The sequence below is a fragment of the Vitis vinifera genome, chromosome 19 (assembly GCF_030704535.1).
Source record: "Vitis vinifera cultivar Pinot Noir 40024 chromosome 19, ASM3070453v1".
Classification (NCBI taxonomy): Eukaryota; Viridiplantae; Streptophyta; class Magnoliopsida; order Vitales; family Vitaceae; genus Vitis; species Vitis vinifera.
In genome coordinates this window covers 9,412,501-9,477,916 of record NC_081823.1, presented here as the reverse complement: position 1 = coordinate 9,477,916, position 65,416 = coordinate 9,412,501, and the positions used below count along the sequence as shown (strand labels likewise).

Here is a 65,416-nt window from a genome sequence, read left to right as displayed (position 1 = left end):
ATTCAAACACCTTCGAAGATGGAAACATGAAGAATGATAGCATATCCACCAATAAGAATGTCATCATGAATAGTATTCTTATCCGTTTTAGCAACTTCAATGATGGGAATATCATCATTATTCTTTGTTCACTTCTGGGGTTGATGGAAGACTTTATACACCACATGTTCATCTTCTCTTTCATCTTTTTTAGTGCCAAGAGGATATTGATGCATCACTCAATGAGACTTATCTGACTTCGGGCTCTTCCTTAAACCATGATCTTCTTATGACCCTTTTGAAACCCATTCTCAATCTCAAGCTCGGTCTTGCCTATCTTGTGCCAGTGAACGTGCTCCTTGGTAGGTATGCATGCGAACTGCGTGAATAGGAGTGTAAGAGGAGAAAGTAGTGAAGAAAATTGATTGAGTAGTGGAATGAAAGGAAATGTGGTGAAATGAAATGAGTGTATAAGCATGTAGTGGATATGGGAAGTGTGAAGGATGGGTAGTGAGACAGGTTTGGTGGGTATGAGAATATGGGTAAGCTGGGTAGGGGTATGGATATAAATGATGATGGGTATAAGTGGTTTTGGATAGGGTTATGGGTAGTGTGAGGAATGAGTTAAATAGGTAAGCTTAATGGATGGGTTTCATGGATAGGCAAGGTGGAAGAAGTAAAGGTGGCCATGCACACAGGACTTCCTGTATGTGGGAAATAATAGAAGCGAAATGAAGGTGGATTAGATGGCATGGTTGGAGAAATGATGATGAACGGTAAGTGTGCTGTGGTGAAGGTGCTATGATGACCATGTTCGGTTAGCATTCCCTTCATTAAGCGCTTAGCCATGCTCTGAACCATTAAGAACCAAAGAACAATCAAGGCCTTGGATTGACTCACAACACCATATATGATAAGTGACTTGGCATAAAGGGACTCATAAGATTGGACCTGCTTGTTGATAGTGGAGTCAAAACCTGATAATTGCTCTCCAAAAATACTCAACCATTGTTTTTCCAGTCCCATATCGAATTTTTCTTCTCCGAAGACTCCCAAATAGCCTTAACAAGCCGATCCTCATTGCTGCTACCATTTAGCTTCTTTTCCTCTTCTAACTCAACTAGGTTCTTCATTCTATCCATATCCTTGGCCTTGAGAGATAGTACAATATGTAATCCTTCGCCTTTTCCATTTATTTTCAATGACTGATTCATTCTTTATGAGAGAGTACTGATCAGTCATATTTTCAAGAGGCAATCCTTCATTCAACAAGTTCCTTTCAAGTGCCCGAATTCTCTGAGTACATCCATTTCGATACAGCTCAGGCTTTTTGCTTTTCACGATGATAGGCGCCAAATCAAAATTTCCAGCATAATAAACTGAGCGGAAACTCCATCTGAAACTATCCAAGGGATCGACAATGGACTACAGACAAGTCAACCAACAGCCAAAACAACAGCCAACATAACTCACGTATACATCTCGTCTAATAGGGTCACAGATCTAGAGTAGTAAACCCACACATAACCATCTCTCCTCAAGCTCAGATCAGAACATACACAACCAATCATTCAGAACAAATCCAAAGATGTGAACCATGAAAAGAGATATGGATTCAGGTGTCGGAAGTAAAGATGCGAGAAAAACATGATACAACATACTCATAACAGAGCAAATAGAGTGAGCAAAGCATTAAGTGGGATCCCCTTTCATATTGAGATCCAAGGGTTCTCCAACCAGTGGTGCAACAGGGGAGTTAAAAAAAAATATCAAAATGGGGTCATCAACAAACTCCTACTATGGGAGTGAGCCATATTCAGATAAAAAAAAATATATATATAAGAGAAGAGTAATACAACATCACACCCATACTAAACAATCATCCAATGCCCAGAAAATCAGAGACAGCCAGAGAAAATGGAAGATAAAGAAAACAGAGTGATGAGTGAAAATAATCCAAAAGGCTATATCAAACGTACCTGGAAATGCTCTTTCAAATTTTCTTTTCTTCCCAGCTACCTTCAGTAAGACCAACTTTCTTTTCTCTCTTCTTCTCCTAATAAAACTACATCCTCAAGCAATCTAAAAACACACTACTCTCTCTCACAACCCCACTCTCTCTCTGGTTCTCTCCTCTCTTTAACCTCAGCTCACTATCCCTCTGCAAAACCTTCTCTCCCGGAAAACCTCGCAATCTCACCTCTATGTCTTACCTTTTATCCCGCTTGCTCTCCAAAATCTCACCTCGTTTCCTACACCCTCATTTTTCTGGTAAACTTTCTCTCCAATAAAAACCTCACAATCTTACCTCCGTGTTTTGCCTCATATCCCGCTTGCTCTCCAAGAAAACCTCTCTAAAATCTCACATCATTTCCTACACCCTCTTTTTTTTTGGTAAACTTTCTCTCCAAGAAAAACCTCACCCTCTGGTAGCTTGCTCTCCAAGCTAAAGAACCATCTCACCCTCAGCAACAGAATACGCTTCTCCATAACGGTTTGCAATTTTTCTCAAAATATTCCTTGATAAGAATCAACCTCTCATTGCCTCTCCTAAGCACTATTGTGATTCCCTAGCAGCCATCTATAAGTCAACAAGTGGCTCCTTGAGAGCCCTCCATCTAGTAAGAACGAACTGTAGAAAACACACCCCAAAAATAGGGGTCTACAAAAGGGCATTATTGTCAATTTATTTCTTTTTCATTCTCATTCCTATTATTGCAAAACATTAAAATGAAAATAAAATATTTATTTCAATTCCCTATTTCCATGTACCAAACACCACTTTCATGTATATAAAATAAATATAAAAAAATTAAAATTGTAAAAAAAAAAGGGAAAAAATAGAAAAAAACTATAAAAACTATAAAAAAAAAAAAGAAATAAATTAATTAATATAAAAAGAAAAAGGACTAGGAAAAATAAAAGAAAAGAAATGAAGATTAAGGTGTTGGTTTTTTTTAAAGATTTGTTGAAACTAAATTACTTTTAGATTTTAGATAATTTGTTTTTTCACATTTTGTTGATATATTACTTATTTCTTAAATTTTTATTGAACATGATCAAATATTTAGTTTTTTTTTTTAATGCTAAAAGTGAATCACTGTTACTAAAGAAAACATGTTTATTTTATAATTAAGTAAAAAAAAAAAAAATCATCTTAACTTTTGAAGACACAATTTTACAATAATGACGATAAGGTGATGTTTGTTTTTCTTATTAAATTCTAAATAGAATTTATATTAAATAGTGTTAATAGTGTTAAGTGCTAATAATTTTTTATTTGTTAATATTTTATAATTAATAGTACTTATTGTTAATATTTTTGTAAATAAAAAAGATAAATATTTTAGTTTTTCTATTCAATAAAAAATTTATACCAAATCATAAATAAATAAAAATAGAAAAACAAATAATGTAACATCTAAAAGTAAATTATTTTAAGTAAAAAAAAAAAACAACAAAATAAATACTCTCGATGTTTAACACACAATTTAAGTATAATAGTCTCTACTTTTAGAAATGATATAGTTTTAAAATTATGGTCAACTTTATTTTTTTTATTGAATATAAAAAGTTGTAATATTTAATCCGTTGTAAATGAAGTGGTGAATGACCACATTGATGGTCATTTATGAACTCCATTTACTCATCTTTAAGATGAGTAATGGGAGTTCATATTGTGAAGCCTATAAAAGGCTTCTTACATCCCATGTAAGAAGTATCCCAAGCAAAAGAAAGATATTCTCTTTCTCTCATTCTCTCTCTTTCTCTTTCATTCTCTCAACATTTCTCTTCTTTGATTTCTTTCTCCCCTTTATATATATATAATTAAAGTAATACATAGTCATCTTTACTTTTATTTAAGTCACATTTATTCTCATTTTACAACACGTTATCAACACGAATTGCTTTGAAAATAATTCTCGTATCTTAAACTTGAAGTTATTTATATAGAATAAAATTTTACATATTTATATTATTATTGATTTGTTTTGTTACATATTGTTAAAAGTTATAAACAAATTATTTGATTTTGTTTATAATCAAAGTTATACCAATGCCAAGTTATTATAACTGATTCTAATAATATTGTTTTGTCATATATATGAAGTTATTTGACAATGTCAAATATCACAAAACTCGAATTTGTGGCACTTGACATTTCGGGAAAGAACTGTCTATCTTGGATCCTTGATGCTGAATTACATCTTGATGCAATGAACCTTGGAGCTACGATCAAAGAAAAAAATCAAGCATCCCTGCAGGATCGCACAAAAACATTGATTTTCCTCGCCATCACCTCCATGAAGGTTTAAAAAATGAGTATCTTACAGTAAAAGACCCTTTTACTCTATGGAGTAATTTAAAGGAAAGATATGACCACTAAAAAATTGTGATTCTCCCAAAAGCTCGATATGATTGGATGCACCTAAGGTTGCAAGATTTTTAAATTGTTAGTGAATACAACTCCACACTTTTCAAAATCAGCTCTCAATTAAAGCTGTGTAGAGAAAAAATCACAAAAGAAGACATGTTAGAGAAAACTTTTACTACGTTTCATGCCTCGAATGTGCTCCTGCATCAGCAATATCGAGAGCATAGATTTACAAAATATTCTGAATTAATATCATGTCTTCTTGTTGTTGAACAAAATAATGAACTTTTGATGAGAAATCACCAGTCTCGTCCAACTGGATCTGAACCATTCCCTAAAGTAAATGCAATATAGTCCTAAACTCGTGGACGTGGACGAGGACGAGGACGTGGTTGTGGTCGTGGAAGAAATCCCCAGTACCATGGTTCTTATAGTAATAATTCTCAGAAAATGAAAGTCTCATTGCACCACCAGAAGTGGAACGATACTGAGACAAAACAAGAAAATGGGAAGCGTTTACAAGATAAACCTCCTAAGAACCATGAGAATAATTGTTATAAATGTGGTATGAAGGGGCATTGGTTGTATACCTGTCGTACGCCCAAACATTTGGTTGATCTATACCAAGCATCAATAAAAGCAAAAGGAAAAGAGATAAAGATGAACTTTACCGATGGTAATGGATTAGACCTAACCTACTATGACATTGATTTTTTTGGAGGTCCCAATGAAAAAACAGATCATTTGATAAATGATGAGAAAATTAACATTGATTGATGTTACTTTATATATGAAATAATATATTATTATGTCTTATATTTACATCTGATTTTCTTTGTTATTTACATTATGCCTTGTTTTTTTTGTTATATTTGAAATCCATGTGTTATTTGGTCTTAAGATGAATGAGGATGATGTATGTCTCGCAAACTGTGCAACCACACACACAATTCTTCGAGATAAAAGATATTTCTTCGAATTGACATTAATAAAAGCTAATGTAAGTGTTAGCCCAAGGGTTCCCCAAATCGAGTTTTGATGATAACAAACCATGGTTAAGTAATTGATTTGTTTAATGGTTAAGAATCTCAGGCATAAACTCGAAAATTCATCAAATGACCAAATGGATACAAGATCGAGACGTTTGGAAGACTTGTGATCATAGGAAACTAATGTAAGATGAATGCATGAGTGCACTTAGGATTTTCACACGTTTTATGCATATTTGAAAACTTGGTTTATTCTTTAAAAGGTCGATTTCGTTAAAACCCGAGCTTTTAACTAATGCACCTTAGGCAAAATGTTTTATAATTGACTTAATAATTTACTTAAAGACCTTGCCTAAGTGTTAGAAAAGAAAGGAATTAAAAAAATAGGTTTTCAAGGCAAAAAAGGCTCAACTGATCGAGGCTATGGCCAATCGGCTCAACCGATTGAGGAACCGGTCAACCAGTTGTGCTAGTCTAGTCGAGGATCGGTCAAAAGAAGCCAAAAAGTTTCTCTCTCTCCCAGTAGCCTTCTCTTCCCGGTCGAGGGGATTCTCTTCCTGGTCGATGTCCGGTCGAGGACCGGTTGAGGCAACGGTAACCTATAATGCATTAAATGCTCCAATGGCTAGTGAACCGGTCGACCCCTAACTCGACCAGACGAGGTTACCTTTTGTTGTTTTTGACTCCCGAGCTTAGAAACCTATAAATTGAGAGCTCCACTTCATTTATTGACAATAGAACACTTGAATTCAATAGCCTACCTACCTGTTCTTGATCAAAAAGCTCTCATTTCTTTCTTAGTGCATTAAATCACCACTTGCATATCCTTTAGTGCACTCTTGTGTGTTATCCTAAATTTGTCTTGTATTTGAGCTATCCTTAAGCTAGGTTGAGGGATCATTTCTTGTAATAATTTGAGTATCAAAGTCTTTAAGAGGTTTGAATCTTGAAAAGATTGTGTAAGAGCCCATTGGAGTCGGAATCCAAATGTAAAAAGATTGGAAACTTGGTTGAAGCTTCAAGTTAGTGGAACCCTCACTCGGTTAGGAGGTTGAGGAGAGTGGACGTAGACAAGGAAGTGCCGAACCACTATAAAACCGAATTTGAATTCTCTAAACTCTATCTCTTTATATTGCTTATATTATGTTTGAATTTGTTGTGATTGAAAAGATTTTAAAAACCCAATTCACCTCCTCCCCCCCTTTTAGGTGTTTTTCTTAACTAAGCATAGCCTTTGTTTTCTCAGTAAGTACCATATCTGGTACTACAAACTTAGTTGAAGGCTCTGTAAGAGCAAACATAATGTTGCCAAATGAAACTAGATTCCATATAAATGACGTTTTATATTCTAACAAATCCAGAAAAAATTTGCTCAGTTTTAAAGATATCTGCAGAAATGGATATCATATTGAAACTATGAATGAAGATAATATAGAATATCTTTACATTACTTTCATTATATCGGGCCAGAAGCTTATAATAGAAAAACTCTCGGCTTTCTCCATTGGGTTATATCATACAACTATAAAGCCTATTGAATCATATGTTGTCGTGAACCAAAAGTTCAACGACCCAAAAGTTTTTGTCCTTTGGCATGACAGGCTAGGTCACCCAGGGTCTTCAATGATGCGTCGAATAATCGAATACTCACATGGGCATCCACTAAAGAACTAGAAGATTCTTTCGCCCAATGAATACTCATGTACTGCCTGCTCACAAGGTAAATTGATAATCAAACCATCTTTTACTAAAGTCATATTTGAGTCACCAGTCTTTTTAGAAAGAATACATGGGGACATATGTGGGCCTATCCATCCACCATGTGGACTATTCCGTTATTTTATGATCTTAATAGATGTTTCTACTAGGTGGTCACATGTTTGTCTCCTTTCTACATGTAACGTTGCCTTTGCTAGACTCCTTGCACAAATAATCAGATTACGAGCACAATTTCCAAATTATCCAATTAAAACAATGCGTCTTGATAATGCTAGCGAATTTACTTCTCAAACATTCATTGACTATTGCATGTCAGTAGGGATAAATATTAAGCATCCTGTTGCTCATACTCATACCCAAAATGGTTTAGCAGAATCCTTCATCAAACATCTCCAATTAATAACTCGACCATTACTAATGAAAACCAAATTACCTACTTCCGCCTAGGGACATGCTATTATGCATGCTGCAGCTTTAGTCCATATTTGACCTACAACTTACCATGAATACTCCCCTTCACAACTTGTGCTTGGAAAACAACCAAATATCTCCCACTTATGAATCTTTGGTTGTGCAGTATATGTACCAATAACACCTACACAACGCACTAAAATGGGTCCCTAACGAAGACTTTGGATTTTTGTAGGTTTTGATTCTCCATCTATCATAAGATATCTTGAACTTTTGATAGTCGATGTTTTTACAGTCCACTTTGCGGATTGCCATTTTAATGAGAGTGTTTTCTCGTCATTAGGGGGAGAAAAGTCGATTCCTGAAGAACGACAAGAAATTAGTTGGAAAGCATCTACTATAACCTATCTTGATCCTCGTACAAATCAATGTGAACTAGAAGTTCAAAGGATCATTCATTTGCAAAATCTTGCAAATCAATTACCAGATATATTCATTGATACAAAGAAAGTGACAAAGTCACATATCTCGGCTACAAATACTCCAGCACGAATTAATGTCCTTGTAGGACAGTTAACAAATGAATCTAAGATACGCTTGAAGCGTGGTAGACCTGTTGGCTCAAACGATGTAACTCCCCGGAAAAGGAGAACCCAAGAAAAACTTGCCACTCTAGAAGAGGCCATCAAAATGACTGATCAGTTTAAAATTGATAAATCTATAGCCCTAGAAGAGGCATAAATAATGCAGAAAGCCCCTGAAGAGGCACATATTGAACAAGAAGCCCCTAAAGAGGCACATATTAAACAAAAAGCCCCTGAAGAGCCACATATTGAACAAGAAGCCCCTGAAGAGGCACAAGTACCTGAAAATTGTGAGATCTCAATAAGTTATGTACACATGGGAGAAAAATGGGATCGAAATAATATTGTTATTAACAATATTTTTGCTTTCCAAGTAGCCTCTGATATCATAAGAAATGATGAAGATCCCGAACCACGAAATGTGGAAGAATGTCGACATAGAAATGATTGGCCAAAATGGAAAGAAGCTATATAGGCAGAGTTAAACTCATTAACAAAATGAGAAGTTTTTGGACCTGTAGTCCAAACACCTGAAGATGTAAAGCCTGTTGGGTACAAATAGGTATTTGTACGAAAGCGCAATAAAAATAATGAGATCATAAGATATAAAGCGTCATTAGTAGCACAAGGTTTCTCGTAGAGATCTAGTATTGACTACGAGGAAACATATTCTCCCGTCATAGACACAATCACATTTCGTTTCTTAATCAGTTTGGTAGTATCAGAAGGACTAGATATGCATCTCATAGATGTTATTACAACATATTTATACGAATCCACAAATAATGATATATCCATGAGAGTCCCTGAAGGATTTAAATTGCTTAGAGCAAATAGTACAAAGCCTCGTAACATGTACTCAATCAAGTTACAACGATCTTTGTATGGATTAAAGCAATTTGGATGCATGTGGTACAATCGCCTTAACGAATACTTGCTAAAAGAAGGATATGTGAATAACCCTATATGCCCATGCATCTTCATTAAGAAATTAGAAACTGGATTTGCAATTATTGCAGTGTATGTTGATGACTTAAATCCTATTGGAACTCCTGAAGAGCTCACAAGAACACCAAATTACTTGAAAAAAGAATTTGAGATGAAACATCTTGGAAAAACAAAATTTTGTCTCAACTTGCAGATCGAGCATTTTCCAAATGGAGTTTTAGTACATTAATCAACATACATTAAGAAAGTTTTGAACCGTTTTTATATGGATAAAGCGCATCCTTTAAGTTCTCCAATGATTGTCCGATCACTTGATGTGAAAAATGACTCATTTCGTCCTTGCAAAAAAGACGAAGAGTTACTTGGTCCTGAAGTACCATATCTTGGTGCTATTGGTGCACTTATGTATCTTACCAATTGTACACGTCCAAACGTTGCTTTTTCTGTCAATTTATTAGCAATATACAGTTCCGCTCCAACTCGAAGACATTAGAATGGTATCAAACATATATTGCGTTATATTCGCATAATCACTTATATGAGTTTATTTTACTCAAGGGAATCAAAGCAACAATTGCTTGGATATGCAGATGCAGGATATCTTTCAGCTCCACATAAAGGTCGGTCACAAACAGGGTATGTGTTTAATTGCAATGGTACTGCTATTTCATGGAGATCTGTCAAATAAACAATTGTGGCCATATCATCAAATCATTTAGAAATATTGGCAATTCCTGAAGCAAGTCGTGAATGTATATGACTAAGATCTACGATCCAGCATATTCGGGAATCATGTGAACTTTCCTCTATCAAAGGTAACCCGACAATATTATTTGAAGATAATGTTGCATGCATTGCACAAATAACATAGGGTTATATTAAAGGAGATAGAACTAAACACATTTCACCAAAATTCTTTTATACACATGAACTCCAGAAGAGTGGTGAAATTGACGTGCAACAAATATGCTCAAGTGATAATTTAGTAGATTTATTCATAAAATCATTGTCAACCTTAACATTCAAGAAGTTAATACACAAGATTGGAATTCGTCAACTCAAGGATATCAACATGAGGGGGAGTATGCTTGTAAAAGGGTGTTAGCGTATTGTACTCTTTTTTCCTTCGTCCAGGTTTTGTTCTACTAGGTTTTACTGGTAAGGTTTTTAACGAGGCAGTCCTAATATACCAAGAAAGAATATTATATATTTTTTTCTTCGTTAGGTTTTTCCTATAGGATTTTTTACTAATAAGGTTTTAATGAGGCATATTCTTTTAATATGGTGGTCATCCAAGGGAGAGTGTTGTAAATGAAGTGGTGAATGATCATATTGATGGTCATTTATGAACTCCATTTACTCATCTTTAAAATGAGTAATGGAAGTTCATATTGTGAAGCCTATAAAAGGCTTCTTATACCCCATGTAAGAAGTATACCGAGTAAAAGAAATATATTTTCTTCCTCTCATTCTCTCTCTCTTTCTTTCGTTATCTCAATATTTCTCTTCTTTGATTTCTTATCTATGAATTCCGGTTAACGGGTATTAATAAGTTTTTTTAACTGATCAGTAAAAGTTAAAAATCCCCGTAAGATTTTTTAAATTTTTACCGTAAATTTATAAAAATTCCTGCATCCACGACACAGTTCTCCTAGGGAACCGGCTAGCCCTGGCCTCGCCACTCGTGCCTATCAGGCGACAGGCCAAGCCTCCAGCGTCACGGCCCACGTCACCGGGCTTGGACAAACCCCAACGGACGTGACACCCAACTCAAAATTCTATCCATCAACGTTTTACACCATCATTTGACGTCCGCCTCACTCCTCCCCTCACACCACCCTAATCTCCCAAATGCTCCGCTGCTGTTTGGGTGGGAATCTCCTACGTCAATGACATCCTGCTGACAACGAAAATGGAGCAAACTGAATCCGACATCAAGAGAGTTCTTCAAGACTATCAGAAGATCGGCTCCGGCGCTCGCTGCGAGGAGGCGAGGATCGAAGTCTTGAACCGCGAGATTAAGGTGTTGGAGGATCGTGTTCGGGGCTCCGGTTCGGTGGAGTTGGAGCGCCACAGAATGCGGAATCTTCTCGACTATCAGTCTACTCTCATCGCTAGAGCTGTATCTCGAACCGAGCTTCTTGCTGCTCTTTATGAGGACCTTTTGCTTTTGTTTATTCGGAGAAAACAGCTTCGAGGCTTTGGTATGGGTCTTTTAAAGTCTGTTTGGTTGTTGAAAAACATTGTCAACAGTGAAGAAAAGAAAAGGAATGGAAAGGCAGTTTATTTTCTAAATATTATCTCTTGGGTTAGAAAGAGTGAACAATTCAAGCATTCAACTGAACTAAGCCAAGATAGCTGTATTAGGGTCGGTTTTGGGTTTTTGTTTCTCGTATTTCAAACAACGATAAACTTTAGATTCAAAATTCTTTTTTTTGGGTATGATTCTCAGCAGCCAAATGGAGCAGTCTTGAATTGCGGAGTTTATCGCGTTTATACTCTTATGCTTTGTTGCATGGCCTCATAGCTTCTCCTACAGCTTGTGCCTGTCAATACTTATTGCTTAATGAAATTTTGTTATGGTGTCATAATGCCGTCCTGTATGTACATATCAATTGTGCTTTTCAGGGTGCCTAAACGATAAAGGTTTCAATGCTGTTTGCCAGTTGACATTTAGTTAAACATTCCTTGTACGTTGTACCTTAGTGATGAAATTGCAAGCTAATATCGGCCAATGATGTTATAAATTGTCAACATAAATGATGCGCTTGCTAATGTCCATGGGTTGTGGTCACTTGTGGTTTCAGAGGTTGGTATGTAGAACCATTATGGCAATAAGTCACTTGGCACCTCTGCCATGTGCTAAGTTTATGCAGGTATATGCTTGATCAAGGTCTCGACTTGTCTTACCTGATATACATGGTGTTCATGCTAACATATATGTCACAAAAATTACCCAGCCTTTGCTTTGGACAGCACTCCTTGAGATTTTAGAAGTTCATATCATTTGCAATTTTTCAGAGATGATGTTTATTGTTTGACATTTACGTAAATGTCTCAGATTTATTTTCAATTAGTGTGGAGGTGCATTACCTATATTGTTCAATGTGAGCTTAATGGGATTATCTACAGATGGTGCTGAGGGTTCTGGTGTTGATGCAGCGCCAAATGTTTCACTCAGCTCTGCATTATCAGGCGGTGATGATGAAAATCAAAGATTTGCAAAAAATTGCTCCGAATTGAGATCAATGCACATTATGAGAATGAGTCATCATGAGGACTTGGAGGAAGAAACAACTGCAGATCAACAACCCATACCTTTAGGTGTAAAGTTGCTTCAAATAAATATGAATGAAGATGCATCCTTGACCAGCGAAGATGGATGTGAGTATGGGGATCTCCAGTATAAGAATAATATTTTAGATAACATTGCCATGAGTATCTTGGATCCAAATGCTAACATTGATAACATTTTCAAAGAAGCAGTGGAGAATTCTAATATCCTGTGTGTAGAATCTGAAGGTAACTAGTTTATACTCTGTAGCAACTCCTATTTTGTTTACTGAATGACAACTTAGGGGTTGACCTATACTGTTAAAGATTATGCAGGTTCCAAGAAAGCACATAGGAAATCATCTCGTGCAAAACGTTTGTTCGTGGATTTTGATGAAACTGGGAATCCAACCGGTCCAAGTGCTGGAGTATTTAAAAGATCTATTAATTCATATGTATGCCAACTTTTGCCTATAAGATTTAAGCAGATAGGGGAGATTCCAGTGGAAGACTACAAATCTGTTGTTAATGCACTAACAGTAGGTACTTTAGGTTTTATTCAAGTAAACCTTGTTTCTCCTTGCAGTTGTTAATCATCATGTGTTGCTTGATCTTCTTCAAGGCCCAAACTTAATTTGTTACAGGAAAGATATAGTTTTGATTTGGATATGAGCTACACAAGGAAAAAGATTTCATCTTGCTATAGGCAACACAAGTATAAATTGCTAATTCAGGTCAAGAAAGATCTTGAAAGAGGCATTGAACCACAAAAACCATCCTATGTGGATGAAGAAGACTGGAATGCTTTTGTGGCTAAAACAAAAGATGAAGAATTTGATGTAAGTCACTTTCTAAATTAGTTAAACTCAATTATTGTTGGAGGTCCAATGGTTATCCTTTAGCTTAAAATGGTCAATTTTCATTACAGAGGATTAGCAAGAAGAATAAAGCAAGCAGAAGTCAGCAGAGTGCCCTTAACAAGAAAGATGTGCAATCGACTGCTCATAAAAGAAAGGTTGTAAGAATGCCAGATTTCTTCTTTTAAAATGATTGGAGATTTAAGTGTGAAAGTAAGACATTTGGTTACAGAAAGGTGACCAAGGACCGGAGGGCATTTCTATCTGGTCGAAGTTGCACAAGCCCAAACAAGGTAAATCCTGGAGGCCTTATCTTCAATTTAAAAAAGTTGATTAAATGTATGATTGCCAACAAATTCAGGCATTTACTTGTAATTTTTTTTTTTTTACCAGTGCTTCTGATCATTTTAAGAAGGGATGCTTATTTAATGTCTGCTGGTTTTAAACATTCATTTTGATAGTTTTGTCTAACTTAATTTGCATTTCCCTTTTTGACTGGCATAGAACTTTATTTTGCATATGGTTAAATGAATTTTTTATATTGCTTCATATAGAACTTAAACCTTTTTGGGTTGCTTGTTAGGTTGTTGGCAATGTGAATCACAGTAAAACAGTGTTATATTAATACTATCTATATTTAATTTATTCACATTCCGCTATCTAAGTTGGTTTTACATACTCTAAAAGAAATATTGGCTTACTTGACCCTATAGCCAGAAATGATTTCAAAGGGGTAAGCCTTCAAAGCATAATATTGCATAGTAGCTGAATTTATATTTATTTATATTTATTTATTTGTTCCACTTATGGTTGCATTAATCTTTTTTTTTTTTCTAAAACCAAAAGAACAAAAACTGAATTACTGAAAGCTGTTCTTATTAGGGATGGCAAAATGGGCAGCTTGGTCAGGTAATCTATTCATCCGTGTTGAGATAAGTGATTATTTTCTTGAAGCAGATGCAGTTGGTGTTTTTAACAGGTTTCACAGGTCTTGCTTCATATTGGAATATTCTTTGATATATATTACATGCAAGATATGCTAAAACATACTGTTTTTCGCAAGCATGTATTTTGTGTTGGAAAAGCCTTCAAAATTTTGCTCAAGTTGCAAGGGATTGAGTGGGGATGTGGGAGGTTTTGGTTCAATTTTCTCTGGGGAGCAAGAAAAGCTCTTACCTATTAAAAATTATAATTTTTTTGTATTGGAAAATCTTGGGAAAACCTAGTGGCTTTAGTTGCTGTCATGCTGTAATGATGGAGCATAATGATAAATATTTTGTTTTGTCAAAATTTTTAATATATTTTTAAATTATTATGGTTTTAGCTGGTTTCTTACAGAATGTTGACAGTTGGAAAATTCAAATAAAAATGACAACTGTCCTTAATGCTTGCCTTCAAAATTTAAAAAATTTATTTAATTTTGACTAGGGTATCCAGGGAAGCTGTTGGCCATAGTTGAAGATAGCCAAAATGTAAGAAATCTTTTGGCCTATTCTCTGGTTAAATTGATTTTGTTACTGGTTCTTTCGTCTCTTAAATACTCTCTCAAACCATTTTCACATTTGCGTCTTTTCTTAATGGCTATTAACTATATACTGAAATTCACAGAAATTATATCAACTTAAGCAAGATGTTTTCTTGATTTTGAACCTCTTTTTCTCACTTAAGTTAAATTATCATTGAGATTTTCCTACAAAGGACCACAATACATGACTCTATGGACACTATGGTTCTTCCTATCAATGATGCTGTTAGCAGATATGTTTAAACTGACTAATCCATTCTTGTTTATCAGATATAAAATTTTGATTATTTTTCCAGGTTATGGACACTATGGTTCTTCCCATCAATGAAGAGGTGGTTCAAGAACAGGTTCATTATATAGTTGTAGTATTTACATTTTCCCAGTTATTATATTCATTATTATATAATATAATTATCCTTGCATTGTATTTTGTCACAAGCACTTGATGATCACAGTCCTCATTTGTGAATTAGGACCTTGAGTCTGAACTCCCCTTGAAGGATTATCCACAACTTGATACTCCAAGTCAATATGATTACTGGTAAGCTTCTCGAGTGTCCTTCTCATAGTTGTTTTTATTTGTCATTATTAATTATATCATAGATTTATGCTAGACCTTTTTTCCTCTGGAGTTTTCATACATAGCCATTACATTTTGTGATTTTTTTTTCTGATCCTACCATTTAGCAATACACCATAATTCTGTGTCCTGGGATAGAGTCAGTCATTTAGCAATATATAACCTTTGAGAGACCCGGTGGTTCCATACACAACAGAATTGCCCTCCATTTTCTGAATTTCATAAACTTCTAGTCTGCATCGACTTGATTTACTTGCTGACCTGACTTTACCTGGCTACAGGAATGCAACTTAAACATCTCGCATTCAGTTCATTGCTCAATCAGAGGTTTGATCCTGGCTACTGTTGTGTTGTAATGTCCTCCCACTCCCTTAGCCATGACTTCCATGGGCTCCGGTGCTGTTGTAATACTTCCTTCTTTTTACCCCATTTCTAGAATGAGTGTACCATGCCTGTATATTAGTGTGTTGCAAGTTGCAAGATTATGATTATCATGATAGAAGTATAAAAACACGTTTTCCAATTTTAAAAATGATATCATCTTACAAACCAAGTATACAAAACATTAATAATTGTGATTATTGTGACTATCATAATTTCATTTAGTGGACTTAAAATGATGATGCAATGTTAGACGATGGGGAGAAGTAGAGCTTGAAATTAGAGGCAATGAATCTTTTAGATGAAGCAGCAACAGTGAGATTGTACTTCACAACACACAGCAGATGTGGCATATTTGTGTTTATAGTTTGTGAGAGTAATGGATGGTCAAGTGATTGTGAGTGTGCTTGTGCATGCTATGGTTGTAAAGATAATGGTTAAATGATTGTGATAATTGATGCATGGAATGGATATTTGGAGCATGTGAAAATAGAAGAATTATTTTCAAAAACAGCATAAGTTTCTTTTTTATTTAAACAATTTTGTTTTATTTTTGGTTCTTTAAAAATTGTTTTTTGAAAACAATATTCTTATTAAGATTGAGAGAATCAAGAGAGTAATTCTTGAACTAAAAACGCTTCCCTCGAAACCATTTTTAGGTTGTAACGTACTAGGATGAAAATATGGCGAAAGTTTTGGGTATTGGCCAACCTTGATATGAAAAAGGGGAGTGAACCTTGATGGGTAGCTTAATTGGTCCGACCTTGGGTTGCTCTCCAATGGTAACTAGTTCGAGTCCTCTTAGGGCTATTGAAGGTTTATCTGGTTGTTAACTTTAGGATCTCGTGGGATTAGTTGAGATGTGCGTAAGTTGGTTTGAACAACCACGATTATCAAAAAAAGAAAAAAAGAAAGGGGAGTGGAAATTTTGTTACATTTCTCTTGTTTGCATATGCACACAACAAATGTGAAGTGATATTTTAAAAATTTTAAAATCCATGAAAAGTGTTATATTGATAAAATCTCTATGTAAATACACACACACACACACACACACACATATATATATATATATATATATATATATATATATATATATATATATATATATATATATACCTTATATTTTAATATAACAATTAAATATTAAATAAAATCAATTTATAAATAGAATTATAAAAAATTTTAAATTAAAAAATAATTATACATACATTTATTCAAATTTTATACATTATTATTGATAAATTATATCATGCTCATACATACATATCTATATCTATATATATATGTAGACAAAAAAAAATTATTGGATTAAATTACCATTAATTTGGTCTTCAAAATGAATAAATTAAAAAAAAATATCCTCTTATGGATAAATTTTACTAATCTCCAACTATTAAAAGGATAATAATAATAAGAAGAAAATTATTATTATTTTTATTATTATCTTGTTGGTAAAACCTCTCGGAGAAGAAAATTTGCTAAAATTAAGGAACTAAATCCCTCGAATTAAGCAACTAAAATTTAGGAATTTGAAATTCAAATTCTTTATCTTCAACTATAAATAGAGGTGTCTTCTATCAAGAAGGAGAATAAATTCAGAAATCAGAAAAATCCAAAAAGGAAAATCTTAAGGAGAAAATCCAAAAACGACTTCGTACGGGAAAAAGAAAAAGCTTCATCAAATTTCCCTACAAGTTCAGTAAACTGCAAAATAACTACTACACGTGTTCTTCGCCATTCAACGAGTTTATTAGGGAATAAACCACTTGTGACCCTCGATTGATCTTCGAAATCAAGAAACATCATCGTCATCTTCCAAAGTGTGATCAAGGCAAAAAAAACAGAGGGAAAATATTCTTTTGGAAGGAATATTATTTTTGAGATTTTACCCATAATATTTTTAATTTCAATAAATATTTTGTTCGTATTATTTTCCTATTTGTTTTGCTAATTTTGTACAACTAAATTGACGAAATTTGTGTGTACAAATTTCTGGCACACCCGATGGGGCATCTCTACCTCTCATCTCTTTTGTTAGAAGATTGATCTCTACTACATTGATGACACCCAAAAGAACTCAAGTTGTACATGTCAACAAGGGCAATGCCAAGATCGTCATTGCATAATCGAAACATGATGCCACTATGGGCTCCATGACTCGTAGCAAAGCAAAATCAACATCTTCACTCTCAATAAAACAAACAAGTGAGTTTGCTTGTTTGCTAAAATCGGTAAGAACACGTGATGAGCACCAACCACTCATCACCTTGGTCTCTCTAAGGGCAAAGAGCCATAGTCCTCGTAGTAGGGGAAAACTCCCTTCAACACTATAGAACTTTGGGGATAAATCCCCTTGCTTTGTTACCGATGCCAACTCTAACACCGGCTCATGCTCCGGATTGTCAACTGGAATGTCAAATGAGGAAAACTACTCCAATAGTTTCAACTTTTTTACTTCTCCCTTCTTAATGACTATGCCGGTAATGGAAACCAACACTACATCTGTAGAGGAACAATTAGCAGAGATGGCTCACGCCATCGCCAAACTCACCAAGACGGTTGAGGAGAAGGATGTGCAAATAGTCTCCCTCATAAACAAGGTTGAGACATAAGTACAAAATACAGGTGAGTCAAGTCAAGGACTCAACCACCTTTCGATTGTTGCATCTCCTCTCAATGATGCACCACATACATATAGGACAATGCAAGTTGACAGACAAATGGCGGAATTTGCCTTAATGGCGTCATTATCTGTCCAATAACTTCAAAACATGATAACTAACACCATTAGAGTACAGTACGGTGGACCCTCATTGAGTACGCTCATGTACTCTAAACCTTACATTAAGATGATTGATAACCTACGTATGCCTGTGGGTTATCAACCTCCAAAATTTCAACCATTTGATGGGAAGGGAAATCCAAAACAACATATTGCCCATTTAGTTGAAACTTGTAACAACGCAGGTACAAATGGTGACTTATTAGTTAAACAATTCGTCCATTCTCTCCGAGGGAATGTTTTCAATTGGTACATAGACCTTGCACTTGAGTGTATCGATAGTTGGGACCAAATGGAACGTGAATTCCTCAACCGTTTCTATAACACTTGATGAATTGTAAGCATGATGAAACTTACTAACACTAAGCAATGGAAAGACGAGTCGTTTGTAGACTATATCAACCGTTGGCATTCCTTAAGCCTTGATTACAAATATAGATTATATGAGGTATCAACCGTGGAGATGTGCATACAAGGAATGCATTGGGGTCTCTTATATATTCTCCAAGGGATACAACCCCATACCTTTGAAGAATTAGCTACCCGAGCACATGACATGGAATTCAGCATAACCAACCATGGTTCTAAGAAGGACCTTATCGTTGATTGACAAAAAGAGAGACATGATGGGAAAAAGAGTGACAAGACCTCAAAGAAACCCATCTAGGAGTCAATGACGACAAATATGGCCCTCATCAAAATCTCAACAAAAGATAAAAAGAAAAAAGTAAAAAAGCTTGGACTAATTCGGGAAAATAAGAGGTGTCGGTTCACCTTGAAGGAATTAGAGGAGAAGAAATATCATTTTCCTGACTTTGAGGTGCCTAACATGTTGGAAGACTTGCTCCATAAAAATGTTTGTTGAATTACCTGAGTGAAAACGTCTAGAAGAAATGGGTCATGTTAATGATCCAAACTACTGTCATTACCATCGAATTGTTAGTCATCTGGTAGAGAAATGTTTCATCTTAAAAGATCTCATAATGAAACTTGCAAAACAAGGAAGAATTCATCGTGATTTGGATGAAGTAGTAGAGTCAAATAATGTTAAAGTCACATTTAGGTTCCTCAATCCTGTTTCGTTACATGTTTCACCTAAGACACTTAGGACATGTGTCGATACTATTCAATGTGAGTCACCGAAACCAAAGCAAACACAAGTGTCATCTCAAAACACCCTTCTTCATTTCTATTTTGATAATGAATCAATGTCATATAACAAAGAAGGTTTGACATTGGTGACACGAAGAAGACCTCACAAAAACCAAGAATCTCATCCATACCCAAAGGAACAACATAAGCAAAATATTCGTCGATATCCGAAAAAGAAAGAAGAAAATAAACCCAAAAAAAAACAAGATATTGTACAGGTTGATAATCTTTTGGTACAAAAGCTCATCACCCCTATCTCCTTAAGAGAATACTTTCCTCTAGAGTTCTTCAATAAAAGGATGATAACATCAACCCATATGGTCTCTTGTCATGAAAATTCAAAAGAAGATGAACCAAGTGAAGATGAAAAAAGCGCTCTTGGTATAGAGTCGAGCAAAACCAAGGAAGAGAATGGGGTAGTAACAAATCTACAATGCTTACTCTCATTCTTTGGTATATATGAAATGTTGCAACTTTATGAGGAAACACAAATTGCATTGATCAAGGTACATAGGAATCCATCACTCTATACTACAAAAATAAATGAGGTAAAACAATTTGAGAACAAATGCCATAGTTGTGCAACCATCACTTTCACTAGTGATGATGAAAAGAGCATGACATCAAATTTTACCACAATTGTTTTCAAACCTTGACATTCCAGTGATGTTCCTAAAAGCATGAGCCTAAACTGCATATTGCTCCTATCCTATAAGAGCTTAAATTGTAGTAAAAAAAAAAAAAAACATTCTTGGCAAACTTCTTAAACTGAAGAACAAACTCTTTGTATTAAAGAACTCAAATTCGGAGATTCCAAACTAAAATCTCCAACTTCTTTAAATACAAGTATTTTTTTCTTTCAACATGACGCGTTCTCAAAACGGTGATGCAACCCTTAAGCTAAATCCAAAAATGAAGCTTCAAAAGTCAAAATCAAACTCCAAACATTCTTCAACAAGCTCATGGAAGAATATCAAATACAAACAAAAGTGTCATTCATCCACCTTCAAAGCTAAACAAGACAAGGTTGGGTTTTTCAAAACATTTGAGGAAATTGTTGATAAGTTTACTTGAGATCAAGTCATCATTGACCCTCAATTAAATTTTGCTCCAAGAACACGTGTTTACCCCCCTTGGATTAAAATCAAGTTCAAACTTGACACATTCTTCAACAAGCTCGTGGAAGAATATCAAACACGATACAAAAGTGTCATTCATCCACTTTTAAGGCTAAAGAAAATTAAGATGAATTCAAAGGACTTCTTTTATTCTCCAAAATGCTTAAGAAAGGTCTTCACAAGTTTGGTTGAGAATAAGTCATCTTTGATCCTCAATTAAACTTTGTTCCAAGGACATGAATTTATCATCCTTCGATCAAACTTAAGACAAGTGACACTCCTGACCCGCATGAGCAGAAACTGTGTACGACGCACAAAAAAAAAAAGTCCGCTAAGTTGAAAACCTGAAAAGGCGACTTAGGCAAAAGTTACGACATATGCTCGCAAGATTAAATCTTTCTTTTAGTCTTGGAAAAATTAGAGCGTAAAAAAAAATGGAACTATGTTTGACTTGATCCCTTCTCTTTGAAGGCTACGTAGGCAACTCGGGAAAACCACTTAAGTTCATTCACTACAAAAAAAAAAAAAAAAAAAATCTCATTTTTATTAATAAATAAATCTGGCTAACAAATGCTAAACTTTATTACATCTTAATAAAAATAAAAATAAAATAAATAAAGGAAAAGAATGAGAGCTAAAACTAAGTAAAAAGATACAACGGTTACATCCACACCAAGCATGCAAGCTCGTCACGTTGAGTCCTTAAGGCTTCTTGAAGCGTCTCTAAAGTCTTAACATCGACATCAGTAAGCACGGGGGTTTGGGTGATAATGACGTGTTCTTTCCTCAAGCGAGAAACATCATTTTGTTTATTGACTATAATCTCATCAATTTCCAAGATTGAGTTATGAAGGTGCTCTTTCTATATACCTAGCTGCTCTAATTCCTTCTTAAGTGCTTCCTATTTAGCATCAAGAGTAGCTAAGTCAACCTTTAATGATTGGCAATGGTTCGCTTGTACACCCTCAGAGTTTATAGCATCCATAATTTGAGACGCAACAATAGTTAAATGTTCACTTTGTACTTTCGAAGATATCTTCATAGAATAGGTGTGTCGCACTGCATTGAGGTGATATACATTTTCTATGTACTTCTCAATCTGAGACTTTAATGGTGAAAGGTCCACTCCAATCTTTGTGATAACATTGAAAAGCTCATCAATTTTTCCTCTCAATAATGGGAGACACCCATTGGAAGTTTTGATAATCATCTCCTTAATGCCTTCTCCTATCATAAGTGTTGTTTGGCGTTAGGCATTAAGGATGCTTTGTTCGACATTGAATGTGTAAATGGAAGTAGAAGGTGCAACCACAATAGGGCATGGAGATTTTTGTTCAGCAATTAAACCTACAACTGCTAAAAGTGTTAATTTATCATATGTTGTATCTCCAATTGTGGTCTTTTGACCTTGAGATTCAATCAGAACATCACTTTAGATGTTAGCAATACCTTCATCACCCAAGCGAGAATGAGGCAAAGGTAATGAGATGATAGAGTGATTATCTCGTTGCATAGTCAAGGTAAAAGACGTTGACTCCCTAGTAGCAACAACATTTTCAAACCGATCCTTAGGAAATGACTCATCCCCTTCATCGACAAATTAGTTGTCACCTGCCACCTAAGGCAAATATTTATTTTTGTTAGTATCAATGAAAAAAAAATTACCTCTTCACCATCAAGTTCCATTGGTTGAGTAGAAGTTGGGACGTTAGCAAAAAAAACATCTACATCAAGGGGATGAGTGTTAGTCTCATCATAGTACACAGGGTTGGGTCTAATCTTTCGGCGTTTGAAGTGACATTCACTTGTATTTTCAGAGTCGTTGTCGTCTAATACATAAAGACCCTATGCATTGTTATGTTGCTTAAAAGTCTTGTGACAGTGAGTACTACCACCATTGAAAATAGTTTCCTCATGCTCTGAGTGTGTAGAGGTATTAGTTTGGTGTCCACCCATTGAGCGCTTAGAAGAAGCTCTTGAATCATCAGGTAAATCATTCTCAACATTGTTTAACATTCTCCTTAGTAGAAACATTTGAGTCAACCTTGTGTGTTTTATTCTCTAAAGATTTTAAGGGTATTTGCCGAGAAAAATCAGGAGGGGGGCTCCATACAAGCAGCAGTAAGAATTTCCTTATCAAGCCTATGATAATATGGTATAGTAACTTTGGAGTAGGTACCAAGCCTAGTGCATGACTCTCAATGTTGATACACCACCTCTAAAGTTCTAGTGCGAAAAATCTCTGGCAAACCCCCCAGAAGGTCTTAAGGATAACTAAATTGCTTGGAAAACTGATGAGGATAATACGGTTGGATCACCCGATGGTTACCTTATCGCAAAGATAAATAGCTAGAGCGAAGACTTGTGAGATAAGAAGCTTTAATAACACTAATAGATTCATTATCAGTCCAATGCACACACTCCTTGTGACACTATGCCAAGTGGTCCTACTTTACGCCTTTGCAAGACATTATCAAAGCCTAAGCTTGCAAATCATCAAAACACTTAGCAGAAAACTCGTCGGCATAATAAGTCATTCGTGGGGGATGGTTCCAAGAAGGAGAAATGAAATGGGTATCGAAATATTCACCTAACCATCCGTATAAATAATGAATAGGGAAAATAAATGCATTAGCCCCAGGCTTCGAAGAACAAGCGATTTCATTTAAGCCGTTATAAATGCTTGCTAACACCATAACAAGGCTAAATGTCTCACCTTGAGCCATTCTATTAGCTACCTTGAAGACTCCAGGACGAATCAAATTAACACCCTCCCAAGGAAGAACGAACTTGCATAACCAACATGCCAAGAAAGCGGCCAAGTAAGTCTCTTTAACATTTTCCTCGGTTTAATAAGATCAATGCACTTATTCCTTAGTACAAGATTGTCAAAAAATTCCATCTCCGACTGAGTACAAGATTTAACAAGATCAATTTCCCCGGAGAGGTTATGAGTTTCCTTAGGCCTCTGCGCCTTATTCCTTGTACTTTTCCTTGGAGGTTTTGCATACTTCATGGAGCCTTTGTACCAAAATGACACCCAAGAGGCTAACTTGACTAAAGACTTCTCTTTTGTCTCAAAGCAAATTCGATGATATGCAAGGAATAAGTTTCGACAACTTGGTGGGAGTGAGGACTTTGTTGCATTATTAGATAACTCTTCCGCGCTCGGTACCATCTCATCATAAAAAGATTTAATAATAGGTAGTCTAGCAATATGATACAAGTCCCAAAGGGAAATGGAAACCTCTTCAATGTAAGTATGAAAGGTGTTAGTGGTAGGACACAAATGTTCGCAAAGGCCCTAATCACAGAGATATGACGATCATAGCTGAGTAAGGATGCAAAAATAGCTTCATAAAGCTTACATCCTTTAAGAAATGGTCCATGCTGACCCAATACCTCTTCTTCTCATTCCCAATATCCTTTAGTGAAGAAGGATTCCCCAAGTACTTTGAATAAGCTTCCCCATTTGGCTTCTCCATCATGAACATAAGAACCCAACAATCCAAATTCATCATGAACTTCAGTAGAAGTTGGATGAGAGGAATTCAACAGCAAAACATTAGAAACAAGTTTTACCTTATTAAGTTTTGAATTGCTAATATTTGTAAGCTTGCAAGATGCAACTCGGGACCAGGAAGAAATGTGTAATGGGTCCTTTGTCACTTGCACTGACAAAGATTGAAGGTCAGTAAGTGACTTATGCATTGACAAGGTTGTCCCTTCCTCAAAATCTTCACTATCATCCTCAAGAATGGTTACGGTCTTCTCCTTGAAACATTTGAAGAACGTTATCCTACACACAAAAAAAGGTAGATAGAGAGATGAATAAAATATGGATCTAAGTTTTTATATACCACTATGCATTTAAGTTAGACCAATTCGCATGGGTGAAGACCTTAGCACTCAAGTCGTATTAAGCGTTGAAAGTACAACATCGTGTAGTATCAGGGTCATAACTTGTTTGCATAGATACCAAGTATTATTCTGGTTTTAATTAAATGTTAAAACTTGAGCATCACTATGTATTCAAGTCAAGCCAATTTGCATAGGTGAAGACTTTAGCATATAAGTGTCGAAAATACAACACCGCATAACATCAAGGTCATAACTTGTTTGCATAGATACCAAATATTATTCTGGTTTTAATTAAATATTAAAACTTGAACATCACTATACATTCAAGTCAATCCAATTTACATGAGTGAAGACTTTAGCACATAAGTGTCGAAAATACGACACTGCTTCGCGTCAGGGCTACGACTTGATTACACGAGGGTCAAATTTTAAATATTCATATTTTTTTTATGGATATTTAATTTTATTACAAATTTCCCCTCAAGTATTAAGGTGATTTAAAAATAAATAAATAAATAAATTACCTGAAATCAAATTCGTCTTTACAAATGATGAAGGCTTGACATGTGTTTGAAAAAGATGAATCTTTTTCTTCCTTAAAAAAAAAAATTGTTAGCAAAAAAAAATGAATAGATAAAGAGAACACATGAAATCACTTATGGAAGGTGTGACTTTTTCATGCATGTCATATATATTAAAAAAAATCTCCACTCACTTTCCATATTAAACCTTCATCCTTACACCAAAATATATATATATAGACGTCCCAAAGAAAACCACAATCGTGGCTCACGTCTCCACCAACATATATATATATATATATGAAATCACTTATGGAAGGTTTGACTTTTTCATGCATGTTACATATATTTAAAAAAAATCTCCACTCACTCTTCAGGGATCACGTAAATGGATATATATTAAACCTTCATCCTTACACCAATATTCATATATATATATATATATATATATATACGTCCCGAGGAAACCACCATCGTGGCTCACGTCTCCACCAACATTGTGGCTCCGTCCCTATTGACTTCGACATACACCCACTCAAGCCCCTATATAATAATAATAATAATAAATAAATAAATAAATAACACTTATGGGTTTGAAGATGTGAAGATTTCTCGCGGTGAATTCAAGTTAGGTTTCTCAAATTAGGTTGAAGAACACCCAAAGATTAAAAGAGCTCTCTGAAAAAGTTTAAGTTAAGTTTCTCAACTATTGGGAGAAGGAAAACAAAATGAAGTTCGGAAAAAAGTGGGAAATAAATATTTTTTTGGAAAAAAATAGGAAACTTCCTATTAAAATGTTTTTTTTGAAAAAAAAAAAATTACTTCAAAACTCACTCCATCCACATGACAATGCATGTAGATGCATCTTGAAGTGGGGGCATTTATAGACATAAAAAAATTATTGGATTAAATTACCACTAATTTGATCTTTAAAATGAATAAATTAAAAAAAAAACATCTTATGGATAAGTTTTCCTAATCTCCAACTATAAAAATGAAAATAATAATAATAATAATAATAAGATTACCTCTCACTGTTAAAATTAAGGAACTAAATCCCTTAAATTAAGCAACTAAAATTCGTGAATTTGAAATTCAAATTTCCTATCTTCACCTATAAATAAAGGTATCTTCTAAAGGGGGAGAAATTCATAAATCAGAAAAATGCAGAAAGGAAAATCTTAAGGAAAAAATTCAAAAGCGACTTCAGTAAACGACAAAAGAACTGCTACATGCGTTCTTCGCCATTCAACGAATTCATTTGGAAATAAGTCACTTGTGAGGAAATAAGTCACTTGTGAGCCTCAATTAAATAAGTCACTTGTGAGCCTCAATTGATTTTCGAAATCAAGAAAACATTATCATCGTCTTCCAAAGTATGATTAAGGCAAACGAATTAGAATAAAAATATTTTTTTGGAAAGAATATTATTTTTGAGATCGTACCCACAATATTTTTAATTTCAATAAATATTTTATTCTCATTATTTTTCAATAAATATTTTATTCTCATTATTTTCCTATTTGTTTTGCTAATTTTGCAAGACTAAATTTACGAAATTTGTGCTTACAATATATATATATATATATATATATATATATATATATATATACACACATCTCTTGTTTGTCTTATTTTTTCAATATGAATATTATTGTTAGTTTTATTATTTTTTAAAAGTATTTCTCAATATTTTATCAATTTTTTTTTTTTCAAAATTTTAATTCGAATATTTTTAATATTTTATATAAAATTCAATCACTAATATTTTCATAATTTCTAATATTTTAATCTTATTGTATTTTTAAATACAATTTTATCTTAATGAAAATAATTTTCTTTATTAAAAAACAAACAACCCATGTTAATTTCTAATATTTTAATCTTATTGTATGAAGAATTTGCTAAATTTTGGTGGGATTTTCCGTAAAAGTTTATCTTTTAATCTTTTGACTCCTCTTTTTGGCAATCCGTAAAAACCAAATTAAAGATATTTTTCTGATTCAATTTAATTTTGGATCACTACGCAAAATTTCATAGGTTTAAGCTTGACAAACCCTAGATTTAGGCTCCATTACTCCAACGGCTAAATTCAGAAACTTCATAACAAGTCTTGGCTTTGCCATATAACATTATAAAACTTTTAAAGAAATGTGAATTTTGACTCACTAATTTGAAAAATTCATCACAACTTTATAAATTTTTTCATAAGTCAGATAATTATTTCCTAAAATACCGTTTTACTTGATAATATTAAATAAAATTATCAAAAAAATTAATTTATCATTTTAATTTGATAAAAATATCTTAAAAATAATTATATTATAAATTTTTTATTACATAATATGAGATATAGTTATTTTGGAAAAATTCTTCAAAATCTTTAAGTGATAAATAAAATATTTTTAATTCCTTAATTAATAATGATTTTATTTTATGCATCATATAAATCCATTCACCTTCTCTCTCTCTATATATATATATATATTTTAATAAAATTAAATAAAAATTTTGTGAAAAATGTTATTTTAGGAAATAATTATCTGAGTTGATTTGTGAGAGAAAACACATGTATTTTAAAATATTTTAAAATTGATGAAGATGAGATTCATGTTTCTATATTTTTTCAAATTTGTAATTCAAAACCCATTTTCCCAAACTTCTATTAAAAAGGTATTTTAAGAATGAAATCTCAAAGATGAATAATTTTTCCATTTTTCTTGGTTTGCTATAAATTATAAAACTTCTATAAAAAATGCATTTTAAGAATGAAATCTTAAAGATGAATAATTTTTCCTTTTTTTCTTAGGTTTGCTAGAAGATTATAAAACTTCTATCAAAAAGGCATTTTAAGAATGAAATCACAAAAATGAATTCTTTTTCCATTTTCCTTGGCGTATAAACATCATAAAACTTGTATGAAAAAGGCATTTTAAGAATGAAATCTCAAAGATGAAATTTTTTTCCTTTTTTTCTTGGCTTTGCGATATCATTATACAACTTCTATCGAAAAGGCATTTTAAGAATGAAATCTAAAACATGAAATTTTTTTCCTTTTTTCTTGGCTTTGCTATATCGTTATACAACTTCTATCAAAAAGGCATTTTAAGAATGAAATCTCAAAGATGAATATTTTTCCCTTTTTTCTTGGCTTTGCTACATCATTATACAACTTCTATCAAAAAGGCATTTTAAGGCATTTTAAGAAGGAAATCTTAAAAGATGAATAATTTTTCCTTTTTTCTTCTTGTTTTTCAACATCTGGAAGTGACCGTTGTAGGAAAGTAAGGGATTATAATTTATAAATTTATAACAATATAATAATTAAAATAAAAATCTGACCGTTGTGCTACCTCCAAAGTCCAGAAGTGACCGTTGCGATCTCAGGCGACTCACAGCTAATTTATATATCAGGTACTCTCTTCTCATTTCCTCTCATCTAACGCTCTACTGCTGCTAGTCTTCACTGCTTTTCTGCTAATCATCTCACTACACACATCAATGGCTTCAGATTTGAAAGATGCCCACGTTGTGGAAATAGCTGTGGATGGAGAACACCAGCACAAAATTATCACAGCTATGAACGCCATCACTGCAATCCACCACCACCCATTAATGGAAATCTCTCAGAGCCCCGGCCACCTCTTGCTTCTCAAGCTCTGGCAGAGAGAAGAGGACCTTTCCGGCCGCCGAATCGCTCTCAGAGAGACCAGAATGGACTCCATTAAGAGAGAGATATTTCAATTGTGTTGTTTCTTTTTCATGTTTCATGCGTTTTACTTGATACTACTGTTTACATCTTCGGTGGATTTGGAGGATCACGCCTGTAGAAAATGGTGGATCCCCGTGGTTTTATTGGTCTCCACTTCGCTTGCTATAGTGTTTTTGGTTCAGGTGAAACTATGGAGGTATTGGAAGGTTTACAGACAGTTGCAGAGAGAAAAGAGCGATGGTCGCGCTGTTACTAGGTTTATTCAGGAGTTGAGGATGAAAGGGGCGAGCTTCGATCTATCGAAGGAACCCCAGAACTCCAGGCGGATGAAGAGCTCCAGCGTGGAAATCAAATGGAGGCCTCTTGTTTGGTGTTCTCAGAATCTGATAACTATCTGTCTTGTTTGCTTTACAGGTTTGGTGATCCCTGCTTGCAAATTCATCCTCTGCTCGTAGAGAATTCGGAGAACCGTTGCGTTGATCATCCTTGAGTTCTGGGTGCAGTCTACCTGTTTGTTTGGTTGATGTGGTAATACACGAAAACCAACCTCATCACATAATTTCAATTCAGAAATATGCAGTTTCTGCTTCTTGCTGATGTTGTCCATCTTCCCTTACTGTTGTTCAGTTGGGCTTTTCCTCATTTTTGGATGTGCTCAAGCCACATTGAACAAGTGATGAATCTGAGAGATGCAAGGTGAGAACAATCTGATGATGACACCCTCGCATGCACATTAATTTTCAAACTGCAGATCTGTGCTGATTTCTGATGTGATTTTCAATCATTTTTGCTGGGCTTTTTTCCAGGGCGTCTCCTACTTTTCTTCTTCTAAGTCCTTCCTAGGGGATGAAGCATTTCGGTCCGATCAATGGCAAGATTGCTAGAACCAAGCAGAGAGGGTTCTTTTGGCCATTCCAAAGTTCCGCCCAAATGAATTGAAAGTAAAAATTTGATGAGATTGCAAGCAACCAACCCTGAGATTGCCTTCCAGATTGGTCAAGAACAGTGACTGCTGAATCAAGTGACATGATGAACAGTCTTCACAATGAAACCACAAACATCCTGCTCATCACTCAATGCAAGGGAATTCATCACGTATACAATTTCATTTCCCAGGATTCCTATTTCCCTAATATGATGTCACTTCTGAAGATGTTCCTCGGGCAACACAGCTTGTGTGCTCAGGTTTTGTTGTTCAAAAAGTTCAGTTTCCATTTATTCAATCAATAACACAGTTTTTGTTTATTTCCATTTCCCAACTTAAATTTTTGCAGTCACCATGTGAAAATTTTCAAGATCATTCCAGATGGGCATGCTTTTTTAACTGTACTTTTTATAAATGAAAATGGAAGAACGAGAGAAAAAAAAAAAAAGAGGGACCTGGTGAGGTGCCTTCCTGAGACAATTGCAGAAAAAATGGTCCATAAAAAAGTACCACACAATGAGTTGCCTTGCTGAGACAATTGCAGAAAAAATGGTCCATAAAAAAGTACCACACAATGAGTTACCCCCCCACCCCCATCACCCATAATCAACTTTCCCAGATTCTCCGCAGGAACAAGTGTGGGGGGGATACTAGGGGAGGGAAAAAAAAAAAGGAGAATGGAAGGTGGTGGTGTGTGGGGAAGAAAAGTAAAAAACACTGAGGCTTTTGCCTTTCTGACAAAGCTGCTCACTTAAATAATTGCAGGCCACTCTCAAAGCCGAATATTATGGAAAAACACCTGACAAAAAAAAATTGAGGAGCTAATGAAAGACTCAAAGGACAGCACTACAGGGTCCTAGAATATATCATTGATCAAGGTACAGCCGTATCAGACCTTTCTGACAAAAGCCAGCTTCAGCAATACTCAATTACTTCAGGCACTTTCAAATCCAAATATTCGGAAAACGCCTGCAAAAATTTTGGAGGAATTGTTTTAAAAATTGAAGGAGCTACACTACACCTGCTTGAACATGCATCACGAGATGTTAACTGTAAAGCATCCAATGTATACCTTCATCAGCTTGATACTTGTTCTTGTCATCTCCAGCATATGCAAGCAAATTGTGTTTTGGATTCCATTCCACACTGTTCATGGCAGCCCGGCATGGAATCTGGTGGACTGTTCGCCCTGTGTGAACATTTGACTGTTTCAACCCAAAACAAGATCAGCAATATAGCATTTGTATTATTTTTCTTTTTTTCTTAATCATAAGAGTGAAGACATTTCATGAAAGAAAGGAAATGGGATCCAGAGGAAACATACGATATCAATGAAAAGATCTTCACTGGCAGATGCGATATACTCTCCTGTGTGATTGAAACTTATCGTCCTGACAGGCCATCTAAGAAAAGTAACAACAGGTCATTCTCTGCCTAGGGATGCAGACGATTTTAGTCTAAATTCGGAAGATTGCCCACTTGGAAATATGAAAACTCACTCAAGTTTTGTAAACGTCCGCACGCATAGCATCTCTGAGATATCCCAAAGGCTGACTAAGGAATCAGCACTTCCAACAGCAAAGTATCTGGCATAATGAACAGGTTATTGCAGGGGTTAAAAAGATGTTCATGCAATATCCCTCTACAAGATAGATAACCTCTCTTAATTATATGCAGATTGATAACGTTCGAGGAGAATATATGAACACCATGCTTATGGAATTCAGGTCTTAGCATCTATCCAACTGTCAAGACCCAAACTCAAAAGTATATATTTCAGATCAAAAGCATATACATTCAAAGAGAATACCCAACCAAAATGTGACAGATTGGAAGCACACCTTCCTATTGGATCAATTGCGATGCAATAGCAACCAGCAGTATGAGCCATAAGGGTGTCAAGTGGTCGAAGGGCTGGGTATGCTAGTACTTCTACAGTACCTGAGCAAGAAGAAAGTTCAATATTTTGGTGATATAACCACTTTTGCAGCATCAATAAAAAAGCAACTGCTAATTAAATGTCCTCACCATTCCCAGTCGTCAAAAAAAACATCTCTCCAGTCATGTTCCAGGCAATCTCATTTACCTGATTAACAAGATCATATAAGAATCATTTGATAAATTAATCAACATAAGTTGGAGACACCAGTGTTTAACGTGTTTCAGGGTCAGGCATCTAGACCCATGGTGCGGAAAATTAGTCGGTCCACCTGATTCTATATCGTCTCCGCAACCACTGGTATAGTGTTTAGTTGGACTTACATAGGCAATAGAGCCAAATCAGTCCAGCCATCACATGGTAGAGAGAAAAACATGGGAAAGTTGTCCAGGCACTACAAAGTCTGATGACTACCAATGAGAAGGATGCATCAGTTAAAGTTGAAGGCATCAGATCGACAAAAAGAAGACAACAAAAAACATGATTGAGATTATGACAGAAACACCAATCTAAAAACATGGGTCAACATGTGGCTTGCTATTTGAAGAGTATATTCCAATTCATTACACAGGCCACAGACTAGTTTCTTTGTAAATAAAAGTTATTGATATCATCAAAAAAGTTTTAGCAACAAATTATGCATAAAAAAGCATTTTATTATAAGATCCTGTTTGATAATGGAGATGCTGCTTTTCCAGCAAAGAGGATCTCAGGTTCTGTCGTTCAATCTAGGGTGGTGGCTATTGTATATAAATGGGAAGTATGTACAAGATGGATGTAGAATCAGTGGATCACCTGTTGGATCTAATGTCTAACAGTTTGGAATCTTTGGGTGTTTTTTTTCTATCCTTGTTCTGGCTTAGGGGATGGTGGCTATATCTATCTTGGATCTTTAAGGACAATGAGTTGATGAGCAATCACAGAAACAAGGTAACTAGGTAAGGTAGAGAAGAACTCCTCATTACTCAACATGCAGCATCTTGAAAGGGCAAACTAAAGGAAAATTTTAGGGTGCAGTGCTTCCAATTTTAAATGGAAAAAAAGAAGTCTTGTACTAAATCCTTATTTTTTTGGGCTGTTGATCAGATTGTGAGGTCTACTTGGATGTCCTTCTGAGCGAAGCTGTGTAGTCCAGTTGTTCTTATTTTTCTTTGCACATTGTACATGACCTTTCCTCTTCCTTTCTAATAAAATTTCAGTGATTCATATAAAAATAAAACCAAAATATACTAGCCTATCCACCTGACTAATTCAATGGTCACAAGTGAGCACCCTTTCTTTTTTGCATGTTGTACCTCTAAAATCCTTTCTTTCTTTGACAGGTATGTTTTCCCTGCCTCCCTCATTCCCATCCCAACCTCTTGCACCAGGATTCAAGGATAAAACTATGAAAAAGGTTAACAATAAGATATGATGTCGATGTCCCTAAAGCCTGGGTGAGGTGGGAAGGAGTTGGGAGAATGGAGAGAGATTCCAAGTTCAGTTCCATGTTACTTGAACAAGAAGAGGAAAAAAAAAACCAACATAGAAACATGTGATAAAGAAACTCATATGAAACATGAGTCAAAAGTAAAACAGTGACATATGATAACTCACATCAACTGACCTACCTGAACCACTTTCCTAAAGTATGCTTTCTTCATCAAATAGCACCTAAACCTCTTTTTGTTGTCTACAAGTACACGTCTCAATTTTAGGTGGGTTTTTAGGTGTTAAGTATCCATCTCACACAAGTGCCAATTTTTGAAGTAGGACTTTTAAGTTTGATTTTTGGGATGTTCACTAAAGCCTCGTAAGGGCCTCTAAATGCAAGCTTCAGACTGCTTCTAAAACAATAGATGTGAGAAAGTTAGCACCATCTCAAGAAGATATTACCTCATAACTGAATTTGCGCCTATGGATTGGCTTAAATTTGCGAACATCCAGTATTGTTAATTCATCATCCTACAACAAGCAAAAACAAAAAGAGGTAAGAACCATGGGCTCATACTTCTAATTTTCCAAACTAGTGACAGTGTCCATTCAAGAATTCAATAACCAAACAATTTCAAAACTGATAACCACTGAAATTAGAACCAACGTTAAACCAAACACCAAAAATCACAATTAGTGCCATATAGTAAAATATACCCGGTTCCCAACAGCTATATGTGTCCCATCGGGTTTGTAGGTAATATTGATATTCTCCCCACTGAGTTCTGCTTGCTGCGTACATTTTCCACCTGCAGAACCAAAAACAGCCATAATTGAGTATTTTATCTCCATTGACGAAGTACCACAACAACCAATCATACTACTTAACCCATCTAAGCCTTCTTCAAGCATATATTTTAGATGAAATGAAATCAAGGAAAAACAATTCCTAAACTCAGTTTTACTAGTATTAGAAGGCTTAATTTGAAACAAAAGGGAGCATATCTTTCTATAAACATCAACTGACAAAGTTCTACACAACCTCTTGCTGCAATCCCAATGCCCAAATTTCAGCCTATGAAAATAGCATTCACTTACTCCGAGCATCCCACAGACGAACAGTCTTGTCGCCGGAAGCAGTTGCAATTAAATCAGCATGCTTGGGGTCCCAACACAGCTGATCCACACTATCAGTATGCCCCTTCAATTCAATATCTTTAACCTTGCCCTGCAACAAACATCCCCAAATAGCAAGTGAAAAACACAAGAATCCCCAAAATAATAATCCTTCAAGACCCCCAGATTTCCAAGTAAACAGAAAATCCCAAAAAACCCACTCAAAATCCCCAATGGGTGAAAATATTTTTCGCATTACCCATCAAAATTCTGGGACACAGCCACCTAAGAAAAATGAATCACAGATAAATTCCCAGCAAAACTTACATGCCCATGTTGCTCAATGAGCCAAATTCGAGCCGTTTGATCCACAGAACCGGAGGCTAGCTTCGTGCCCGTACAATTCCAAGCCACCGAGTGCACCTTCCAAAACACCCATCAATTCAATCATTTTACCCAGGAAAAAAAATATAAAAAAAAAATAATAATAATAATAAACTAGGGTTTTGTGGAGAAAGAGGGAGAGACCTTCTTCTTGTGACCTTGATACTCTCTGCTATGGAGATTCTTGAAGGGTATTGTCTCCTCCATGCTTGCTACGCTTCCAAACCACTACAACTGAATACGATACACTACAATACAATAATGTAGAGTGAACTCATCAAAAAAAAAAAGTGTAGAGTGAGAGAATGGGAAGGGTGAAACCTGGTTTCTCTATCTTTGGGTCTCTGGGCTCGTGGGTGTGTGGCGGTGGGCCCTTGTGCTTTTTGGGAATCCAATGACTTCCCGCCACTCTTCTCGACTTCCAACCTTGTATTTTCACTCTTCTTCATGGTCCATTTTTGTACACCCAAATTCATTTTCATTCAATCATGCTCTTTTTTTTTTCTTTTTCTTTTTCTTTTTTTCATTTTAATTTTTTGATCTCAAAAATGGGGAAACCCCTCTCTATAAATGAATTTGAATTGACTCGTCGTAATAATAATTATTATAAAAAAGACATTGCAAAATTCACCTTTTTTTTCAAAAAATAAAAGATGTAAAACCAAAATAAAAAGTTACACATGAAAACAGTTGTCAAAAAAATAAGTATTTCGTGGCTGTTTTTTAAAATAATTTTAAAAAATAGTTTTTAAAACTTTTTTGAAAATTATACTCTAATTTTTATAAAACAAAAGTTTGTTTGAAAACTATAATATTTTTAACACAATTTTATATTTTTAAATATGTTTTAAAAATAATTTTTATATTTAATATTTTATTATTAATCGTTTTATATGTTTTATATAATTATTTCTTAAAACAACCCTTACAAAATAATATAAAATAACTAAAATATATTTTCTAAAAATACCCTAATTTTTATTTTTAAGAACATAAAATAGAAAATAGTTTTTTATTACCAAACATGCATGGAATTGTTCTAAAAAACAGTTCTCAAATAGACCTCAAAGCTCTTTTTTATATCTATGTTTTAAAATAGTTTTATAAAACAGTTTTTGAAAAATATTTTCTGGTATTTTGTAAAACAATTATTTAGTGTTTGTTATAATAAGAACCTATTGATAATTTATAATATTTTCAACATATTTTTTTGTATCTTAAAATAAATTTTATTTATTTACAATCATCCATTATATTTGTATAATTACGTTTTTAAAATAGTTCATAAAAAGCAAAAAAAAAAAAATAACTAAAAAAAAGTTATTTAAAAATACCTTCTTAAGAATAAATTCTCAAAAACTTTTATTTTTCAAAAGATCACTAAATGATATTTTGGAACCGAAAAACAGTTCTCAAACAAACTCCAAATATTTGAATTTCTTTTTAATGATATGCTTAACATGTATAAAACTACAATTAGGAGGTTCCATGTTACAACTAAAATTTGATGATTATATAATAAATCAAAATCAAAATTGAGAACAAAAAAAAAAAAGACCTAATTGGTAACTATATTTTAAAACAATTCTGAAAAAACAGTTTTTTAAAGCAAAATTTTATTTAAAAACTTAAAATATTTTTAACTTATTTTAAACATTTTTAAATATATTTTAAAAATAATATTTATATCTAATATTTTATTTTTAATCATTCTATATATTTGTATAATTATTTTATTAAAACAACTTTTATAAAAAATAATTTTTGATTATCAAACATGTTTTTTTTTGTTTGTAAAACTGAAAATTATTCTCAAAAACAGTTATCAAATACATAAGTAATCTCCTCCATTAGTTTCGGACAATAGAAAAAAAAAAAAAGTATGAAAGATTAAAAAAAAAACATTCCATTTTCCCAACAAGGTGAGAAATAAATTAAATAATGGTACTAATCCATAAAAATTTTCAGATGAAAGAGAAAAAAAAAATGGCAAGGGAGGGCAAAGCAATAATGGGAGGAAATTAGGTAAATAAGGCATTTATGGGCACAGCTGTGAATGGGTGTGACCGTGGTACATACATTAATGGCGCAGACCCCGAATTAGGTACTTGGTTCTATGGATCTTAGAGCATGTCTTCCCTAATTTATGAACTTAGAATAGAAATAAATTGGACCGTCACTCATAATAATATTAAGGGGAATGTGACATTGTGGACCATGTTTGCACACAATGTCAATGAATAATTTTGGATTTTATGTCCCTGGCTGGACCTCCCTCCTGGTGGTGGTGGCTGTTCGGCTATAGACTTTGCTTAACCGCGGTCCAAACTCCAAAGTTTGACCCGCTACATACCTTATAATTCAATTTTGTTTATTCACATAAACTCAGACTTTTATATTCTAATAATGAAAATTGTGGTTATGATTAGCTCAGAAAAATCAACACCTCAACCACCCAACCTCTTGTTCCCAATCACTCCTTCCATCCAAATTTTCAAATTTTTTTTTTCTTATTTTTATAAAAAAAAATTATTTTCTATATTCAATAATGTGTTGGTTTGAACTTTTGAAGAAGCATTTTAAAAACACTTTAGTTTGATTTTGTTTTTGTATTATAAAGGGTTCATGTTTCATACCATAGTGATATATATAATATAACATGAAGAACGTATTTGAAGGTGTTTATCTTTTAAGAGTGTGTTTGACAATAATTATAGAAAGTGTTTCTAATTTTTTTATTTTTTACTTTTTATATGTTTCAAAGATAAAAAAATTTATATGTTAAAAGAAGTAGAAACACTTCCTAAAATCATTGTCAAAAACCTATTTCATAGTAATTCTAAAAAACACTTTTAAATTTTATAACACTTGAAATTTTTTATCATTTAAGTGTTATAAATGTTTTTTGTAATCACTCCCAAACACACTTTTAAAGTCAATTTGACAGTGATTTTAGGAAGCTCTTTTAACATTTTTAACACTTAAAAATTTGTATCATTCAGGTATTAGAAAGATTAAAAATGTTTTTTATAATCATTACCAAATATATTCTTAAACCCCGTTTGGTAGTGATTTTAGGAAGCGTTTCTAACTTTTATAACATTTAAATTTTTTATAAATCAAGTTTTAAAAAGAATAGAAACGTTTCTTAAAATTACCGTCAAACACACTTTTAAAAACTTTTATCTTTTAAGTATTAAAAAAGTTAGAAATACTTTCTAAAATTACAACCAAATTCATTTTAAGTGATTTTTTAAAATTTTAAAAAGATTTCTTATAATTTGTTAAACACTTTATTTTTTCAAAAAGATTTTATAGACTAAAATTATTTTTTAAGAATTGTTACTAAATGGGCTCTAAAATTACATTTGATTGGAAAGGAAAAAGAAAAATAAAATAGAAAAGAAATATATATTAAACTTATTTTATATAAAATTAAATAAATTTGAAAACCATATAAAATATTAAAATATATTTAATAATTCCTTTTAGAAAGGTTTTTGAATTTACAAGAATTAATTTGAAAATATTTAAAATAGGAGGTAGAAAGTAGGAAAGAGAGGGCAGGACTTTTTTTAAAATAGCAGACTCTGGTACATATATTATATATAGGGCTTGAAATAATAAATATACAAAAATACTTTCACTGTTGGGTAGCTAATACAAGACCATCGCAAATTCACACATACAGAGACACAGAGGGGGTCTTGGCGTCTTCTTTCCTCTTCAATAAATACACACACATTTCCACCGACGCCATCGTCGAACTCCCCAACTTCCCTTCTCATCGCCGTCAATCTGGCCGGGATCTGACCGCCTATTCCGCCGGAACGATGTCTTCCGGCAGGTACATGGCTTACTCTCCTTCTCCCTCTACCGCTCCCCACTCCCCGCACATCGCCGGCCTCCGCTCCGCCACCTCTGCTCTTGTAGAGCAAGAGAAGTACGCTTCTTCTCCTTTCTCTGTTTTTTTTCCTCACAATTATTGGATGGAGATCTGTGTGATTCGTCTTTTTTATTTGAATCGGTTGGTTTGTGGATTTTTTTTTTTTGTGTGTTTGGATTCTTTTGTTTCGGTATTTTTGGAGAATCGCTGCGCAATTTGGATTTTTTCTGTCGTTGTGAGTGGTGCTGTGTTTCTGCTATTGAAATTTTGTCTTTTTGATGTATTTTTAGGTGCCGGTGGTGGGGATTTGATGTGATTTATGTGTTTTCGTCTTGAGTGCTGTTGTAGTAGTTCATATTTTTGTTGAGCTCTTGCAATTTTCAGATCTAATTTGTCTTTTCTTCTATTGTAGATCGGATCAGTTTTATTTTAGATGTATTTTTTGGTGTCAGTTCTTTTGTGTGTGTTGGGCTAGGCTTTGGTTCTTGAATAGTGTAATGACCCAGTTGAGTCTCACATCGCGTAAAAGCTAAGGCTTGGCGGTTGGGCTCAGAAGCACTTGGGGCACCCTCCGATAGCCGATTTTTGAGGGTGAGTTCTACTGATGTGTATGTAACAATGGGTATCAGAGCAGGCACCTAACCATAGACTGCTATCTAGCTATGTGCGGGATCAGGGAACTCACCTAGCTTCTGGTTGGGCTTATGAATACTTGGGCACCCTCTCCTTGGTAACTGGTTTTCGTACACTAAAAGAGCCCGTTTTCAAGGGTGAGTTCTACCCAATACGTACACAACAAAAAGAACATTTTAATTTGGCTTTATTGCCATTTTATTTATCGGATTCTAAGAATTCTATTTCTGTATTGAACTCCCCTGTGAGTGGTTAGCAAACCGAACCATTAGGCAGGAAAGGGAAGGAAAAAAAAAAGAATCAAATTTGGTTTGCTACTAGTTTTTAAGTTAGTTTTCTTTACCTTGCTGTTGGATATTTGGGAGAACAAGTGGGGGGAAAGGGAAATGCCGATAAATATTTAGATATGGTTCTCTTTTGCCTGCCCCGTTAAGAATTTTCCTCTCGTTCAAATCTTCTGGGGTCTTGAACAGAGCATTAATGTTACTCATGTGTTGTCTTAAGATGCACAATCTATTTGGAAAATGAAGAGATCATTTAGATCTTTTATGAGTTCCTTATTTGGGTAGTGTGTGTACTTTTTAAATTAAAGTCCATATTTATATAGCTAGCCCTTGAGGCCTGGTTCAAGTGGTAAAGGAATGGGGAGGGTTTGTAGGAGGTTCTAGGTTCAAGTCCCAATGGGGACAAAAATTTACCTATAAAAAAATTCATATTTATATTGCTGTTATAAATTGCATTTTAGTTCAAGATTTATCATTTTATTATAAAATCCTTCTCCCTTTTTTATTTTTTAGGTCATGATATTTGCAATCATTCAAAGTTTTGCATAACCTGCAAAACAAATTTTTATTGAGTACATTGCATTTTAGTCCGTATTATCACCTTTCTTAGTTGATCTACTTTTTCCTCTTATATTGTAAACTCGTGGAGAAATATACAAAGTGTGCATGTGAGTTTTCATGAGTAAGGATCGTGGTCACACTTAATAATGTTGTAGATGAATTCATACATATATATTAATTTTAACATGTACTGACTCATAATGCAGCATTGACACTAATTGATTCAATTGCTTGTTGACAGATATCTTTCTGAGTTACTGGCAGAGCGGCACAAGCTAAGTCCATTTATGCCTGTCCTCCCACATAGCTACCGGTTGTTGAACCAGGGTGAGTTCAAAGCCAAAGTTCTTGCATGTGTTTAACAAGCAAATATGGACGGATAGTTTAAGGCTGAAATTTGCATTTTCTTTTGCTATTTCTTGTAATACCAAAATGGTAGGTGAATTCCACTCACTCACTAGAGATACACTGTAAAACATCAAAATTATAAATGCTTTTAATGAAAAAATAAAGAAAATTCAATTTTAAAGATAAATAAAGATAAAGAAAATTCTTTTTATTAAAAAAGAAAAATGAAAATCCTGCTGTTATGGCTTTAGCTTGAGTGAACAAGTTGCAGTCCTAGAATGACTTGATTTTTCAAGGAAGAAAAGTGGAATTTCAATTATGAGTATGAGTGGGATAACTACCCACCAGCACCTCCAAACTTCAAAGCTTTGAAGTTTGGCAGCTGTAGTGTTGTCTGTTTCCTGAATTTGATGCTTAACTTTTGCAAATTCCTTGAATCGAATGTGGTCTTGTAAGTTGTCCCAGTCCATGACTTTTTTGGCCTTCATTTTGTTACTGTAGTGCCTTTAACTCCCAACCAAATTATATAAGACAATTTCCCTCATCTGTGTCTCAATTGGTGCCACCGCTGGCAACTAATAGATACTTCACTTTCTTATTTGACGCTTGCTGTTCTTTATTAAGCCTTTTACAAAAGAGATATATCATTTGGTTGAGAACCAGGATAAAAACTTGGAGGACTTGTGGTAGGAAAAATCAAGCTTTGGAGGATTACTTTTTCTAAAGAGCCAACAATTGTACCTTTGTTGATTTGTGTTTATGTCTTTTCAAAATGGGTCCTTTTTGGAATTGTCCATTTTCTCAAAAGAAAGACTTTTGAATCTTGCTTCTATGTCAGCAGCTGGTTATTAACATGTCTTCTTTTCCATCATCATCGGTTAAGTTTGAGTTCTTGTGCTTCATGGCTTCTTTTCATGCAAATTTTTGTTCATATCCGTTTGGAATTTTAATCAATCTAAAAGCACATCATTTGTAAAAGTGATTGGCTCATGGATGCTAAGTAATAAGTCGAAGCTCTCGCTTGGATCATAGGACACTGGAAGCAATCTTCTGAAGAAATCCAACCTCTTTTGTCCATAATTTACATCATGTTCTAGAGGGTTGGTGTAGTCTCTCCGTTTTAGTATCCTCCTTTTTGGGATTTAGAAGTGATAAGCTTAGATAGTTGTGGAGGGTTGCAATTTTGGTGGGCATTTGGTTCAGTTGTGGGGTGAGGAACAATGGACCTTTTGAAGAATTTCTTGGCAGTGAGGATTCAATCAAATATTCTTCAATCCCTATATGGGTATGAGTAATTCATATTCAAGAGGCATTTTGATTTCTTTTTCCCTTGGAGATTGGAAAACAGTTGCTTCCTTTTGTCTAATTTGGAGTTTTATGGTTACTACTTGGTATTTTGTTCCTGTAAACCTATCCATTTCAGTTGAGATGGTTGCTTTCTTGAAAACTCTGAGCGTGCTACAGGCATCTTGGGAAATAGAAGAGGAGGATTGCATTTACATTCTTGTAACCTTTTAGGTGAGGTGATGCTGATAGATTTGAACTTGGAGGAAGCCAGAAAAATGGATATTTCGACCTTGTCATAGAAGTAGATCCCTACAATATTGTTAATTGTGTTTGATGTGGTTTGGCTTTGTTGGGTGAATACTTGTGCTTCCCTTGTTCTTTCTTTGCTGATAGTTAATCATACAAAGAAAAACAGCTTAATCTGGGTTTGCTATATTTTTTTGCCTCGAGTTATTTGAGATTGTGTCTTTGTGTCTGTATGTTATTTTTTTGGGTTCTGTTGTTCTGTTTGACTATAAATATATGTTTGTTGCTCTTATTGTTTATTCAAACACATAAATCTAGTGATTTCTTTTTGCAGATGTTTATGATCCATTTACCTGGTTATTAACAATATGTCCCTAGATATGTGTATGTCATGCATTAACAGGACAGAACTAAACTACATTCTCTTTTCCATCCCAGGGTACATTCTTCTGAAAGAAAGATTAAGTTTATTACTTGAGGGAAGCGTTAACTTTTAACTGACCCAGTAACAATCCGTGTTGTCTATCCATTTTGTGGTGACTGCTAACTAATTTTTTAACAACTGCTAACTGGTACATCTTATTCTTGAAAATTGACATTTTTGGAGCAGAAATATTGCGTGTAACCACACTGTTGGGGAATGCATCAATTTTAGATCAAAGTGGGCTTGAACATGCTAGCCCCCTCGCTTCTGGAGGAATATTTTCAAATGGAGGAGCCAATGTGAACGGATGGGCATCACCATTTCAATCAGAAGTACGGATACTAACTGTTAACATAACCTTTTTTTCCATCTAATTTACTGTTTTCCAGAAGCATTTCTGACACAATCGTTTACTTTTCATGCCAACTTGATTCCTTTGTTTGAGTGCTGTAATTTGAATTTCCTTTTTGTCATGACAGGTAGTCTGAGGCTAACATCATCAACAAACTAATAATAGAATTAGCTTAGCATCCTGTTCCAGTTACCTGTGATTAGATAGTTGCCAATTCTCATTGGAATTTTTTGTTTCTCAAGACAAACTGAACAACCGTTACATTGACATTTAAATTTTGGAAGCTTACTTTTAGTATAAAACCCCAATTCTTGCTAGAATGGGAACCTAAAATCCAGGGTATTAGGCAAGGTGTTGGCCACACTGAGGAGTGGTGAGATAATAGGAGGCCTTTTTTTTCTTGTGTGGGGTTTAATGCTAACCTTCAAATAATTAAAAATGTTGTTGTCCAGTTTATATGCTAGCTGAATTCTTTTACAGAAGCAAATCACTGGCTTTGAGTTTCAAGAAATTATGCATCTGTTTAAGCGGGCAGAGTAGATGCTCATGATGCTTTCATTTGGTGCAACAATCGCACGATTGATGAGCTTGCTAGTAGTCAAAATCTAGTGAAACATTTTGGTTACATATCTCTGGTTATAGATATTTAAAGTGTCTTCTATATTCTACTTGAGGTTTGCATTATTTTGGGTGTCTTCAGTTATTTGTTCTGTGGGCTCCTTATGTTCTATGGATATCCCTTTTTCAGCTGCTCAAGGTTCTTGTTGTGAAGTTTTTTAGGGATCCTCAGGAACTTCTTCAGGAAATGAAACTAAGTTAATCTGACATCTGCCCCGCAAAAGAGTATGAAAACTGGCTTCATATTTTTTTTCATCCTTTTATTTAACAATGTCTGAAATTGTATGTGCAGATGTCAGGTTTATCAGCAGCACAAAACTGGCTAGGTTCTCAAGGTAGCTCATCTGGTCTTATTGTGAAGAGAACAATCAGGGTGGATATTCCTGTTGAGAAATTTCCTAGTGTAAGAATTATCTTCCTCTACTATGACATTCTCATGCTGTAAGATCGCAGCATTTGACACTGAACTTCCTCTACTATGACATTCTCATACAATCTCTTTATTTATCAAAAAAAAAAATTGCAGTACAACTTTGTTGGGCGTCTCCTTGGTCCTAGGGGAAACTCTCTAAAGAGGATGGAAGCAACTACTGAGTGTCGTGTTTTAATCAGAGGTCGTGGCAGCATCAAGGACCCGGCTAGGGTAATGATTCTTAATTGTTTATGGCTACATATTCTTGAATTTTTTCACATGCTAATTTATGATAGATTTTTGAGTAGCGTCAAAGACGTAGTAACCATTGCAGTTTTACGTGGAAGGTGATTTTATTGTATTGTGAATGCATCTGATGAAGTATTGATTGATTAGTATTCAATTAAGTTATTGGTGCATTTCTTTCTTTCTCTTGTTTTTTGATAAGCATATAGAAAATATAATAAATGGGGAAAAGAAGGTAATTGATGCATTTCTTTGTTAAATGTGCTCTTGATTGTATCCTGAAAACTTGGCATTGTCCAAATAAGTTTCCTATTGGACTCATTTCAAGCAACCAAATAATTAGTCTTCAGTATTATTGATTACTACATGCAACAATTTTTGAATTTTTGTCAGACAATCGTTTCTTGTATTACCTCTAAGCTCTAAATGAACGTGTGTTTATACCAATCTCTTGAATGGGATATTGGTTCTGTTGTCTCTGCTTATTCCAAAAGATTGACTTTGATGAATTATTTATTACTTGAAGGAAGAAATGATGCGAGGAAAACCAGGCTATGAGCATCTGAATGAACCTCTTCACATACTTGTGGAAGCGGAATTGCCAGTTGAGATAGTGGATGCTCGCCTGATGCAAGCGCGTGAAATACTCGAAGATTTGCTAAAGCCTGTGGTAACTTCACCTTCTCTCTCTGCCCACTCAAGTTTATCCGTGTCTAAGATACTTAGTAGTCTGAAGGCATGATGGTACTTGATTTTTGGAATGAGGTCATATTTCTTCTTCTTTATGCAGGATGAATCTCAGGATTTCTTTAAGAAGCAGCAACTGCGAGAGCTAGCAATGCTCAATGGCACACTTCGTGAGGAAGGCTCTCACATGTCCGGTTCTGTGTCCCCCTTTCACAACAGCCTAGGCATGAAGAGGGCCAAGACCAGGGGGTGATGAACCCCACTTCATGGTGGGCTTTTGGAGCTTGTGTGTTAGTTTCTGCCAGTAAGCAGCAGTTCCCACGCCAAAGGTGTTGCTCTGCCAGCCAATGCCTCCAACTGCCATCGGGGCACTGGCACCCGTATGCGCCAGTTCTGACTTGTTTCTATATGAAGTGTGTTTATCTACTATTTGGGGGAGGTTTAGTGACAGTATCCCATAGTAAGGACCATTTGAGTTCGGGGGTTTGCTTCTGTATGTTGCTTTAGGCAGTTTGATCACAACACTATCTCTACAAGACTGTCCTTGTATTATTGTCTTTATCTCAGGGTGACAGTTTTGATACGGCGATGGGGATTTATGTGAGAAAATTAAGGTATGGTTTGTATAAAAAAAACAAAAACAAAAAAGTGAGGCCAACAACGATCTACCCTAATGCATGTCGTCTGGGTTGGAGTGTTTTGTACTATCAAGTGTAGCTCGTTCTTAGATTTGTTAAAAGGAATTCTTTGTCAGCGTGATCTTCTAGCACACCCTTAAATCAGCTTTTCTATATATAGTTTTCTTCCTTCGTAACTGTTATCCTTCTGTTCTTGAGACAAGTAAGCTATTTCTGTGAAGTTGTGGGGATCATTGAATGCTTGTGATTCATACCAACTGAGTTTTCGGAAGAATTTGAGTTAGCTGATTAGGGATACCATGTTTCAAATCTGAGGGAGCTTCAAGCAAGACCGGAGTTCATTAGGGTGTCTGCAGCAGCCTGGGAGCATGACTATGAGAAGAGAAGTGGTCTTCAAGAAAGCCAAGTTTGGACTGGCTTATGGGCTACAGAGTCATGGTTAAGCATCCCTTCATGGAGCTGCCAAGCTTGAATTTGGTAGGTTTTGAGTTTTGACGCTTATATCATCCAAATCTTATCATTAAAACAGACCTGCTGAAATTGACTTTGATTAAAATGTCTGTAACAATTTGTTCCAGTAAAATCACAACCTGATCCCATCTCAAACCGACTCGATCGACATGACACAGACCCATGGAAGTTCTTGCCAAACAATTTGTTAATCATAGCCTTTTTTGACAACAAATCTCTGGTCATGCACATCACTGGAAAACAGTAAAGCGTCCAGAGATCTTAAAAAAACAATACAGTACATCAGCATAATCCCTCAATCAACTATGCAATGAGGTTTTGTCTGTCTCATTGGAAAAGGATTTGAGTTTGAGTTCTATCCTTGAGAGACTATTTACATTACAAATCAAGGGAAGGGCGAAGGTTTGCCCCTGCATGTTTATCTCAACTCCACCATTATTGGAAAAGCAAATAACACCTCATGTGGGAACTCACACTGCTCTGACAAGCTCACGCACATTGCAAGTGTGTAGTTGATTGGAGATGCCTGAAAATTTTCATTCAAACTTTCTCTTCACCTTCTTCTTCTTCATCCTCAATATCGTCAATCCCAACCCAACGGGTGAAAGCAAAAAGAAACTCCTTGAAGTTCACCATTCCATTTTTATCCCAATCCATCTCCTCTGCAATAATAAAACAAGAGGCCAAGTGAAATAGATTATTATGGAAAAAAATTGGAGCCTGTTCGAGGAAATCATCAAAGCTTCTAACCATCTACTGGCAAGTCCTGATTTTTTTGAGGTTCCAGTGTCTCTTAAGTGTTTCTCAAGCTAAACATTAGGATAGATATGAAATCATGAATGCCATAGATGCATCTAATCATTCTGTAGAGAGACGCAGGAAATGGTTTTTTGAATATGAAACACATTTCTCTTTTTTTAACTCTACTTCCATACTGTTAAGTGCTAGCTCATTTTAGTATTATGTCCATGGATGTGATGTTCATCAATAGTGTCATCTTAAGACTGTTTTCTCAAAACTAATTCCATCAGTATTGAAAAAGAATCTGGGTCTATATATAAATTCACATATCCGTGAGTGTGTGCAAAGCCACTGTATGAGAAAGTGATAGAGAGGAGGAGGACTGACCGAATCTTTTCATGGCTATTCTTCCAGAAGAACGCTCCCCTGCAGTTGTTTCATTTATTGCATGCACCATCTCGCTCTTGCTCACATAACCATCCTTATTCTTGTCCAGGAACACAAATGCATCAACCAGTGTTTCAAAGGTTGCCTCCAGATTTGGCATCCCCATCCGTGATTTCTAGCAGTGTCATGGAATACAAAAAAATGTAAGGGAAGAAAGAACTACATAAGCACATAATGTTGGGTGGGGGTGCCAGGAGAGGAAAATGAAAACTGGCAAGCTAGTAAACCACCATTTAGATCACACCATGCAATGATAAGAGATTATCGGCCACTAATCCAAAACACTATAAAAAGAGCCTTTGATGATCTTTGTTTATGGTGGATTGTTATTTAGATGTTTTTTTCTTAAACCAGCTGAGTTAAAGACCCTCACAATGTAAGGAGAAGCAGATTTTTGAGACATAGTGAGAGCTCTTACCAAGGGACAACAGAAAGATCTCAAAACAATCATGAAAATGCATGAAAAATGAAACTATTTATACAGAGTTAAAAGTATAAACAACACATCCGCTAAATTTACCTGCAATTAAATCACAATATGTTTCGCGAATTAGGTAAGAAGTAATAAACATCATTTTTAAAGGAAACAAAATATTAATAAATTATGTACTTTGGATACGGCCTGAAGGGCAGCAGGATCCTCCTTGAGAAGATAGACAAGGCAGAGAAGTACAATGAACTCATTGAACTTCATTCCCATATCCTCATTGATATCACATGCCTCAAAAAGATCGTTGATTTCCTCCTCTGAAAAAGAAATCTCCAGTTTAAGGAAACATCTTTTCAGTTCTTCATGATCTATTGCACCATTTGAATCCTCATCTATGAAGAAAAAACAATGAATTTCAACCACCGGCATGTCAGAGAGGGAAGAAGCAAATACAACATGAAGGATGATACACAGCATAATAGCAGTGCTCAAAACTGCAGTGCAATTTATATATATCTACCTTCACGTTGAATTAAAATGAAAACTGGTTCATACTTCTGATGATGAATTTCTTTTTTCTAAACAGAAAGGGATCAATAACTACAGAACATTGTGATGGAAGTTAAGTTCATAACTAATATATCGTTTATTTTTATCAGCAGCAATCTGTCCCCTGGCACATACACTGGTGCAAAAATTTTCAGAAGAACTAAAGCTTGATGCTTAAATTTTTATATCATTTTTGTTGATGATATCGCAGATCCAATTTTGGAGGCTTCTCAGTTCCCAGGCAAGAGGAGCAATCTGCAGCTAATGAAATTAGCTCAATAAACAAATATAACAGAACCTACATACCAAATTGCTGAAAAATAGCTTTGCAGTTCCTTAAACTCTCATCAATTTTTGGGAACTTCAAGATTATACTGTTGAACGATTTCATGGTGCTTCCTTCAGATGCCCTCCGCTGCATAGCTTCAACCATTTTGGCCTCAAGCTTTGTTTCTGGTACCCAGGCTTTTCTAGGTGAATCGCCTTTTCCCACCACGCCTCCCATTGCCGATAGTTGATGAGACTAAATGGGAAAAGGGACAAGTGCTAAGTATGCACCTGGCTAAATATTCAAGTGAATGAGTAAGAAAATATTCTAAGTAATTGCAGTACACACATAGGATAGAGCAAAGACCATGATGATTGACAGTCATCTAATTCGATTTATACAGTTAACATGCCTAACCAAGTTCTGCTAACAAAATAACATAGATCTTAACCCTTAGGAGGATCAATAAACAGCTGTTCGGCCAAGTTGTAAATCCTTAATGGAAAATGAAATAAAAGCATATTCCCAAAGATGATTTGAGCCAAACAAAGATGAAGATGTGTTTGCCTTCAATTTTATCAGGCACCAAACAACAATCCCATTGATGTGTAGCCTGTAGGTGCCCTCAGCAACTTCAAATAAAATTTCATGATTCCTTTACTGGGTATCAAATAAAGGGAGTGAAGAAGATGGAATCTCTGTTGAATCAGATATTGACTAAGAAACCATGAAATATATACATATAATCAGCACCCACATGTACTTTGCAGTTCAATTGTAAATTCAATGGAAGAATTTTAGATCCCATCATTATCAGAAACAATACCCTAGTGGAATCTGAAAGCTGAAAGAATATAAATGACTGACAGCAAACAAAATAATCAGATCAAATATTATAGCTTTCTACACTAAGATACAAACCCAGAAAAAAAAAGAGTTGATTATCATTATTATTATTATTTTTTATGTTGTTTCCTGTTGGGTTTCCCTTCAGCCCTCCTGTTGGGTGATGGGGAGATGGAGGAGAAGGGGAAAAAGGAAAAAAGATACCAGAATTTCCTTCCCTTTCCTTCTGTCTTCTCAGCAACCAAACAAGTTTGGCTTGCAATATGCCAACGACAAAAACAAAAATATTAAAAAAAAAAAAAAGAGGAGAGAGAGGGGAAGAGGAAAAAGTGCAGAGTCGAACCTGAACTAAGAAAAAAGCAAGGAGAGACAGTGAAACTAAGCAAGATCAGCAAACACTGGGCAGAACCCACACGCATACACCCTTTGGAAAAGCCTTTCCCTGTGTTGAAACTTAACCCACCCACCCAACTCAACGTAGAACGAAAATGGAAAAATACCCACCACACCCAGAAGGAAACACAGGGAGAGAGAAGAGGTGGAGGAGGTGTGTTTACTAAACTTGGAGGATATGATATTGGGGTTTGTTACTAAGTTGATTACGGTTGGTTTCTCAACCAAGATTTGTGCTGCACCCACCACGTATTGTCGCCTTTCTCGACCCCTCAGAGCTGACTTTTCCCTATTAATTATACCCACACCACCTTCTTGCTGCTCATCTCTCCCCACTTTCCTTTCAACATCCCGCTCCTTCAATCCAAACACCACTCCACCCAGAAATATCACAACTCATTGGTCTTAAAAGTGGTATCAAATAATAGAAAAGATAAGCACATTAATTTAGAAGTTGTTCTTAACGACACTAGAAATTGATAGAGAAGTTAAATAGATATGTCAGTATGATTATTAAAATAAATTAATTTAAATCAAATTCATATTATATAAAGTTGATCGAAAAATAATTTATTTATTAATCAAATTATATAATAGATTAATATAAATTTGATCAAAATATAATTATATTTAATCACCCATAAAAAATATATTGAATTAGAGTCATATCGAGGAATGGTATCAAGCTCTGCCACCCTGGGTTTCCACCTTCATCACTTCATGAATGATGGAGTTTACGAGCATAAGAAACAATTACTTCCATGACATTATTGGATGAAAGAAAATAATAGAGGTGGGTTACATAGAGTGGAAGATGACACATTTTGTCTTTACCTATTATTTTAGATATGAATGTAGCTTTCATTTGAAGCTTCCTCTTGTTTTGGGTCAATCCAAGGTTGATGATCTGCCTTGTGTTTGGAATATCTTGAGTTTTGTGTGAATCTGATTGTTGTCATTTCCCAGGCAGAGAGCTTCTGAGTCAAACAGAGTGGCCATTTTTCAAGTCTCATCAATCATCATAACTTCTCTCCATCTACAATCCTCTCCACATTTGTATGAAATGATTATACTTTTCTACTTCTAATCAAGTATTTAATTTCAATTTGAATAGGGCAGCTAACACCTTTCATAAATTGTTACACAACCTCACTCCAATTTTTTTGTATCACATTTATTTTTTGCTTTTATAAAACCTCATGTGTCCATTTAAAAAAAAAAAGTCAAAAAAGAAAAAAGAAAAGAGATCATTTAAACTTTTTTGATAACTATTTTTTCATAACAGTTTTCTATCATTCAAAACATGTTTCACAATTTTAAAAAAAATTTAAAAAAAGATTTTTTTAGGGAATATATTAAAATTGTTTTTATTTTTTTAAGGATGTTTTAAAAAATAATTATATAAATATGAAAAATATTTAAATATAAAGTATGTTATTTTTAAAATATATTTAAAAACATAAAAAACAAATAAAAGAACATTTTGAAAACTGTTTCCGAAAATAATTTTAAAAAATAGTTCTTTAGAATAGTTTTTGAAAACTGTTTTTATATATTTTGTATAATAAAAGTTTGTTTAAGAATTTGAAATGTTTTTAACTTGTTTTTAATATTTTTTAAATATATTTTAAAAATAAATTTTATATCGAGTGCTTTATTTTTAATCATTTTACATACTTGTATAATTAGTTTCTAAAATAGTCCTAAAAAAAGAAGTGAAAACAATAAAAAATAATTTACAAATGTTTTCTAAAATCACTCCATTTTCTATTTTTAGGAGTAGAAAACAAAAAATAGTTTTTGATTATCAAACATATATTTTTTAAATCTTTTTCTTTTTTGGATAATAAAAAATTATTCTCAAAAACATTTACCAAACATGCCTGAGGTTATTATAAAGACAGTAGTTGTAATGCCCCAAACTCAATTTAGGGATAAAATCGTAATTTATAAATTATTAATTAATTAAAGTAATTTAATAAGGGTAAAAATGTCTTTTTTGTATTTAAAACTCCTAGATATAAATTAGATTTTTCCCATCTTCTCTATTCAGAAAGCCTCTTTATACACATATCAGAAAGATCAAAGAACATAGAACTAAAGATTTAGATGTTTAGGGTTTGAAGATCAAATTTTCAGGTAATATTTTTAATCATTAAATTAATATTTTATGTTTGTTAATTAGTTTTTAACATTTTAGATATTCTTTAAAATATCTCAATTTTGATTAGAGTTCGTTTAATTAATTTATATGTAAAAAAGATTAAAAATTTATGAACATAGTTTGATTTATTAATGGAAATCGATAAATTTTGATTGTTTAAATGAATAGATCTAGAAAAATAATAATAATAAATAAACAAAGTAAGAGTCGTGTGAAGAAAAAAATAATGATAATGTAGATGTGTGTTATGTAGTATAGGGAAATAACAAGGATGGGATGCCTGTGAACAAACAGGGAAGGAAGAAACAAAAGAAGAAAGAAGAAAAAAAATGTTATTATTATAATAATAATATTGGGTATAGTTAATGGCAAATGTTATTATTATAATAATAATATTGGGTATAGTTAATGGCTTGGAGTAATGGTATTGTACGGACTTTGAAAGTAATAATAATATATATATTTATATAATGGGGTGTGGGGGTGGAATTGTAGTTAATGAAAATCGGATTATGGGAACAATAATAATAATAATAATAATAATAATAATAATAATAATAATAATAATTTTTAGGTTTTAATTTAATTTAAGTATATAAAGAAATAAATAGTGAAGGTAAGATTAGGAAAGAAAATGAATTTTACAATAATTTGGAAACTCACTAAATTTATTATTTTTAGTAAGTTGAAAATAATATTGGGTGGTGATAATATTTAATATGGGAAATTAATTAGGATCCCTAATACTAAATAAATTTTTTTTAGTATTGTCAAATTTATATCTTTTGATAAATAATAAAAAATAAATATTGCCTATAATATTATGCTAGGTGAAGAGTAGACTCTTCAATATTATTCTTTAAGATTTTGAGTGCTTATTTGAAGTAAGAAAAATTAATACAAATTTTGTAAAATAAAATAGTTTTATATATGGTCTTTTGAAATGTGTAAAGAGATTATTTTTATTTCTATGCATGATCAAATATATATTTTGTATGAAAAATATGTTTGAATATTTTCTTTGTTTATGAAAAATGAAAAATTGTGGAGATATAATATTTTGTTTTGTAAGTTTGAATTAATGAAATAAAGTGTTTGACTCTGGTTTCTATGACCCTCGTCAACATATTATAATTGTTGACATATCTAGCCCAATCAATGAGTTATAATAATTGATATTATCTGGCCCTAATCAACGGGTTATAATAGTTGACTTTATGATCCATTGTCAATGGGTTATAATTATTGACTTTTAGTTTTGTTCACCTTAAATGGAACAAATTTGAAACTAGCCACTCATTTGTGAAGTTCCACCTGATTGGGTACCATTTGTTATTTGATAACCAGACTAAAGATATTTTGAATGTATTTGATTTGGTTTTGATGAGAAATTATTTTGGAATGGATATGAAAAGGTTTTATTAAAAGGTTTGATTGTATTAACATTTTGAACTCAAAAGTATTTATGAAAATAATTATATGTTATATTTCCTCTTTGTAATTATAATTAAAAATGTTTGATCCATGAAATTGCATTGATATTCCTTATTGAGCTTTAAGCTTATGCCCCTTCGTTGATAATTTTTTTATGGTACTCTTAGTTCGGGCGAGGAGTGATGGTTAGGTTGGAGAATTTTTCTTTGTTAGGATTTTGGTTTAAACTTTATTTTGGACATTGTTTAGATGTTAAATTTTAATTCCCGTTTGAATTATTCGAGTTTGGAGTTATTTGGATAATAACATTTTGGTTGATGTATTAGTTTTTAAAGTTGAGAATTGAGGATCATAGAATTTATTTATGTTACTACTCTGAACAAGAATTTGGTAATTGATAATTTCAATTTACAATATGAATGACTTTGTCGTTTTCACTTTAAGCCTTTGGGCTTGAGATGTGAAATGACCATCATGACTTTGAAGTGGGTTTTAGGGCGTGACACTAGTGCTTTTCAAAACATTTCAAAGACTATTTTTCAAAATTGCCCAAATAGAGACTTACTAATTAGTAATTAATATACTCTAGAGCATGTGTGATTTTTTGTTATAAAAACTGCCCAAATGGAGCCTTACTAATTAGTAATTATTATACTCTAGAATATGTGTGATTTTTTGTTATAAAAACTGCCCAAATAGAACCTTACGAATTAGTAATTATTATACTTAGTGTGATTTTTTGTTAAAAAAGAATAGATATTATAAAAAAATATATAGTTTTTATATTTTGAAAAATAGTTTTTGAGAAGAGTTTTATGATGTTTTGAAGAATAATAGTTTGTTTAAAAACTTGAAATGTTTTTAATATTTTTAAAAATAATTTTTGTATTTAGTGTTTTATTTTTAATCATTTTACATGCTTGTTGAATTATTTTCTAAAATAGCCATTAGAAAACAAGTGAAAATAATAAAAAATAATTTACAAATGTTTTATAAAAGGAACCTGTTTTTTATTTTTAGGATTGGAAAATAGAAAATAGTTTCTGGTTATCAAACTTGTTTTTTTATTTTTTATTTTTTGAAGAATATAAAACTATTCCAAAAAATAGTTATCAAACATGCCCGAGATTCTAAAGACACTAGTACTTTTCAAAACATTTCAAAGGCTATTTTTCAAAATTGCCCAAATAGAGCCTTACTAATTAGTAATTATTATACTCTAGAGCATGTGTGATTTTTTATTAACAGAAATCGATATTATAAAAAATATTAATTTTTAAGAATAAATTATTGGATTTTGAAGGTAGAAATAAATGAAAAGATGATTTTCAATAGAATTTAAAAGGAAAATTGGAATAAGAGGTAAAAGAATAAAAGTATTTGGAAAAATACAAATAACTTTCTAATTTTTTAATATAAAAATTAAAATACATTCTATTTAAAATAAAAAGACTTGTCACTAAAAATTATATTTATGAACTTTTATTAAATAATAGAAAACCTTTTATTGGTAAAATCAAAATGACACGTAATTTTTTTAAGTTTATAAATATAAAATATTATAGAAATATATAAATTATCAATAACTAATTAAAATTTTGATATTATTTATAATTTTTTTTAATGAAATCTTAAAATTATAAATCTTCTCTCAATTGATCCTCTTAAGAACTTCATTTGTTAAAACATTTTCACTCTAATTTTTAATATCAATTTTATTTTTATAAGAATTTTATTTTTTGTCAATTTTGATTTGATCTTTTACATCAAAATCACTTCATTTTTATTATTTTATGTGTTCTATTTATATGGGGTTCTAATAAATATATTTTGTAATAATTCTCTTTTCATATTTTTTATTTGTTTTTTTGGATTGTATCATTGATTTTATTTATTTATTTAATGATAATATTAAGAAATTAAATTAAATATGAAAATTTATTTTTTCCATATTTATATGGATGATAATATTGAGAAATTAAATCAAATAAGGAAATTTTATTTTTTCATATTTATAATGATGAAAAAAATTAACAAGGAAGACAAGATATGGTAATATGTAACAAGATAGAACAGTAAATTAGTGAGACAATTAGTTTAATATGAGAAAACAAAAGTAAAGGAGATAAATTTATAATTATTGAGTGAATGAAAAAATGATTTATAATTATTCCTTTGGGAATTTATAGAATATTTTAAAATTAAATATGATTTTTTTTTTTTGGTGAATCAAGCAAATTTCTATATAAAAATAAAATAAAATTTTAAATTTTAGGTGGAGGGGTTACAAATACGCAATTTACTCTCTTTTTTAATAAATTTTTTAGTGGCTAAATCATAGTAATTTTCTTTCTACAAAACTTCACAAAAAAAGCCAAGCAACCATTGTAAAGTCAATACTCTTCATAAGTATGTCATCTAAATAAGTTTTAGAAAAAATTTAAATAAATATGAAAATAATTGAAAAATATTGTTAAAAGTAAATTAAAAAAAAAAAAAAGAATTGAGAAAAGAAATCAAGAGAAAGTGAACTTTGAAGTTATGAATTTCTAGTAAGCTTAGTCCTATTTATAGAGTTATAATTTTTTTTCTAATAATTATGAAGGCTATATGGAAATCTCAATTCAATATGGGAAATGGTGATATCCTCAAATTTTGTTACCTATTTATAGCATTCCCCTTTAAATGTCAATCATTTTAGAATATGTTTTTTAAAACCTTAAGAGGAAAAACCTAGTGGAAAAACCCCAAGTGATGGAAAATAATACAATATTCTTTTAAAGCTTTTGAATTATTACGACTATCTCATTTAAAACCTTACCAATAAAATCCAATAGGATAAAACTTAGACAAAGGGGGAAAGAGTACAATGTAATAACATCTTTATTAATCTACGATCTCATATTGACATGATTATACTTTCTCTGGTAGTTGATAATAAAGATCTTTGAATCGCCAAATTCCAATATTATATATAAACTTCTTAAGTATTGTAACTAGTAATGCTTTTGTGAATAGGTCTACTACATTGTTGTTTGATCTTACTTACCAAACATTAATTTTTACTATTCTTTGGGAGTTCATGACTGTAAAAGAACTTAGATGATTTATGCTTAACTCTATTATGCTTAATGTATCCTTTAATATGTGCAATGTAAGTAACATTATCTTCATGTAATATTATTAAATTGTCTTTAGTGGAAGATGAAAAAATAAAAACTAATCTTAATAGGGAAAACACTGCAATGTAAGTAACATTATCTTCATGTAATATTATTAAATTGTCTTTAGTGGAATATGAGAAAATAAAAGCTAATCTTAATAAGGAAAACACCCAAGAAGGGGAAGTGAATTAGGTTTTAATTTTTTTTTTCAAACACAATAAATTCAACCAAAAGAAGCACAAATATAAAGAGATAAGGTTAGAGAAAACAAACTTAGATTTTATAGTGGTTCAACACTCTTTGCCTACGTCCACTCTCCTCAAGCTCCTAATCGAGTAAGAGTTCCACTATACTTGAAGTTTCAACCAAGCTTCTAACACCTTTACACTTGGATTTTAGCTCAAATGGACTCTTACACAATCCCTTCAAGTCTTTGCCCACTTGAAGCTTTTAACACTCAAATAACAAGTTTAAATCTCTTAACCTAGCTCAACAAGGGCTCAAATACAACAAAAATGTTAGGAAGAATCATAAGGGTGTACGAAGGAATATGCAAATGGAGATTTAATGCACCAAGGAAAGAATGAGGGCTTTTAAGTCAAGAATGAGTAGGTAAACAAATAAATGCATGTGTTCTGTCACTCATAAATGAAGTGAAGCTCTCAATTTATAGATTTCTAGCATCGAGAACCAAAATGCTAAAAAGTAGCCTTAACCAGTCGAGTTGGGGTTCGACCAGTTGACTAGTCGTTGGGCAATAAATGCATGGTAGGTGACCATTAGGCCTCGATTGAGTTTATAATCATGATTTGACTTTCTGACATGGTCTGATAATTCTAAAATCACCTTAATCTACCTAGGTACCCTCAATCAATTAATTAATTGCCACATTCCCCTCGACTTAGCCAGTAGAGACTTTTTTAGGGCTTAGAAGGGTGCTACCTTTTAAAGGTACCTTACCAATAGGTAACCTGATCCCTGGACCAAGACTTGGGTTTTTCAAAGACACGTTTTTCCAAAAACTATGGAGTCACTTCTTTAGGGTTTTATTTCTTGTTTCATTTTCCTTTTAAATATAAAATAAAATAAGGGGTGATTTCGATTTTTCCAAAACTATTTTTTCACTAATAAAAAGCGAGTCTCGCCGATTGAGTGGGAACGCACGTGAAAAATGCGGGTCCATAAAATTATTGCACAATAATAAATAATCATATAAAAAAATGATAACAATCTTAGGCTTGTAAAAAGAAAGTTAATATTTTTTCAAACTTTTGACTATGAATAGAAATTACATAGCTTTTGGTTATGTATAATTTTAATTTATAATATATAGCTTTTTGCTATATAGCATCTGGCTATGAAAAATTGGATTATATGAATATCGTTAATATTCTTATATTCATAATGTAGGAAGAGTGTAAATAATGTTTTATTTTATTTTATTCTATTAGTCTAATATTTTTGGGAAGAATCCTATTGGGAATTATTTTTATTTTATTTTATTTTATTCTATTAGTCTTATATTTTTGGAAAGAGCCCTATTAAGATTGTGCTAGTGGAGTCCCATTCCATTTATAAGTAGAATCCTCTTCCACTTTGAGTCATGTTTTGATTACAAGTAGAGTCCCATTGGGATTGTGTTATAGTGGCCTATAAAAGCAGGTCACCCCTCACTCTCCATATATGAATACCAATTTTTCAGAGAATTTTTTAGAGAGTCTTTTCATACATCTATCTGGAGGAATTTTTTCAAAACCCGAGCTGTACACATCGTGCTTATTTTTTAGAGAGTGCACCCAAGACGAGATTTGACCGTTGAATCCTGGAGGTAGATCACTGGTACCCTAGTACACCAAGTTCGTCTTCGAGGAGGGTGGATCTATTTCAAGGATAGTGTTTGTCACGCCTCAACCGATAAGTTTTTCTTCTTATTAATTATGTTCTTTGTTTGTGTCTTTTGTCATTTGTTTCCATACCCTTAAATCCAACAATCTTGAAATAGATCTAAATGGAGTAGCAGAAAGGAAAAATAGGACCTTAAAAGAAATGATGAATGCAATGTTGGTAAGTTCAAGAGCACCCTTGAACTTGTGAGGGGAAGCTATCTTATCTGCATGTCATATTCAAAATAGAATACCTTACAAGAAAATTGGTAAAACTCCTTATGAGTTGTGGAAGGGTTATGCGCTTGATCTAGCATACCTGAAAGTGTGGGGGTGTTTAGCTAAAGTTCTTCTCCTTGAACCTAAAAAACGAAAACTAGGTCCTAAAACCTTTGATGTGATGTTCATTGGCTATGTTGAGAATAGTGCGACATATAGGTTTCTTGTTACTAAGTCAGAAAACAATCTTGTAGATGTCAATACTGTAATACAAACAAAGAATGTAGATTTATTTGAAAACATCTTTCCTATGAAACTAAATGGTGAACGACAAATTCAAAAAACAACTAGAGACAAGTCTATTGAACCTTCTGAATTTGAACCTAGAAGGAGTAAAATAGATAGGAAAGAAACAAACCTTGGAGATGGTTTCTACACTTTCCTAATGGATGAAGACCCTAGATTCTACAAAGAAGCTATAACTTTTCCTGATGCACCATTCTGGAAGGAGGCCATTAACAGTGAAATCGAATCAATCATGTATAACCATACATGGGAGTTAGTAGATTTACCTCATGGAGCAAAGACTATTGGTTATAAGTGGATCTTTAAAAGAAAGTTAAAACAAGATGGGTCCATAAAGAAGTATAAAGCTCGTTTAGTTGCCAAAGACTTCAAACAAAGGAAGGATGTATATTACTTTGACACCTTTGCCCCTGTGACTAGAATAGCATCAATTAGAGTATTGATCGCTCTAGCTTCAATTCATAATTTGGTGATACACCAAATGGATGTCAAGACTGCATTCTTGAATGGAGATTTGGAAAAGGAAATTTATATGGAACAACCTAAGGGTTGTGTAGTTCCAAGGAAGGAGAAAAAAAATGTGTAAGTTGGTTAAATCACTATATGGGTTAAAACAAGTTCCCAAACAGTGGCACACCAAGTTTGATAATGTGTTAGTAACTAATGGATATTCCATTAATGATGCTGATAAGTGTATCTACAACAAGTAGGAGGATAACACATGTGTAATCATCTGCCTTTATGTGGATGACATGCTGATCTTTAGAACTAGCCTAGAGGTTGTGTGTGAGACTAATAAATTCCTAGGTTCTAAGTTTGATATGAAAAACTTAGGAGAGACAAAGGTGATTCTAGGAATTAAAATAACTAGAACACCTAATGGGCTTAAACTTTCTCAAGAGCACAATGTTGAAAAGATCTTAAGGAAGTTTGAACACTTTGATTGTAAACCAGTGTCAACTCCTTATGATCCCAACTCATAGTTGAAGAAAAATAGAGAACACAGTGTTGCCCAAATAGAGTATGCTCAGATCATAGGGAGCCTAATGTACTTAACGAACTGTACCAGACTTGACATTGCCTATTCAATAGAGTCGGTACACCCAAAGTCCTAATCAAGACCATTGGATTGTTGTTCATAGAGTTCTTAAGTATTTGAGAGGCACCATTAACTATGATTTGTGCTTTAGTGGATTTCCAAGTTCCTTGAAGGATTTAATGATGCAAATTGGATCTCGGATTCAGATGAGATGAAATCCACTAGTGGATATGTTTTCATCCTTGGTGGAAGTGCAGTTTCTTGGAAATCTGCCAAGCAAACTTGCATTACTCGGTTTACTATGGATGCTGAGTTTATTGCCTTAGAAAATATAAGTTCTGAGGCTGAGTGGCTTAGAAACCTCTTAGCATATATCCCTTTATGGACAAGACCAACCCCGTCTGTGTCTATGTGTTGTGATAGCCAAGCTGCAATTGTTAAGGCTAAGAGTAAAATATTTAATGGGAAGAACATGCATATACGCCTAAGGCACAATATTGTGAGATAGCTGCTTGAAACAGGGGTTATATCCCTAGAATTTGTGAGGTTAGAGTTGAATTTGGCCAATCCTTTGACCAAACCACTAAATAAAAAACTAGTGGAAGAAACATCGAGGGGGATGAGGCTTATACCTATTACAGAAGTCAAGAGTGGTGGTAACCCAACCTATTAGAATGGAAATTCCATGAAGTAGGTTCATATGGGTAATAACAAATCACTTATTGACTTGACGTGCTCTATCAACTCTAATTGTATGAGAGTCTATCCCTATGGTGTAGATAGAGCGTATTTTGCATTAATTAAGGTTGAGTGTTTACTTTTAATGAATACCATATTCCTTATGGATGGTATGTTTAAATGTAGAACATACTTGATGGATTCACCTATATGAGAGTGGAGGTGGGGTTGCTTCCTATGAGAACTTAGGCAGGGTTCTCTAAAGCTCTCATGAATATCCTGGTAGGGCGCATGTCATATTTGTGCCAACCCATTTTGTACAACTCGTAGTGTAGTTGAGAAAACAATGTGGATAAAAGTATCTTAAGTTACATCAAGAAACACTGGTTCATAGAAATTTATTTTCACCGTGTTTTGTAATTCAATACTTATTTATCCTAAGACTGGTTCATAGCCTTTGGGCACCAGTACTGATGCATTGGATTTTTTTTTCTTCCAAAAAAAAAAAAAAATCACGTTTACACTCTATGGGGGATTGTAGGAATAGTGTAAACAATTTTTTATTTTATTTTATTCTATTAGTCTTTTATTTTTGGGAAGAATCCTATTGGGAATTATTTTTATTTTATTTTATTCTATTAGTCTTATATTTTTGGGAAGAGTCCTACTGGGATTGTGCTAGTGGAGTCCCATTCCATTTATAAGTAGAATCATTTTCCACTTTGAGTAATGTTATGATTACAAGTAGAGTCCCATTGAGACCGTGTTAGTGACCTATAAAAGTAGGTCACCCTTCACTCTTTATATATGAATACCAATTTTTCAGAGAGTCTTTTCATACATTTATCTGGGGGAATTTTTTCAAAACCCGAGCTGTACACATCACGCTTACAGAGTGCACCCAAGGCGAGATCTGGCTGTTGAATCATGGAGGTAGACTACTGGTACCCTAGTGCACCGAGTTTGTCTTCGAGGAGGGTGGATCTATTTCAAGGACAGTGTTTGTCACGTCTCAGTCGATAAGTTTTTCTTCTTATTAATTCTGTTCTTTGTTTGTGTCTTTTGGGCTAATCATTTGTTTCCATACCCTTAAATCCAACACATAATTTTTGACTATGAATAATGATAATAATATATAGCTTTTGGCTATATATAATAATTTTTTTTATATATAGCCTTTCATTGTTCATAACTTTTGATTGTGAATAATGATAATTATGGATAGTATAAACATAATATTTTTCATGTAGCTTCTAGCTATATGACTTTTAACACCTATTTTAATAACTTCAGGTTATGAACAATTAAAAATTTAAGTAATAAAATAACATATGACAATGCAAAGAAAATTATACTAAGACATACCTTTTTGCAACCGTTGATGTAGAAGTCTTGAAAAAATAGATGATGTTTCAAACTTTCGTTAGAGTGTCATGTTGATAATGTGTTATAGAAAAATAAAGTGAAAGAAAGAAAGTAGAATGCTCGAGAAAAAAAATTGAATGAATTTTCATTAAAGATTTCCCTCAGGGAGTTACAAAGAGATATACATCATCACCAGTGATCATCCATGAGTTCCCACGATACTACAAATTCTCATATTTTAAAAACACTTCAAATATATCATACCATGCATTAGGGAAACAATCATTTAAATTTAAAACATATTTGGGCCAAAATATCAAAATATTTTCAGTTTAGAAAAAGTGACTTTAATCCCTATGAGATTGTAATATAACTTCAAATGGACCAAACTCCTTAAGTTATTTTATAAAAAATGTTTGATGTTTGATGTGAAATGAACATATTTTTTTTTGATGGAAGGTATTTTTATAAAAAAGAGAAAGCAAAGAAAAAGAATGATAATTTTTTTCTTGTTTTTATACAAAATATAATAACTCTTACACAAAACAAAGAAATAAAAGTTTACATTATATCTTTAAAAAAAAAATCATAATTTTAAAAATTTAAGAAAGTGATTTTTTATTATTTTCTTTAATTTTTTAAAATTTAAAAAGTGCTTTTAAATACACATCTCTTTTTATAAAAGAATTTCTATATTTTATAAGACTTTCTATTTTTAAAAATAAAATATTATAGCAAAACATGCCGTTACTAAATTATTAATTAGATTTCTTAATTCTACGACACAAAAAAACATACGATACCGTATTTAATGACTATTTCAAAATCAAGATTATTTATATCATAGTAGCACTTATTAGAAAAAAAAAAAAAAAACACTTATCAACAAGGTACCTTTTAAGAAGGTTGCTAAAGTTGAGTGGAATAGTCAAATTGATTGTACTTCAGAGGTGCGTGTAAAGAGGACCGATATTTGATCAGAAGTGATTAGAATGAAAGGATTGATCATAAATAAGATTAGTCGAGACAAGAAGTGATGAGAATCAACAAGCATTCAAGGATCCATTGCATGTTCCAGTTGGGCCTATTACTAAAGCAAGATCTAAGAAGATCAAAGAAGCACTTCATGGGCTAATTCAAGAGATTTGGGCTGATTGTAACGCAGGACATTCCAAGTTTGGCCCAAAGGAGATGAAGGTGTAATAAATTTAATCCAAGCTATTAAAGGCTAATCTGGCTTGATTGAGTGTGATTTATGGCATGGATTAATGATTGATTGATTTTCCAGCTTCATATCAATTATTTCCTATTCTAGAGCTTCTAAATTCAGGCCAAATCTACCTTAATTTTAGGCTTTTATTATTTAGAATGTTTTTTAGCTATTTTCCTATTTTGGATTTGCTAATTTCAGACCAAATCAACCTTTATTTAGGGTTTTAATATTTAGTACCTTTTTTAGTATAGGGTTTTAATATGTAGTAATTTTTTTTCATGATATATAAATAGCACGCACTCATTGTAATAGGGGATAATTTTTATTGAATAAAAAATCAGAAAATGTGAGGCTTTGCTCTTCTTTTGGTTCTTCAAAAACTATGAACTTATAAGGGATTCTTTCTTGTGGCGTTCAAACCTTATACCTTCGGTTCGTGATTCCATTGTGATCATTGGGTCAAGGTCTGTTACTTATACTTTTGGTTCGCGTTTCACTTATAAACGTTGGGTCAGGGTTCTATCAAAAATTTGTATTTTAGCTTTCTTGGGCAATTATTCCAATACTGTTTGTTGGGTCTCAAATCGTGTCGATTGAGGTTCGTATCATTTGGTATCAGAGCACAGGTTTTAAAATCAGTTTTCTATCCCTTTATCTTTTGTTTCTTGTTACCATCCTATCTTGTTCCTTTTGTGTTCTTTATTCCTCGTTCTTATTTTTTTGACGTGCACTAGGTTAAAATCGTGCACCAAGCTCAAAAAAAAAAAAGAAAAAAAAAGAGAAGAAAAGAAAAAAAAAACTTTAGAAAAGAAATAGAAAACAACAATATATATTGAGTGTAGTTTCAATTCTCTCAAATCAAAATATTATTTTCTTTTGTCCTCTTCCTTTGATTTAGTGTTTCTGTCATATTTTCTTACCATTGGTATTAGTTTAGATACTACAAGTTGAATTTATTGATCAAGTTTACTAGTTTAAGCAGAACTAAAAAGAGGAAGCTACGAGTGGAAAAAGACAAGAGAGTGTGAGACTAATATCGGGAAAAAACCAATTTAAGAGTGAAACACGAGTGTGAGCGCAAACACGTGAGGGAGTGTTGTGAGGAATTATTCCTAACATTTTTTTTGTAGTTTCAAAAATATGTCTTCCAGGGGCGAAACATCAAATAAGGAAGGAGGGGATGAATCATCCCTCATGTTGTAGGCTATGCAACAACAGTTTGAACGCATGAACGTGGTGTTTAGTGATATTCGGGATTGGATGGATAGGCAAGACGCTGTTATCGCCTCTTTGCGAGAGGAATGTACCCAAAGAGCCCCTAATGCTAGAAGGCAAGGAAGCCGTGCGCGTGTTGATGATTTTGATGACTACCATGAGGATGAGTTTGAAGATGAAGAGGATCAAGCTTCATTGAACCATGATGGCAGGTATGCGCCAAGGGGCGAAAGGCGTGGTAGAGGTTTTCGAAGAGCTCCAAGATGGCAAGATGGGACTGATAGAAGCCTAGGAAACATCAAAATGAAGATACCATCATTCCAAGGGAAAAATGATCCAGAAGTGTACTTGGAGTGGGAGAAGAAGGTGGAGTTCATCTTTGAGTGCCATAACTACTCCGAGGAGAAAAAGGTAAAACTAGCTGTGATTGAGTTTACTGACTATGCTATTATATGGTGGGATCAACTTGTGATGAACAAAAGAAGAAACTATGAGAGGTCTATTGAGACATGGGAGGAAATGAAAGCCACCATGAGGAGGCGGTTTGTCCATAGTCACTACTATAGGGACTTGTTTCAGAAATTACAGAGTCTTACTCAAGGCTATAGGAGCGTGGATGACTATGACAAGGAGATGAAGATTGCCATGATTCGGGCTAATGTAGAGGAGGATAGAGAAGCTACTATGGCAAGGTTTCTGAATGGGCTGAATTAGGACATTGCCAACGTGGTGGAGTTACAACACTATGTGGAGTTGGAGGACATGGTGCACATGGCAATAAAGGTGGAACGACAACTTAAAAGGAAAAGAACTCGGTCATTTCAAAAGCTTGGCTCCTCTGCTTCATGGAGGCCAAATGGGAGGAAAGCTGAAGGGGTTGTTTTCAAGTCCAAAACCGAACTACCAAAAAGAAGAGATGAAGCTCCCAATGTCAACAAAGGTAAAAATAAATCCCAAACTCGTAATCGTGATATTAAATGTTTTCGTTGTTTGGGAGTAGGTCATATAGCTTCATAATGCCCAAATAAGAGGACCATGATTGCACGTGTTAATGGAGAGGTGGAAACTGAAAGTGAGGAAAATGATGACCAGATGCCATCATTGGAGGATGAATGTGACGATAATGTGGAGTATCTAGTGGAGGGTGAGTCACTTGTGGCTAGGCATGCTTTAAGTGCCCAAGTTAAAGAAGATGACATGGAACAACAAAGGGAGAATATTTTTCATACTAGATACCATATCAACAATAAGGTATGTAGTATGATCATTGATGGGGGGAGTTGTACTAATGTGGCTAGCACTACTTTAGTTGAAAAATTGAATTTACTTACCTTGAAACACCCTAGACCATATAAGTTGCAATGGTTGAATGATTGTGGAGAGGTTAAGGTAAATAAGCAAGTGCTGGTTTCTTTTTCAATT

General features: G+C 33.6%; 5 protein-coding genes across 26 annotated transcripts; 3 read left to right on the top strand and 2 right to left on the bottom strand.

The window, feature by feature from the left end:
• Positions 1–10,706: 10,706 nt before the first annotated feature.
• On the top strand, positions 10,707–15,772 carry LOC100854735 (uncharacterized). Of its 16 annotated transcripts, XM_059735319.1 has the most exons (12): positions 10,711–11,209; positions 12,138–12,389; positions 12,492–12,527; positions 12,615–12,817; positions 12,923–13,117; positions 13,207–13,293; positions 13,368–13,428; positions 14,018–14,044; positions 14,564–14,607; positions 14,957–15,007; positions 15,134–15,201; positions 15,522–15,772. In XM_059735319.1, exons 1-12 carry the CDS (start codon positions 10,918–10,920, stop codon positions 15,532–15,534), a joined length of 1,329 nt encoding a protein of 442 aa, XP_059591302.1. In that variant the 5' UTR covers positions 10,711–10,917; the 3' UTR covers positions 15,535–15,772. The 16 variants fall into 16 exon arrangements, 9 of the variants coding, with proteins under 9 accessions (XP_019072954.1, XP_059591301.1, XP_059591304.1 ...); XM_059735320.1 differs by lacking the exon at positions 14,018–14,044; XM_010646335.3 differs by having other exon boundaries at positions 12,138–12,527; positions 12,606–12,817.
• A 12,729-nt stretch (positions 15,773–28,501) lies between these two features.
• LOC100251512 (uncharacterized) lies at positions 28,502–30,015 on the top strand. Its single transcript, XM_002274746.5, has 3 exons — positions 28,502–29,298; positions 29,398–29,466; positions 29,577–30,015. The coding sequence occupies exon 1, from the start codon at positions 28,560–28,562 to the stop codon at positions 29,223–29,225; it is 666 nt and encodes a 221-aa protein (XP_002274782.1). The 5' UTR covers positions 28,502–28,559; the 3' UTR covers positions 29,226–29,298; positions 29,398–29,466; positions 29,577–30,015.
• A 160-nt stretch (positions 30,016–30,175) lies between these two features.
• On the bottom strand, positions 30,176–34,896 carry LOC100241262 (THO complex subunit 3). 2 transcript variants are annotated; one of them, XM_010646333.3, is made up of 12 exons: positions 34,692–34,896; positions 34,491–34,586; positions 34,146–34,275; positions 33,765–33,856; positions 33,510–33,578; positions 31,724–31,781; positions 31,537–31,636; positions 31,195–31,281; positions 31,020–31,098; positions 30,768–30,900; positions 30,591–30,664; positions 30,176–30,494 (listed from the first exon to the last, which is right to left on the bottom strand). In XM_010646333.3, exons 1-11 carry the CDS (start codon positions 34,752–34,754, stop codon positions 30,630–30,632), a joined length of 942 nt encoding a protein of 313 aa, XP_010644635.1. In that variant the 5' UTR covers positions 34,755–34,896; the 3' UTR covers positions 30,176–30,494; positions 30,591–30,629. The 2 variants fall into 2 exon arrangements, with proteins under 2 accessions (XP_010644635.1, XP_059591299.1); XM_059735316.1 differs by having other exon boundaries at positions 30,176–30,664.
• Positions 34,897–38,177: 3,281 nt separating this feature from the next.
• On the top strand, positions 38,178–45,284 carry LOC100246386 (RNA-binding KH domain-containing-like). The gene is made up of 7 exons (XM_002274612.5): positions 38,178–38,490; positions 40,153–40,238; positions 42,403–42,548; positions 43,479–43,589; positions 43,713–43,829; positions 44,371–44,514; positions 44,635–45,284. Exons 1-7 carry the CDS (start codon positions 38,381–38,383, stop codon positions 44,782–44,784), a joined length of 864 nt encoding a protein of 287 aa, XP_002274648.1. The 5' UTR covers positions 38,178–38,380; the 3' UTR covers positions 44,785–45,284.
• Positions 45,285–45,809: 525 nt separating this feature from the next.
• On the bottom strand, positions 45,810–49,766 carry LOC100256640 (probable calcium-binding protein CML21). 6 transcript variants are annotated; one of them, XM_059735173.1, is made up of 5 exons: positions 49,265–49,766; positions 48,114–48,365; positions 47,448–47,650; positions 46,769–46,943; positions 45,810–46,302 (listed from the first exon to the last, which is right to left on the bottom strand). In XM_059735173.1, the coding sequence occupies exons 2-5, from the start codon at positions 48,310–48,312 to the stop codon at positions 46,181–46,183; spliced, it is 699 nt and encodes a 232-aa protein (XP_059591156.1). In that variant the 5' UTR covers positions 48,313–48,365; positions 49,265–49,766; the 3' UTR covers positions 45,810–46,180. The 6 variants fall into 6 exon arrangements, with proteins under 6 accessions (XP_059591156.1, XP_002268527.1, XP_010644633.1 ...); XM_002268491.5 differs by having other exon boundaries at positions 48,114–48,369; positions 49,265–49,744; XM_010646331.3 differs by having other exon boundaries at positions 47,439–47,650; positions 49,265–49,701.
• Between the last annotated feature and the right edge of the window lie 15,650 nt (positions 49,767–65,416).

Bases quoted from the DNA above. Each gene is read 5' to 3' on its own strand.
- LOC100251512 (XM_002274746.5), top strand. From the start codon at position 28,560: ATGGCTTCAGATTTGAAAGATGCCCACGTTGTGGAAATAGCTGTGGAT.
- LOC100241262 (XM_059735316.1), bottom strand. From the start codon at position 34,754: ATGGAGGAGACAATACCCTTCAAGAATCTCCATAGCAGAGAGTATCAA. The intron at 34,587-34,691 runs GTCTCTCCCTCT...GTGTTTTGGAAG, and splicing joins ATCAAGGTCACAAGAAGAAG to GTGCACTCGGTGGCTTGGAA. The intron at 33,857-34,145 runs GTAAGTGAATGC...TTGGTTCTGCAG, and splicing joins TCGTCTGTGGGATGCTCGGA to GTGGAAAATGTACGCAGCAA.
- LOC100854735 (XM_010646335.3), top strand. From the start codon at position 10,918: ATGGAGCAAACTGAATCCGACATCAAGAGAGTTCTTCAAGACTATCAG. The intron at 13,118-13,206 runs GTAAGTCACTTT...TTTTCATTACAG, and splicing joins CAAAAGATGAAGAATTTGAT to AGGATTAGCAAGAAGAATAA. The intron at 15,008-15,133 runs GTTCATTATATA...TTTGTGAATTAG, and splicing joins AAGAGGTGGTTCAAGAACAG to GACCTTGAGTCTGAACTCCC.
- LOC100256640 (XM_010646331.3), bottom strand. From the start codon at position 48,312: ATGGGAGGCGTGGTGGGAAAAGGCGATTCACCTAGAAAAGCCTGGGTA. The intron at 47,651-48,113 runs GTATGTAGGTTC...TTTTCTTCATAG, and splicing joins AGCTATTTTTCAGCAATTTG to ATGAGGATTCAAATGGTGCA. The intron at 46,944-47,438 runs GTACATAATTTA...TGACACTGCTAG, and splicing joins CCCTTCAGGCCGTATCCAAA to AAATCACGGATGGGGATGCC.
- LOC100246386 (XM_002274612.5), top strand. From the start codon at position 38,381: ATGTCTTCCGGCAGGTACATGGCTTACTCTCCTTCTCCCTCTACCGCT. The intron at 38,491-40,152 runs GTACGCTTCTTC...GCTTGTTGACAG, and splicing joins GCTCTTGTAGAGCAAGAGAA to ATATCTTTCTGAGTTACTGG. The intron at 43,830-44,370 runs GTAATGATTCTT...TATTACTTGAAG, and splicing joins GCATCAAGGACCCGGCTAGG to GAAGAAATGATGCGAGGAAA.